The 72,089-nt window shown below is 41.0% G+C and overlaps 5 protein-coding genes across 5 annotated transcripts in view; 1 reads left to right on the forward strand and 4 right to left on the reverse strand.

The window, feature by feature from the left end:
• The window catches only part of LOC114548500 (microfibril-associated glycoprotein 4-like), a 7,263-nt gene extending 6,834 nt beyond the window's left edge, over positions 1–429 (reverse strand). The window contains exon 1 of the mRNA XM_028568478.1: positions 394–429. Within this exon, the coding sequence (XP_028424279.1) occupies positions 394–429 (36 nt within the window). The remainder of the gene's footprint in view (positions 1–393) is intronic.
• A 3,243-nt stretch (positions 430–3,672) lies between these two features.
• LOC114548299 (microfibril-associated glycoprotein 4-like) lies at positions 3,673–7,396 on the reverse strand. The gene is made up of 6 exons (XM_028568153.1): positions 7,312–7,396; positions 6,981–7,136; positions 6,191–6,226; positions 5,973–6,069; positions 5,734–5,901; positions 3,673–4,390 (listed from the first exon to the last, which is right to left on the reverse strand). The coding sequence occupies exons 1-6, from the start codon at positions 7,315–7,317 to the stop codon at positions 4,137–4,139; spliced, it is 717 nt and encodes a 238-aa protein (XP_028423954.1). The 5' UTR covers positions 7,318–7,396; the 3' UTR covers positions 3,673–4,136.
• Positions 7,397–19,139: 11,743 nt separating this feature from the next.
• On the reverse strand, positions 19,140–33,090 carry LOC114548501 (microfibril-associated glycoprotein 4-like). Its single transcript, XM_028568479.1, has 6 exons — positions 32,984–33,090; positions 22,664–22,769; positions 20,564–20,602; positions 20,318–20,414; positions 20,031–20,246; positions 19,140–19,195 (listed from the first exon to the last, which is right to left on the reverse strand). The coding sequence occupies exons 1-6, from the start codon at positions 33,088–33,090 to the stop codon at positions 19,140–19,142; spliced, it is 621 nt and encodes a 206-aa protein (XP_028424280.1).
• Positions 33,091–35,261: 2,171 nt separating this feature from the next.
• On the forward strand, positions 35,262–39,443 carry LOC114548342 (microfibril-associated glycoprotein 4-like). The gene is made up of 7 exons (XM_028568231.1): positions 35,262–35,345; positions 35,504–35,604; positions 35,779–35,934; positions 36,687–36,725; positions 36,854–36,950; positions 37,022–37,189; positions 38,842–39,443. The coding sequence occupies exons 2-7, from the start codon at positions 35,599–35,601 to the stop codon at positions 39,093–39,095; spliced, it is 720 nt and encodes a 239-aa protein (XP_028424032.1). The 5' UTR covers positions 35,262–35,345; positions 35,504–35,598; the 3' UTR covers positions 39,096–39,443.
• Positions 39,444–62,681: 23,238 nt separating this feature from the next.
• LOC114548502 (microfibril-associated glycoprotein 4-like) lies at positions 62,682–66,281 on the reverse strand. The gene is made up of 5 exons (XM_028568480.1): positions 66,108–66,281; positions 64,847–64,885; positions 64,610–64,706; positions 64,371–64,538; positions 62,682–63,022 (listed from the first exon to the last, which is right to left on the reverse strand). The coding sequence occupies exons 1-5, from the start codon at positions 66,279–66,281 to the stop codon at positions 62,769–62,771; spliced, it is 732 nt and encodes a 243-aa protein (XP_028424281.1). The 3' UTR covers positions 62,682–62,768.
• Positions 66,282–72,089: the final 5,808 nt, after the last annotated feature.

Consider the following 72,089-nt stretch of genomic DNA (forward strand, 5'->3'; position numbering starts at 1 on the left):
CAACTTGTTACATGTGAATATTTTCTACAACTAATCCATTCATCTAGAAAATAATCCACACATTATTCACTGTGAAGATAATCATACGTCGCAGCCTTACTAGTGTGTGAATGTTTAAAGGATGTAAAAACAGCATTTAAAGTGTGATCATAAACATAAATGATGGTTAAGGTTAGCATTAGATTAATATTAATCATGTAGCTGCTATAGTTCAGGTCAGGTCAGGGGGAGGGAGGGACTGATAACACACACTCACACACACACACATGCAAACACACATACAGACTCTCTCTCACACACACACACACACACACACACACACACACACATGCAAACACACGTACACATACACACTCATGCACAAACACACCCACACACACACACTGTTCTTACCCGTGTGAAGCAGCAGCTGCTCAGCGCTGTGTACATTAGACTACACACACACAGACTTTTATTTTTTTATCAGTCCCTCCATCCCCCTGAACTGAACTATAGCAGCTACATGATTAATATAAAATAATAATTGTTGGCATGATTTTATAAATAATCTTTTAATGTTAAACATTCATGTGTCACAGTGAATCCTCAGGATGAACTGTATCTGTGGATGGCTACCTTAGTGACTACCTTAGCTATAGGCCAGTAAGCCTATCATCAGTGGGGATTTATATTTGCTAATTATATGCTTGAATAATTTGGAGGGCCCCTTGCAATGACTCTGAGGACCCCCTAGGGGTCCCAGACCCCCTGTTAAAGATCTCTGCAGTAAAGAGTTTTATGCAGTAGGCGATATGAGGGCAGGTACTGTAGAGGTCAAATATGTGCTGTTTTACGAAAATTGATGGCTAATTGCAAATTTTGTCTGACTGTGTGTCAGAGTTCAGGAGCTCAGCAGGCTAACGTAACAGCGCCCGGTGCCAGTCACGACCAGCAGCCTGCGGTGCTCCATACCTGCTCAAAGTCACCGTTTCTGGGTTACTGGACTCACAAATGCCGAGGCCCTGACGGAGCTCCAGGGCCTGCAGCTCTCTGCTCTCCCTCCCCTCTTCCTGCTAAAAGGCCGGTGTGTGTGACGGAGAGCGTTGTCAGCGAGCTTGTTACGCCCGCAATCTCTTACCACAGGTTCCACTTAATCTTATAATGGATATGTGCGTTGAGTTATTTAAACAAACAATCTGGGAAATAAACGCCTGTTTAGTCCGCGAGTCTCATTGATGGAGCCCGCAGTGAGCTGGATGGAGCTCTATCAATGAGAGCTAGCTAGCCTCCTGCTAACGAGACCCCTCAAATTCACATAAATGCATTAAATTGCAATCGGACAAAAGTGTTAGCTTTGAAAGACCTTAGGGTAGCTGTGATATAAGTGCTGTGACAAAATTCAAAGTGTAAATATACTATAGTTATGCCGAACGTGTAGCTAGCTAGCCGCAATCTTTTTCCATAGGATTGAATGGGACACATAGTTAGATAGCTGCTCCTCCTAATGAGACCCATTAGCGTTAAATTGAAATCAGACAAAAGTGTTAGCTTTGTAATGGCGCTGACACACTAACCCAGTAATTGGCCGTTGGACAGTCTGGCAAGGTCAGTGACTCGAGTCTGTTCGTTGTGTTCCGTGCCGTCGTCCATAGGAGGGGCTGTCGGCCTTCATTTTTCAGTCAGAGGCAGGGCAGTCAGGACTCACCCAGAAATGGCGAGCAGAATGAGTGTGACTAGAGTCTCTCAAAATCTGATGAAGATTTTTTAGCTGAAACGAAGACAGATTCAGCAACTGCACGGCCTATTTCTCGCTTAAAATGTTTTCAGAAACATGTTTCAATTAACTATTTTAGTCCAATATGAGATGGTATTCTGAACGAGACGCTATGACAGTCTGGCTTTGAATTTATGGAGAAAACAAACCCACATGACGCGTTCGTCCAATCAGCTGCAACAAGTACAGATTAGCGCCGCCTGCTGTTATGAAGACGTATTACGTCTCATGCCTTCAGTGTGTTCCGAGGCACTTTTTGGTCCAACTCGGGGGAACTGATCAGTCCAAGTGGCTTTTCTGCCGACGGTCGGCCATCTGGTTGGTGTGTAACTGCCTTAAGAACTTAGGGTAGCTGTGATATAAGTGCAGTGATGAAATTCAAAGTGTAAATATACTATAGTTATGCCGAAAGTGTATCTAGCTAGCCGCGATCTTTTCCCATAGGATTGAATGGGACACATAGCTAGCTAGCTGCTCCTCCTAATGAGACCCCTGAAATTCAAAAAAATGCATTGAATTGAAATCGGATCAAAGTGTTAGCTTTGTAAGACCTTTAGGGTAGCTGTGATATAAGTGCTGTGACGAAGTTCAAATTGTAAATATACTATAGTTATGCCGGTAGTCGGCAGCCGGCCGTGGAGCTCCGCGAGCCCCGGTAGTCCAGTAACCCAGAAACGGTGACTTTGCCCTGGGTATGGAGCGCAGCAGGCTGCTGCTGTCTCATCAGACTGTGTGGAGCTCCTGAAGTCCGACACGTCTGTCTCGTCTCCAATGTATGTGTATGTGGTTTGCTCAACCAATCAGCGCACAGCTTATCTAAATATTCATGAGCAGACCATATAAGGCAGAAAAGCTCTTGTTTCACTCAGGCCTATTTAACAGGGTAGCATTAGGGAGCATTAAACAGCACTCAGGCCATTGTTAGCCCAACCAATGTTACATACCCTGTTATAAGACCTTAAGGAACAGTGTGAAATACCCTGTACAACCATTCTATCACCCCTTTAAAGAACCTTTAGCTACCACCATAGGATGCCCAATCTAATGGTAATAAGAGGGGCAGATGGGTAAGGGTATGATACAAGACCATGTAATGAGGAGAAAACAAAACAGGACACAAGAAGAAAAAAAAGAAAAAAAGGAACAAGAAATGCACAGTAATAATTAAAAAACAGAGGGAGCATTTAGAAAATGCAAGCACAATTGCAAGAAAGGTACCTCCCCCCCAGCAGCTAGTTGGCTAACTCCAAAAGATGGTAAGTTATCATAAAAGTACAACTTGTAATTACAAAATACAAATATTAACACAAAAAGATAGTTGTTGTGGTATTTTAAGTGTGTATGAGATTGTTATAAAGCATCAGTTTGACTTTATTTAGTTTCAAAGGCCAGAAAAGTTTCCGTTAAATATCATAAATATACATAATAATAATTAAATTAAATGTAATATAATAAATTCTGTTTATTTGATCCAAAATAAAAGCCTAAAGAAAAATCACTTCCGTTCCTTAATTTCAACTTAAAAGCTTCAGCACCAAACTCTTCAATTCACCATCTCAAAAAATTTATTTTTAGTATTTTTTACAGTTATATAGGCAGTTTAAAGGAGAACCCCGTGCCAATTTTTACATGAATCTTGATCGCTATAAATAGGCGAGTACTCTCGATAGAGAAAAAAATGAACAAAATAGGTGCTAGCAAACTGTAGTTGCTGCAGCTAATGGCCAGAGCTCCATGTTAGCTAAAAGGGCAGTTGTGAGGGCATCTTATAAAGAGTGCCTTTGTTCCTCTTAACAGACACAAAATGCAATTAAAATGTCTGTGCAACATGAACAGGGCCCCTACGTGACAAGTATGGCTGCTAATTTTAAATATGAATAAAAAGCATCCTCCATAGAAGACAAAGTGAAGACATCAGATCATCTTAATGCTCAGCTTCTTATTTATTGTCACCGTCCAGCAGATAAAGATTCACATTAGAGTTTAAACCTCCACCAAACATCAACTGGTTGTCCTGAACTACAAAGATCTTTTCATTGTATAACTTCTGTCTCTCTTTTAGACTTGTGTTATCAGTTGATGCAGTGATTAACACCTGATCAGACTATATATGTGTTTCCATTTAAAGATTATGGGCCCTACTTTCCTGCTGCAGCCGCCCAACTGGAGACACATCTGACTTTTCTTCCACGTTGCAGCGAGCTGCGACTGATTTAAACCATCACAGACGGTAACAAGATTTACAGACATCAGTTGGTTTTCTTGTGCTGGTGCCCAATTTCAGGAAAATAAGACCTGTTGTGAGATTAAATGCTTAATGAGAGAAAGAGAAAGAAATCAGAAGAGATGAGCTGATATTCTGCTGTACGTTGGTCCTGGAGAACTACTGCACAGGACGGATCTTCATGCTGATGGCCTTCAGGGAGTAGTTACGACCTTTCCAAGTGGCCCATTCCACTCCTACAGCATCGAGAGTGTTGTCAGCCCCCCGACGATAAACACCGTTTGGATTTGTATTGTGACAGTCTCTGTACCAGAACCCCCCCAGGTGTGATTTGGCACAGTTCCCATTCCAGCGGTCCAGGTCTTGGTCGAAGGTGGAGAACGATACTCCGTTGTGATAACTCAGGGAGTCTCCTACAGAAACACATTTTATTTATTAAAAACATTTCTCCACACAAAATAAACCCTTCCCTCTCCCATCCCTAAAACCTATTATTGGCATTGACATGACTCCCCATGACTTGAACAAAGAGTCGTATTTTCGTCCTTCTGAACCTCAACTCTGCAGAAGTGTGTATCAGCGCTGAGCCCTGCTCTCTGTCAACATGCAGAGAGGATGGACAAGGTTGAGCTCACGCGCTTTCAGGTACAGAAATTTGGCACCATTTGATTTAACATGAATCGGTAAGGGACAGGTGTTGCGAATTAGCCATGGCTATAAACACTGTGATACAGGCATCGGATTGTTCTTTATGTAATAATCTATGTTTTTTTTATCTGTCCCTATTCAAATAAAGCACAAATAAACTCGGTCGGTACCATAAAAAGTTCAGGATACGGTACCCAACACTAAACCTGATAAAAACTCAAATCATTGACAATGTTTGTTTGCTCTTAAATTTCTTAATTAAAACAGAATTATATAAAAATTAGTGCCATCAAACGATTAAAATATTTAATCACGATTAATTGCATTAATGTCATAGTCAACTCGCAATTAATCACACATTTTTATCTATTCTAAATGTCCCTTGATTTCTTTTTGTCCCATTATTTTTACTCATTTTAATGCTCTTATCAACATGGAAAAGTGGATCGGCTTGCTTTGTATGCTTTGGCCATCAGCTGTGTGCTCAGGTCATCAAGTGGTATTTCAGACTGGACATGCTGCGATGATAGCTCAGTTCACCACAACAAAACACACACAGATCACTTTGGTCTTGTCAATGGAACCATTTAGCAACTTTTTAAAGTAAACTTTCCATTCAGAATCTTATTGGTGTCCATTTCGGCATCTCGTGCTCGCCATCCCCTCAAAACGTAACATCAGCCTGCTACTCTTTGGCCGGCTCGCGAGTCCAAACCAGTGTGTGCGGCGTGCCTGTTGTTGTGTTTCCGGTCTAGCTAGATCCGGTGTGGTGTTGTAGTTTTTCTAACGTTACTAGTTGTTGCAACAGAATGTGAAAAAAACTACAAAGTTTGCTAGGCCAAAAAGAACATTAATCTCTCGATAACAAAGAATTTACGCCGTTAAAATGGGTTTGCGTTAACGCTGTTATTAATGCGTTTAACTGACAGTACTAATAAAAATATGAAACCATGTGATTTATGAAATGTAAACAGAGGACTGATTTGATTTCTCAGAATCTCATTTAACTCTTTGTTTAGTTGTTTAGGGACAAGGTTGGAGCATGAACCAATGTCACACTCCACAACAATAATGGCTGAAATTCTGGTCCTTAATGTGGAAACCTCACCTGCTCCTCCATCACTGAATCCAGAAACATGCAGTTTGTAGCTGAAGTACGCTGGGTCGACGAGGAACGAGGAGTAACGAGCGGATGCTTTGTGTCCTTCGAAGTCCTCCATGTCGACCAGCAGCTCAGACTTTTTTACCTGAGTCAGGACCATGAGAGCCTCGAGACCTGAAAACAAACATAAACATTTAGAAACAGTTTCATGAAGTCATGACTGTTAGTTTGGTTTCATTTCTCACCGAGCCAGTATTCTCCAGAAGGGTTACCAAAACCGTTATAATATTCATTCCAGTCCCTGTAGAAGTTCACCGTGCCGTCCATCCTCCTCTGGAACACCTGGGGGGGGCGGGATGGGGGATATCTGACAGCTCATGTTTCCAGACAACAATGATTTTACTAGAATGTGATTTATTGTGAAGGAACTACAGGAAGTGTTGACTTCAGTTAAAATACTCACCGTCCACCCTCCTCCACCATCCATTTCACAGTACACCTACACACAAACACAGGTATTAGTTAATGTGATCCTTTAACTAAAACTGTATCCAAATGTACTTAAATCAGTTCTACTACTTGGCCCGCCCAACCAGAATTAACACATAGGAGACAACATATCCTATATTTATTTATTTAGCAGTAACTATTGGCCTGTTCAGCACCAACGCTGTCGATCTCCGCGCTCTTTGGTACTGAAACATTTAAACTTGACTGGAAAGCTGTTTTCTTTGTTCTTTAATACAAATGTATCTGACAATGTGGCTTTTCTTTGTGCTTTATTGGACATAGGCTAACTTGGCTCAACAAGTGACACATTACAACATGGATTTCTAGCTATGTTAGAATTTTTTAACAAATCACTTGGTAGCAGGGGGCCCCGTGATGAAGCTCTGTGACCACTGTGCTGAGAGTCTAGCTCCTGTTGATAGTCCTGTTTAGTTCAGTTTTGGGGTATTAAATTAAACATTAACCTGATGCAACATTAACTTGATGCATTATAAAAACATAGGCGAGCATTGCTTCTTGCTTTCACAATTTACAGCAGAAGTTCTTTGAGAATCTCTTTTATATGAAAGATAAACTGATATTTTGACAGACATTTCCCAAACCTGACTGATATCAAATCAGAAATGTAACTGAATCAGGACCTTGTGAATCAAAATTCAATTATTTATTTTTTTGTGAAATCATAAGTGATACCAAGCCCTGATCTGAAGGTCAACCTGCCACCTAGAGAGGATGAAGTGTACCTGGACAACAGAAGGGGGTCCTTTGGGATAGATGGTGTACACTCCACTGGGTCGGCTGTTGTCATTATTATAAATGTCACTGCAGTCCACCGGCATAACGGGCGGCTGACAGCTGACCAACAGTGGAGCCAGCAGGAGGAGGACGACTGATACCAGCTGGAACAGAAGAGATGTTTTCATTTAGTTCATTCAGTTGGTATCGCTCTGATGCACAGCTAGAATACTCTGTAAAGCAAGCTGAAGACTTTTGCTTCCCCTGTCCACAGTTTGTGGCCATAAATAAATAATATTTGTTTGCCAAACTATCAGATATATAAAGTTGTAAACTTACCTTCATGGTCAGATTTCAGCAGAAGTGATCTGATGAAGATCCTGATGTCAGGTTGTCTCGACGCTCTGATGTCTCTGATGTCTCTGGTGTCTCTCTCACACTTATTTATACTGTTAAGATTAATAAGTTACTGAGCAGCTGCTGTTTCACACTGATAAAACCTGTCCTTGAGTGTGTGTGTGTGTGTCTGCCATTGGTTACACAATGTTGGAACCCAAATCTGACACGCCAGCAGTTTTTGGGGACTCACCTCCATTAAAGGACCAAAGAGACAACTTTGTACTTTAGAGTAAAGCAGAGGTCTTCAACGTTTTTTAACCCAAGGACCCCTTAACTGAAACAGAGACAGAGCAGGAACCCTACTACATATATCGTATACAAGGAAGATGCATATTAAACTGGGCATACAATAACGTGTAGGGCGGCATAAAGCCTTTATAAATACCTTTTTTTGCATAGAATAGTAAGCTATTAAAATAATAATTGTTGGCATGATTTTATAAATAATCATTTAATGTTAAACATACATGTGGCACAGTAAATCCTCAGGATGAACTGTATCTGTGGATGGCTACCTTAGTGACAACCTTAGTTATAGGCCAGTAAACCTATCATCAGGAGGGATTTAAATTTGCTAATTATATGTTCGAATAATTTGGAGGCCCAAAAATGTAAAACATGTTCCGTTACATTACTCAATCTGAGTAACATATTCTATATAAGCTCTTCCAATCAACCATTACACATTGTACAACAAAATACTAAATACAGCACTCAGTGTGAATCAGTGCACCATTGCTTGTCAGTGTAGCCTATTACTGGACGTAGCTTTCATGACCATTTGTTGTCAAATTTGCCTTCTTGCAAAGAATTGGATCCAGAATCAGAAATGCTTTGATGCAAATTTTATTGATTCCATTGATTCTTATTTTCAAACTGTGGCTGAAAACTGAAATATTGAAAATATTACACAAAATAACGTCAACCAAAATGAAAAATGAGTAAAAGAAAACTGTAATACAGAATGAGGAGAAATAATAGTAATAATAGTAGGAGAAATGAATCTGTTTGATGATGATGTGTGTGTGTGTGTGTGTGTGTGTGTGTGTCTGTGTGTGTGTGTATATGTGTGTGTGTGTGTGTGTGTGTGTGTGTGTGTGTGTGTGTGTGTGTGTGTGTGTGTGTGTGTGTGTGTGTGAGGCTGTGTGTGTGTGTGTGTGTGTGTGTGTTTTGTGTGTGTGAATACAGAATGAGGATAAACAAACTTATAGTGTGTAGAGCTGCAATGATTAATCAATTAATCAGTTTGATTCATTTAAAAACAGTGAAACTTCTTTGTCAGCTTTTTAAATGTGAATATTTTGTACAACTAATCCATTCATCTAGAAAATAATCCACACATTATTCACCATGAAGATAATCATACGTCGCAGCCTTACTAGTGTGTGAATGTTTAAAGGATGTAAAAACAGCATTTAAAGTGTGATCACAAACATAAATGATGGTTAAGGTCAGCTAATTTTTTATCTAATATTTAGAAGAGACATGCCACGAATCCTCAATACAACTATATAAGGAAAACCCGTAACGGCAAAGATGGCGTGTATGCATCAGTTATCAATCATCTGCTTTTTAACGTTAAGCTAGCATTAATCGTCTGGTTCCACTGTTAAAACAACAAGAAAAAGTTTTGAGACACAAGAAGAACAACCTAGACACAAGAAAGATAATAATTCAAAATATTGTACTGTACACTGATAAAACAAATGACATTGAACATTTGTTTAAGTGCTTGGCCAAAGTCCTTAAATTGTCTCTGGCTTGGCACAACCATAGATATATATAAAGCCTTAAGGCTTTATATATATCTATGGGCACAACACCAAAAATTCTGGATAGAGACGTAAATGAAGTTGGTGTCGTGAACCCTTGCGCATGCGTAGTAACAGTATAACCTGTGGGGAAAAAGGCATTTTAAACCTTATTTTGGGGCAAAGTCATCAAACTTTTTCAGCGATTTTTATCATATTCTACTGCTGTTTCTATACATGTAGTTTTTATGTCCCGATGACCAGTGAAAGTGCAGTTCTGACTCTCTGCCCATTCATTTAGAGAGGAGCCTGGTCTTGTTAGTCCGAAATAGCTGCCCGGAGGCGTTGCCAAGATGGTGGCCGAGTGGTATGACTTGCCTAAAAGGACTTTGTCATGTAGCTGCTATAGTTCAGGTCAGGTCGGGGGTGACTGATAAAAAATAACGTCTGTGTGTGTGTAGTCTCATGCACACAGCGCTGAGCAGCTGCTGCTTCACACGGTTAAGAACAGTTCAGTTCAAGTTTATTGTCATATCCATATTAGTACAGAGTACCACAGCAATGAAATACAATGTGCCTTTGCACTCTCTCAGCACCAGTCAATAAGTAACAATCATAAATAACATGAATAACATTTAAAAACATCAAGCACAGTAAACATAGTAACTAAGCTCAACCTCAGCCATCCTTCCTACTATCATTCAGTAGCCTTACTACCTGGGGGTAAAAACTACTTTGTGTACCTGAACAAGCGGATAGATTATTGTATTTGTAGTCCCGGACAGCATACTACAAAAATGTAACCGCAGTTTAAGCTACCACGAGCTAATTTTAGCTAATGTTAGCTAGCATATCAAACGGTGCTAGTCAGTCTGTGCGTGTGTGTGTGCAGTGTTGGGAAAGTTCACTTTCTACATGAACTAGTTCAAAATTCAGTTTACACATTTTAAAATGAACTAGTTCAGTTCATAGTTCATACTTCAACATGTTGAACTAAGTTCACAGTTCCAAAAATGAACTAGTTCATAGTTCTTTTTTTCCATATGTTGCTACGAGCTATTATTTTTCAAAATGATTGCCACAGCCCATATAGAACCACAGACGGCAATTATTTTATCAGTTCTAACAATGAAACTATGCGTCAGATTTCATGTTCATATCCAACCAGTTCAACGTGCCATTTCAGGTTTGCTGTGGATGGGATTGAAGTGCAGATTTTCTTTTTGAAAGCAGGCGGGCAAAGATTGCACAGAAATATCAGATTTTTCCATCCTCACCGACCTCGTCATAAAACTTGTTTAAATGATCATATGAAGCCTCCACGCTGCTTTGTGTTTGGATGACCCATGGGGCGGTGAGACACTGGTGGCTGGTGTTGCCAGATTGGGTGTTTTTTCTGCTACATATGAAGGCCTGTTTACTGTGTGTTTTAGCCCTGGTTTTGGTCTGGAAGGCTCTATAGAAATCTAGCACCCTATTGGACGAAGTTAAACTGAGAGAGCGTGCCATTCACAGACACCAGAATGAAGGAGTTCACAGTAACGTTCATCAGGCAGTAATACAGTATGTTCAGTTTATGTTCACCCAAAATATGAACGAGTTCATGAACTATTGTTCAATGAATGCGTTCAGGCACAGCATTGTGTGTGTATGTGTTTGTGTTAATCCAGAATGAGGAGAAACACTCTTATAGAGCTGCTATGATTAATCAATTAATCCGGTATGGGTGTGTCTGTGTGTGTGTGTGTTAGATTATACCTGGGGGCGTTCTGGTACAAAAGCTGTTACGATACAAATCCAAACAGTGTTTATCGTTGGGGGGCTGACAGCACTCTCTCTAATGTTGGAGTAAGTTGGTACCAATGGAAAGGTATTAACTACTCCCTACTACCTTCTTGATTTGATTTGTAGCCAGCAAGCTAACATCTAGAGCTAACAGCTAAAACACTATCACAATATATTTCACGTCAGTGTCACCTTTTGGATGTTTTCAACAGCGGGGTGGACGGGGCTTGTTGTAACGTTACTCAACGAGGTTGAGAGGAGGGTGGGGATGGCTCAGGGACTCTCCGGGACGGCGAGGACTCTGATGTTGTGCTGAAAATTTCCCAGCTGCCCTTAATGATCTACCCCTTCACTTTTCTGTAATCTTAACTAGTTGTTTTGGTGCCTACACCCCCTTTTGTCGGGTAAATGTCACTGTAAAGACAGCTAAATACAAAGGGGGGGGGAGAAATTCGGCATGGAGGAGATTTTAGGCACGAACACCGGTAACGTTAATGGAGACGTGTCATTACGGATGGCTGCTCTTCTGACTCGGGTGCCTGGGTCTGATACTTTGCAGTTCTACACACTATAGAGTAACTTAGTGTGTTTCTCCTCATTCTGTATTCACAGTTCAGTTTGTTCTTTAATCAGTCCCTCCAGAAAAACACGACTATGCAATCGCATAATTCAACGCATAATCAGCTAAAGTCTGCATATTTATGCGGGGGCACATTTTTTAAAAATATGCTGCACTTTCGCTGCATAAATTGCCGATTTCCACGCAAAACATGCAGGACTTGCATGATTTCATAATCCCCGCATTTTCGTTGCAAAAAAGTCCCATAATATATATCTTAGCATAAAGTTGAAAAATGTTGTGTTGACTTCACACAAGAGCAGCCATTTTCCCCTGTTGCCATGGGAACGTTATGAAGTGACATAATTACGCGACGTAAACATCATCGAAAAGCAGGATGTTGGGAGGGGGGGAATCACTCTTTTACATCAAACCGCAGTTTTTGGATAAATATCCCGCATATTCGTAGAATCATGGCTCCATTCATACTGCCTTTTTATTGTGGTGGTGCACGCGCGTGAACATATTCAGAGTTGATTGAACCAACTCATATCAGCTGTTCTGGAACTGAAAACTCAGAGTTTCTCATCTTTACGTTACGTTACATTACGTTACATGTCATTTAGCTGACGCTTTTATCCAAAGTGACTTACAATGGCTTCATATGTCAGAGGTCACACACCTCTGGAGCAACTAGGGGTTAAGTGTCTTGCTCAGGGACACATTGGTTGATGTATCGCAGTTTGTTAAACCTCCTACCTGGAATGGACCCCAGGTCTAAATCAGACTTTGTTGTATTTCTGTTTCTCATAGCTAGGAGGTTAATCTTGATTCACTGGAAAGCTAAGCGTCCTCCCTCACATTCCTTATGGATAAGAGATGTGCTATTGTTCTTAAAACTTAAAAATATTAGACACTTGAAGAGAGGTGCTGTGTCAAAATTTGATAGAATCTGTCAGCCTTTTCTTTCTTATGTTGACTCCGTTGACCTGCAGCCTCCAGAGGCTTCATAATCCAGAAACTGTCATGATGTAGCCTATAGCCTGCTGATACTGATCCTTGTTTTTGACCTAAGACCATAAACATTTTAATTTTTAATTTTTAATTTTTTGGTTGTTGTTTTTTTTTGATCTTTTTTGTTTGTTTTTTGTCTCCTTTATAGTTATAGTTTAGCTTAACTTCCTTTATTGATTAGCACAGCCTAAGCTGGGGTGTGGTTTATAATTGTCTTTTTATTGATGAATAATAATAATAATTGTCTTTTTCATTTTATTTTTTTATTAGACTATTGTAAATATAAATAGCATAATGTATACTATTACATTCATATTATAATTACAGATTCATTTCTTGCATGGATTTTGTAACTATAATGAACCATAAAAAAAACACCTTTTTTTAGATTTAAAATAGAAAAATAAAGTGCCGGTTGAACTAGGAACAATCAGACAGGATCAGACAGAAAGCCTCTTTTTTATTATGTTATGTTTGTTTCTGTATTTATTGTGTATTTCATAATAATGTTCAACATGTTTGTATGTTCATGTCTGCACCAACCACCGAGTCTCAGAGGTAGAAACCAGTGGGAACTGTGAGATGGTGGCGCCCCCTTGTGTGCATTTTAAAGATAGTTTTCTGCTGCTTTAAGACCATTTAAGATCCACTCTGTCTGACAACATGAACATTTACCTGAGAGATACCTGAAGAGGAGAATTCTTTCATTTTAAACATTTGAATTATTGATTTCTCACTTTCTGTAAAATTGAACTGCCTTCAGTCCAGTTGAAGTGAGTCTGTCTGTCTGTGTGTCTGTCTGTCTGTCTGTTTGTCTCTCTCTGTCTGTCTGTCGGTCTGTCTGTCTGTCTAAGAAATTCGACTGTTATGTGACACCCACGTAGACCAATAGAAAAGGAGCCGAGCCCCGGTAGTCCAGTAACCCAGAAACGGGGACTTTGCCCTGGGTATGGAGCGCAGCAGGCTGCTGCTGTCTCATCAGACTGTGTGGAGCTCCTGAAGTCCGACACGTCTGTCTCGTCTCCAATGCATGTGTATGTGGTTTGCTCAACCAATCAGCGCACAGCTTATCTAAATATTCATGAGCAGACCATATAAGGCAGAAAAGCTCTTGTTTCACTCAGGCCTATTTAACAGGGTAGCATTAGGGAGCATTAAACAGCACTCAGGCCATTGTTAGCCCAACCAATGTTACATACCCTGTTAGTAGACCTTAAGGAACAGTGTGAAATACCCTGTACAACCATTCTATCACCCCTTTAAAGAACCTTTAGGGACTGTTTTTATGTATTGGACCACCGAAGGAAAATAGGGGAGGGTCATGTCTTTTTATTCTTTGCTGGGTGGAGGGGCGCCCAAAATTTTTGGCTTGTTTGGTGCATATTTTTCCATGTAGCTCTCAGTCTCGGCCTCCCATCAGCACCCTAGCAGATGGGTTTGACCGCATACGTGGAGTTTTCTGGGGGCAAGAGGAGCACTGCCCCCTGGTGGCTGAAACAGGTAACTGCATTGTTTAAAAACTGATTATGTTTGGCATGACTGTTACGTGCTCCCTGCCCTGCTCTCTCTTTCCTCTGTTCATCTCAGGTGTGCCTGATGTCTGATTGAGGGTGGCCCGGCCCCTGGATATAAGAGGCCGGGAGACAGAAATCTCTGGGGGAGACTGAAGCAGCACTGATTCTCGTTTCTGTTGTTTTTTTTGTTATCTTCTTTTGTGTTTTCTTGGATGGAGGTCTGAGGCCAGCATCAGACTCCAGTACTAACCACACCCCTGTTTACATGTGGCCAGCATCAGACTCCTGAGGCCCGTTCCAGAAAGCAGGTTTAGTGAAAACTCTGAGTTGGTTAACCCTGAAATGAGGGAAACTCTGGGTTTTCCATTTCAGAAAGAGATGTAACTTAACCTCAGAGTCAGTTACTATGGTAACTGAGCCTTTGAACCTAACCTTGTCAGGAGCAGATTTTCTTCAGAGGGAGGAGACTGAGAGAAACTCATTTCCTCAGTCATTCATTCATTCAGTCTGTAACAGATGCATTTTAATGCAGTTTGTTATGTGCATGAATAAAAAAACATATTGGTTCATGTTAGGCAGACTATGAAATGAAACCTAGATGTATTTTCATTTCCACATAACTGATTTGAGAGGTATTTTTTATCACAGTCCATTAGATATGTAGATACCTCATCCGTCCTCATATCACTAACATCAACCATCATGGACAGGCTTTAGCATCCCAGCAGATTCTTTGTGTCGCATTACGTTTTTTGCAAACGGCAGTTTTCTTTATTGGTGTGTATGGATCATACTGTAGCCTAATAGTGAAGCCACTGTATGCGGAGCCGTCAGAAAAGTGTGACTCGCTCTGAAATGTTTTTTAAACGTTTTTGTAGTGTTCCCTGGACACAAACCAGTGAGAGCCATTAAAAAGAAATAAATGATTCCACATTATAGTTCTGTTAATGATCAAGTTGCTGCAGCCTCAGAATGGGATTAGTATAGTTTACTTTTTCGCCTGCAGGATTGCACCTAAATGAAATTATAGGTGTAATACAATTCCATTTTTCATCAGTAATATTATAAGTTAACTGTGATTAAATATGAAATGAATACATTTTTAATGTGTACGCATTGACTCTAGCAGCAATTCTCTCTCTTTGGCAGCAGCAACCACTGTCTTGCTTTTTTAACGAAATACATGTTCAATCTCGCCGTTTGTGTGACCCGTTTGTTTGTGGTTGTTACCATGGTGAATCGTAGAATCATGGCTCCATTCATGCTGCCTTTTTATAGTGGTGGTGCACACGCGTAACCCTGAGTGAACATACTCCGAGTTGATTGAACCAACTCAAATCAGCTGTTCTGGAACCGAAAACTCTGAGTTTCCCATCTCAGGGTAAATCAACTCAGACATCAGGGTTAGACTCAGAGTTTGTTAAACCTCCTACCTGGAACGGACCCCAGGTAGTCTAGTTTTCGCGGCTTTGTTTCTGTTAGTTACTACTTTCTAAGTTAAGGGAAGAAGTTCTGGGTCCTCCAGACTCCCATAGTTTTGGTTTAATAATTTGTAGTTAAGTTGTAAATAAACTTTGATTTACTTTAATTATTCCTCGGGTTTGGTGTTGTCTAATATGTTGACGGTCATATTTAGCCTAAGTTGTGTTTGTTTGCTGTGGTCGTAACATATCTGGGGGCTCGTCCGGACCAGATATTATATAAATATTCTAAATAACACAAAGCAACTAAATGGTGGTAGGTAATACATCTGATTTCATATACTGCTTTAGTAAAAAAAAATATTTCCTGGCTAACGATGGAAGCAGCAGGACGCAAAAAAAATGTAATTACTGTTGCACTGGACATCTTGCCATGCCAACTTTGCCATAAAGGCTTCCTAAATGCCATGTATATAAATTTGATGTCAGTTTGATTGTGCGTTTTGTGTATATTTGGACTTTTATACGTTTATTCCATTTAGTTTAAACAGTGAGGTGGAGAGGCCTCGTTCACCTGTTTGGAGCTGGCTGGTGAATGTACGCGCGTAGGCCTTGCTGGATACACCGGGACATTTTTTGTGGATCTACTGATGGCTGTGAAATTACTTTTTTATCGTGTCATTGGATTATGGCAAAATACGGATCGTTTTTCAGAGGTGGAAAGTAACGAAATACATTTACTCACGTTACTGTATTGAGTAGTTTTTAAAATCGGTATTTTAAAATGTACTTGATTACATTTTGAGCGAAGGATTGTATTTCGCTACATTACCAATCCCATCCTTTACTGAGTAAAAAAAATAAAAACGAAAGGAAGAAAAACAATTGCGCCCGGAATGACTACACCAGACCATAGACCGTCATGCACCCTGAATGCACCATCATTCTTTATTTTGCGCGAATGTATGCAGCTTCTTCTTCTTTGGTTGCAAGTCGCAAATAAAAAGAAGTAGAAGAAGAACTGCAACATTTCGCACCGTTATATATATATATATATATATATATATATATTGATATCTGTATATATCTATGTGTCTGACCCATGGATGCATTAGTCTGGTTGGTGTGTAACTGCTTAAGAGAACGGTTGGACCTGGATGTCGGTGAGCGGCGAACTGAGTGGGAGACGTTAGCGGACGTAAATGAGCTGTTATCCCTCAAAAATGACTTGACTGATGCAGAGTGCGCACCGACATCTGAAGCTTTGCTAGTTCAGCTGCAAAAGCAACAATGCATCCTGGTATGCAGCAGTCAGGACCAGCTTTGTGACAAACTACAAAATTGCCAAAACAGTAAGACATCTTTTGAAAGGGAGTTTATTGAAGATTGTTTGGTGGACTTTGCTGCGCTAATATGCCCAGAGAAAAAAAGAGACGTTTGAGAACGTATCGCCTGACATAAAATTAATATTGAGCAGGATTAAGTTTAGCCTATTGGTCCGGCCCTCCATATTAATATATTAATAAATATTTCATTATATCTTTTAATGGGACAACACTGAAGAAATTAAACTTTGCTACAATGTAAAGTATTAAGTTTACAGCTTGTATAAGAGTTTAATGTGCTGTCCCCTCAAAATAACTCAACACAAAGCCATTAATGTCTAAACCGCTGGCAACTAAAATCAGTCCACCCCTATGTTAAATTCCCATAGAGGCAGGCAGATTTTTATTTTTAAAGGCCAGTTATTTCATGGATCCAGGATACTATGCATCCTGATAAAGTTCCCTTGGCCTTTGGAATTAAAATAGCCCCCCCCACATCATCACATATCCTTCACCATACCTAGAGAATGGCATGGTTTTATGTCAGTTAGCCTAATAGATGGTTTGATTTGCATTGAGAGATGATCTTATGGAAAGTACATGCCAATCTCTAGGTATGGTGAAGACTATGTGATGATGTTTTAATTCCAAAGGTCAAGGGGAACTTTATCAGGATGCATAGTATCCTGGATCCATGAAATAACTGGTCTTTAAAAATAAAAATCTGCCTGCCTCTATGGGAATTTAACATAGGGGTGTACTTACTGTTGTTGCCAGCTGTTTAGACATTAATGGCTGTGTGTTGAGTTATTATGAAGTGACAGCACATTTACACTGTTATACAAGCTGTAAACTTAATACTTTACATTGTAGCAACGTGTCATTTCTTCAGTGTTGTCCCATTAAAAGATATAATGAAATATGTACTAAAATGTGAGGGGTGTACTCACTTTTGTGAGATACTAGGTGTAGAAGCTAGCTGCTAGTCTGGGCTGTGAACATTAGGGTCTGTTAATATTAATATAATTAACAGTCTATGGGTCTAACCCATTTATGGAGTCAAAACATGTGATGTGGCCTTGATTTGCATTATAACTGTTGTTTATGTTTGTGAAGAAAAGAAGGATGGCTCTCAGAACTAACAATATGGTACTTTCACATTCAATTGATAGTTTGAAAACATTTTATGGGATGGTCTGAACAAAAATTGCACATTATACCTTTCTAAGGGTCTTAAATAACATGTGACATGTTTTATGTTGTTATTACATGTGTATACATTTGTATAGATGTTTATACATTTGTATATATTTCTCTTTATTTAAAAACAAAATAGTTTGGGATTTATGACCCCTTGTCCTTCCTATTTTTTTAAATGTAACTAAGTAACTTTTACTTAAAGTAAAATTTAAATGAACTACTTATTACTTTTACTTGAGTAATTTTTCAGATAGGTATTTTTACTTGTACGTGAGTAATATTTAATCAAAGTATTGGTACTTTTACTTGAGTACAATATTTTAGTACTTTTTCCACCTCTGCGTGTCTTAACATTTTATGGTGTGATTGCGCTGCGTTTGGAGCGCCATCTCAACAGACTGTATGTCGAACACTGATTGTTCACTGTTACATTTTAGTTGAATTATTCCGTGATTACCGATTGATTATTACCCAGTGTGCTTGTTGAATGGTCTCAATGTTTTATTGTTTTATTTCATGTGAATACTAGTTTACTAGAGGAGTAACTTAGTATTTGAAGTAATGCAGTAATGCAGGAAGTGTTTAGTTTCCATGCTTATTGTGTTTCCCCAACAATGTTAGTGAGTAAAAAAAAAATGGTCGGTACCATAAAAAGTTCAGGATACGGTACCCAACCCTAAAACTGCTAAACACTCAAATCATTGACAATGTTTGTTTGCTCTTAAATTTCTTCATTAAAACAGAATTAGATAAAAATTAGTGCTGTCAAATGATTAAAATATTTAATCGCATTAATGTCATAGTTAACTTGCAATTAATCACACATTTTTTCTAGAGATGCACCGATTGACCGGCCGGTGACCGGAAATGGCCGATTTTCATGTGCTTGGCCATGACCGGCGACCGGCAGGTCAGTCTGACATATGCCGATTTTATGCCAGTCAAATGCACTCGGGCGCCGCATGATTAACATCGCGCAAGATCGGCTGTTTATGAAATGTCATAAAGCCGTAATTACACACGGCCTGCTCTAGTGATCTCAGCCGCTCTCTCTCTCCCCTCTGAGGCTGAATAAGTGGAACATGAAAACCGCGGGTCCCGTGAAATGACAGCTGCAATTTATTGGAAAATAATGTTGGGCACACTGACTTTGATGAATTTACTGTTTATCAGACCCCAGATGAGACAAGAAGCTAACGTTAGTGAACGCTGCGGTGACTGTCCCTCTGCCTCTGATTTCCAGCTGCAAGAGACGCTGTATAATAAAAAAAAAAGAAAAAAAAGAGAACTGTATTCCTCCGACATGCTGTATTAACGTTACTGTTTAAAACGCTTTCCAGGTTAGTGGGGATGCCGCTCAAAACCAACATTAAAAATCCCCCAGCGTTTAGTTTGTTGCTAAACTGTGTGTAAAATGAGTGGTGACATTTAGGTTTTCAGGTAACGTTACTGTTGGTGTTCAAACAGGCCTGTGTGTGTGTTTTGAGAAATATCTTTATACTGCAAGACTATATTTATTATATTAAGGTGGATATGTAAAGGAAATGGTTCTAACATTGTACTTTAGATGTGTGTGAATTTCCCACACCAGGAGTAATTTGTATAGTTGTATTTTATAGTGATCGATTATCTATTCAAAAAAATGTCTATGTAAAATGTTCTATTAAAGAAAAGATAGAAAATAAATTTTTGTGTGTGCTGTAAAGTGGTTAGAAAAAATGAAATCGGAATCGGCTACAATCGGTATCGGCTGACCAAAGTCAAAGAAAATCGGAATCAGCCGAGAAAGTTGTAATCGGTGCATCTCTAATTTTTGTCTATTCTAAATGTCCCTTGATTTCTTTTTGTCCCATTATTTTTTCTCATTTTAATGCTCTTATCAACATGGAGAAGTGGATTGGCTTGTTTGTGATTTTGTTGCCTGGCTTTTAAAAGTAAACTTTCGTTAATGCAGTTAACTGACACTAATAGAAATATGAAACCATGTGAATCATGAAATGTAAACAGAGGACTGATTTGATTTCTCAGCAACTCGTTTAACTCTTTATTTAGTTGTATAGGGAAAAGTATGTAGCATGAACCAATGTCACACTCCACAACATTAATGGCTGAAATTCTCGTCCTTAATGTGGAAACCTCACCTGCTCCTCCATCAGTGAATCCAGAAACATGCAGTTTGTAGTCGAACGGATTCTCGATGATGAACGAGGAGTAACGGGCGAACGCTTTGTGTCCTTCAAAGTCCTCCATGTCAACCAGCAGTTCACACCTTTTTGTGTTAGTCAGGTTTAAGAGATTGAAGAGACCTGAAAACAAACATAAACATGTAGAAACAGTTTCATGAAGACATGACTGTTAGTTTGGTTTCATTTCTCACCGAGCCAGTACTCTCCAGCAGCGATACCAAAGCCGGTCTTGTATTGATCCCAGCCCCTGTAGAAGTTCACTGAGCCGTCCATCCTCCTCTGGAACACCTGGGGGTGGGGGGGACGGGATGGGGGGTTAACTAGATAAACACACAAGATATCTGACAGCTCATGTTTCCAGACAATAAGGATTTTACTAGAATGTGATTTATTGTGAAGGAACTACAGGAAGTGTTGACTTTAGTTAAAATACTCACCGTCCACCGTCCTCCATCTGAATCCATGTCACAGTACACCTACACACAAACACAGGTATTAGTTAATGGGATCATTTGAATACAACTTTATCCAAATGTAGTTAAATCAGTTCTACTACTTGGCCCGCCCAACCAGAATTAACACATCGGAGACAACATATCCTATATTTATTTATTTAGAAGTAACTATTGACCTGTTCAGCTCCAACACCGTCGGTCTTTTTTTTCTTTGGTGCTGAAACATTTTAAAGGGGTGGTTCAGAATTTTGGACATAGGACCTCATTTCCAAGTTAGCCAGTCTGTTATTTATCAGTGGAGACAGTTTAACACTTTTCATCCAGTCCTTCCAGTTGCAGAGTTTGCTGGTGCTAGGCTAGCGCGTATCTGCTAGCCTGCCATTTAAAACCGTCTTACACACTCCACAGTACACCCGAGGCAAATCAATTATAACACCAGACTATCGATGTAAATGTCAGTTGATAAAATAATGTTAGAAATAAAACTACCCTTGCATCCCATAGCAATAGTTATACTTTGTTCCCTGTAGTTGGTAGCATAGGCTACAGCAGTGGCGGAGTGATATTACCTAGGCTACTGAGAAATCCAATTTACATGACAATCACGCAAGTTTATTTACCTGCCCCTGTGAGCCCCAACTAATTCCACTCTGCCAGGCTATAACTCACATAACGTTACCGGTACATAAAAGCACACGGGCTAGCAATTTGCATGTAAACTGTCCGAGCTTCCATGACTGTTTCTGTCAGCAATTACCTAAAGTTAGCGGTTAGCCCAGCCAGGTATCTACCAAGAGTGTAGCGTTAGCTAACGTTGTCACTCTCCACAATGCATTGAACTGTAACGTTATCTCCACTAACGTTATCAGTCTCAATCTATCAGTAGCAGCTAGGCTATAATGTTATGAAAGGGGTTAGCTTTATTAGCTAGAGTAGCCTACTGAAAGTTATTACCTGTTCATCAGTAGCTGATAGTGCATCTAGAAAGACGGATGGAACCGCATTCGTTGTCAGTGACTTGTGGTCCTTTAGATTGCGGGGTTTTTCAAAGTCATCTGGTCTAAAATGATCACTACACATTTGCCACTTGAGTAGGGTCTCCGCTGGTGTCTTGATGTCCAAGCCAGCAGCTACTAGGTGTCCCGTCTGGAGTGCACTTCTCTGTTTACTTTTTGGTGCAGTACTACTAACCGGAGCTAAGTAAAATTCCACCGATGCTGAGAAACTAGTCCCTCAAAATGTCATGCAATCATTGAGATGCAACGGTAGTTTTATTTCTAACATTATTTTATCAATAGACATTTATATCAATAGTCTGGTGTTATAATTTATTTGCCTCGGGTGTACTGTGGAGTGTGTAAGACTGCTTTTAGTGGCAGGCTAGCAGATACCACTGACTTGCGCTAGCCTAGCACCAGTTAACTCTGCAACTAGAAGGACTGGATAAAAAGTGTTGAAAACTGTCTCCACTGATAAATAACACATTGGCTAACTTGGAAATGAGGTCCTATGTCCAAAATTCTGAACCACCCCTTTAACTTGACTGGAAAACTGATTTCTTTGTTCTTTAACACTAATTGTCTGACAAGGTGGCTTTTCTTTGTGTTTTATTGGATATAGGCTAACTTGGCTCAACAAGTGACCCATTACAACATGGATTTATATTTTTTCATTTTTTTAACAAATCACTTGGTAGCAGGAGGGCCCTGTGATGAAGCTCTGTCCCCACTGTGCTGAGAGTCTAGCTCCCGTTGATAGTCCTGTTCAGTTCAGTTCAGTTCAAGTACTAACTTTTTCGGGGTCATAAATTAAACATTAACGTGATGCATTATAAAAACATAGGCGAGGGTTGCTTCTTGCTTTCAAAATTTACAGCAGAAGTTCTCTGAGAATCTTTTATATCAAAGATAAACTGATATTGTGACAGAAATTTCCCAAACCTGACTGATATAAAATCAGAAATGTAACTGAATCAGGACCTTGTGAATCAAAATTCTATTATGTTTTTTTGTTATGAAATCATAAGCGATACTAAGACCTGATCTAAAGATCAACCTGCGTCCCAGAGAGAATGAAGTGTACCTGGACAGGATTACGGGATCCGGAGGGATAGATGGTGTACACTCCACTGGGTCGACTGTTGTCATTATCATGAATCTCACTGCAGTCTCCCGGCAGCGGCTGGCAGCTAACCAACAGGGGGGCCAGCAGGAGGAGGACGACTGATACCAGCTGGAACAGAAGAGATGTTTTCATTTAGTTTATTCAGATTGTATCGCTCTCATGCACATCTAAAATACTCTGTAAAGCTAGCTGTAGACTTTTGCTTCCTCTGTCCAAAATTTGGGGCCATGCATAAATAAAACTTCTTTGCCAAACTATCAGATATATAAAGTTGTAAACTTGCCTTCATGATCAGATTTCAGCAGAAGTGATCTGATGAAGATCCTGATGTCAGGTTGTCTCAACACTCTGATGTCTCCGGTGTCTCTCTCGCACTTATTTATCCTGTTAAGATTAATAAGTTACTGAGCAGCTGCTGTTTCACACTGATAACACTATACATGGGTGGAAACATGTCCTTGAGTGTGTGTCTGCCATTGGCTTACACAATGTTGGAACCCAAATCTGACACGCCAGCACTTTTTGGGGACTCGCCTCCATTAAAGGACCAAAGAGACAACTTTGTACTTTAGAGTAAAGCAGAGGTCTTCAACGTTTTTTAAACCAAGGACCCCTTAACTGAAACAGAGACAGAGCAGGGACCCCTACTACATATATTTTATACAAGGAAGATGCATATTAAACTGGGCCTACAATAACGTGTAGGGCGGCCTAAAGCCTTTATCAATACCTTTTTTGCATAGAATAATAAGCTATTAAAATAATAATTGTTCCATCCATCCATCCATCCATCCATCTTCGTCCGCTTATCCGGTGTCGGGTCGCGGGGGGAGCAGCTCCAGCAGGGGACCCCAAACTTCCCTTTCCCGAGCAACATTAACCAGCTCCGACTGGGGGATCCCGAGGCGTTCCCAGGCCAGGTTGGAGATATAATCCCTCCACCTAGTCCTGGGTCTTCCCCGAGGCCTCCTCCCAGCTGGATGTGCCTGGAACACCTCCCTAGGGAGGCGCCCAGGGGGTATCCTTACCAGATGCCCGAACCACCTCAACTGGCTCCTTTCGACGCAAAGGAGCAGCGGCTCTACTCCGAGCTCCTCACGGATGACTGAGCTTCTCACCCTATCTCTAAGGGAGACGCCAGCCACCCTCCTGAGGAAACCCATTTCAGCCGCTTGTACCCTGGATCTCGTTCTTTCGGTCATGACCCAGCCTTCATGACCATAGGTGAGGGTAGGAACGAAAACTGACCGGTAGATCGAGAGCTTTGCCTTCCGGCTCAGCTCTCTTTTCGTCACAACGGTGCTATAGATTGAATGCAATACCGCACCCGCTGCGCCCGATTCTCCGACCAATCTCCCGCCCATTGTCCCTCACTCATGAACAAAACCCCAAGGTACTTGAACTCCTTCACTTGGGGTAAGGACTCATTCCCTACCTGGAGAAGGCATTCCATCGGTTTCCTGCTGAGAACCATGGCCTCCGATTTAGAGGTGCTGATCCTCATCCCAACCGCTTCACACTCGGTTGCGAACCGATCCAGTGAGTGCTGAAGGTCGCAGGCCGATGATGCCATCAGGACCACATCATCTGCAAAGAGCAGCGATGAGATCCCCAGCCCACCAAACTGCAACCCCTCCCCACCCCGACTACGCCTTGATATCCTGTCCATAAATATTACAAACAGAATTGGTGACAAAGCGCAGCCCTGGCGGAGGCCAACCCTCACCTGAAACGAGTCCGACTTACTACCGAGAACCCGACACAGCTCTCACTTTGGTCATACAGAGATTGGATGGCCCTGAGTAGAGACCCCCTCACCCCATACTCCCGCAGCACCTCCCACAGTATCTCCCGGGGACCCGGTCATACGCCTTCTCCAAATCCACAAAACACATGTAGACCGGTTGGGCATACTCCCAGGCTCCCTCCAGGATCCTTGCGAGAGTGAAGAGCTGGTCCGTTGTTCCACGACCAGGACGGAATCCGCATTGTTCCTCCTCAACCCGAGGTTCGACTATCGGCCGAACCCTCCTTTCCAGCACCTTGGAGTAGACTTTACCAGGGAGGCTGAGAAGTGTGATACCCCCTATAATTGGCACACACCCTCTGCTCCCCTTTTTTAAAAGGGGGAACCACCACCCCAGTCTGCCACTCCTTTGGCACCGTCCCAGACTTCCACGCAATGTTGAAGAGGCGTGTCAACCAGGACAGCCCCTCCCACACCCAGAGCCTTGAGCATTTCTGGACGGATTTCATCAATCCCCGGGCTTTGCCACTGTGGAGTTGTTTGACTACATCAGTGACTTCCGCCTGGGAAATCGACGACAATCCCCATTATCCTCCAGCTCTGCCTCTAACATAGAGGGCGTATTAGTCGGATTCAAGAGTTCCTCAAAGTGCTCCTTCCACCGCCCTATTACCTCCTCAGTTGAGGTCAACAGTGTCCCATCCTTACTGTACACAGCTTGGATGGTTCCCCGCTCCCCCTCCTGAGGTGGCGAACAGTTTTCCAGAAGCACTTTGGTGCCGACCGAAAGTCCTTCTCCATGTCTTCTCCAAACTTCTCCCACACCCGCTGCTTTGCCTCTTTCACGGCAGAGGCTGCAGCCCTTCGGGCCCTTCGGTACCCTGCAACTGCCTCCGGAGTCCTCCGGGATAACATATCCCGGAAAGACTCCTTCTTCAGTCGGACGGCTTCCCTGACCACCGGTGTCCACCACGGTGTTCGTGGGTTACCGCCCCTTGAGGCACCTAAGACCCTAAGACCACAGCTCCTCGCCGCAGCTTCAGCAATGGAAACTTTGAACTTTGTCCACTCGGGTTCAATGCCCCCAGCCTCCACAGGGATGCACGAAAAGCTCCGCCTGAGGTGTGAGTTGAAAGTCTGTCGGACAGGGGCCTCCTCCAGACGTTCCCAATTTACCCGCACTACACGTTTGGGCTTACCAGGTCTGTCCAGAGTCTTCCCCACCCCTGACCCAACTCACCACCAGATGGTGATCGGTTGACAGCTCTGCCCCTCTCTTCACCCGATTGTCCAAAACATACGGCCTCAGATCAGATGAAACGATTATGAAATCGATCATTGACCTTCGGCCTAGGGTGCTCTGGTACCAGGTACACTTATGAGCATCCCTATGTTCGAACATGGTGTTCGTTATAGACAATCCATGACTAGCACAGAAGTCCAACAACAAACAACCACTCTGGTTTAGATCAGGGAGGCCGTTCCTCCCAATCACGCCTCTCAGGTGTCTCCATCATTGCCCACGTGTGCGTTGAAGTCCCCAGCAGAACAATGGAGTCCCCACTGGAGCCCCATGCAGGACTCCAGTCAAGGTCTCCAAGAAGGCCGAATACTCCGAACTCCTGTTTGGTGCATATGCACAAACAACAGTCAGAGTTTTCCCCCACAACCCGCAGGCGTGGGGAGGCGACCCTCTCGTCCACCGGGTAAACCCAACACAGCAGCGCAGCCCGGGGCTTGTGAGTATCCCCACCCCGCCCGGCGCCTCACCCCTGGGCAACTCCGGAGAAGAAAAGAGTCCAACCCCTATCCAGGAGTATGGTTCCAGAACCGAGACTGTGCGTGAGGTAAGCCCCACCAGATCTAACCGGTAGCGCCCACCTCCCGCACCAGTTCCGGCTCCTTCCCCACAGAGAGGTGACGTTCACGTCCCCAGAGCCAGCGTCTGCCGCCCGGGTCTGGTCCGTCGAGGCCCCTGACCTTCACTGCCACCCATGTGGCATCGCACCCGACCCCAACGGTTCCTCCCACAGGTGGTGGGCCCATGGGCTGGAGAGATGGGAGCCACATAGCTTGTTCGGGCTGTGCCCGGCCGGGCTCCGTGGCAAACCCGGCCACCAGGCGCTCGCCGACGAGCCCGCCGTCTGGGCCTGGCTCCAGACGGGGGCCCCGGGCTTCCTCCGGGCAGGGTCACTCCATCTCTACCTTGCTTCTTCATTGGGGTTTTTGAATCATTCTTTGTCTGGCCCCTCACCTGAGACCACTTTGCCTTGGGAGACCCTACCAGGAGCACAAAGCTCCAGACAACACAGCCCTCAGGTTCACAGAGACACACAAACCTCTCCACCACGATAAGGTGATGGTTCACGGAGAAGATAATAATTGTTGGCGTGATTTTATAAATAATCTTTTAATGTTAAAACATACATGTGTCACAGTGAATCCTCAGGATGAACTGTATCTGTGGATGGCTACCTTAGTGACTACCTTACCTATAGGCCAGTAAGCCGATCATCAGTGGGGATTTATATTTTATAATTATATGTTTGAATAATTTGGAGGCCTCCTTGCAATAACTCTGAGGCCTCCCTAGGGGTCCCAGACCCCTGTTAAAGATCTCTGGAGTAAAGACTTGGTTTTATGTACTGTCCCCCTTGTTAGCAAAAAAACACAAATGCATGACTCTTCTTAACCCGCCATTCCTCCCCTCTATTCCTTATATTCCTTTCTACTTTATCAACGTGTATATGAAGTTTTTTTAAGCCTGGGAAAACCCACAAGAAATTGTCAACAGCCTCCTTTTCCATTACCAGTACCAGTAACGGTTGTGGCAGAAAACAGGTTTATCAAACAGAAATCAGCTTAGAGGCCAGTAACAATGTTACAGTCGTTACTTCTTTTATATATCTATCAGTTAATCAGTCTCTCTTTCAAACTCGGGGATGACTCCTTTGGACCGATGTCCGAGTGCTGTTTGGGCAGAGGCAGATGGAATTTGAGATCACAGAAGCTAAATCTATTAAAGAACCAACTGAAATGTGAATACAGCATGAGGAGAAACACACTTATAGTGTGTAGAGCTGCAAGGATTAATCAATTAATCATTTTGATTATGATGATGATGATGATGATGTGTGTGTGTGTGTTTGTGTGTGTATGTGTGTGTGTAAACAGCAAGATGTAAGAAGCAAAATTTCTACAACTACTTTATATTTATAAGTTAGACTTAGAGTTACTGAGCAGCTGCTGTTTCCCACCGATAAAACCATAAATGGGTGGAAACATGTCCTTGAGTGTGTGGGTGTCTGCCATTGGCTTACATGATGTTGGCATCCAAATCTGACGCCCCAGCACTTTTTTGGTCTTTGTGAAAACCTTGTTGTGGGTTTTAAGAAGAAATGTGTTCTTGAGAACGGTGGGTGAATGAGACCAACTGAAATGTGAATACAGAATGAGGAGAAACAAACTTATAGTGTGTAGAGCTGCAATGATTAAACAATTAATCTGTTAGATTCATTTAAAAACAGTGATTTTTCTTTGATGTCAGCTTGTTATATATTTTCTACAAGTAATCCATTCATCTAGAAAATAATCCACACATTATTCACCGTGAAGATAATCGTAAATTGCAGCCTTACTAGTGTGTGAATGTTTAAAGGATGTAAAAACAGCATTTAAAGGCAAGGCAAGGCAGCTTTATCTGTATACCACATTTCAGCAACAGGGCAATTCAAAGTGCTTTACATAAAATATTAAAGAGCAGTTAGAAAACAATTAAAAACTATTTAAAAACAAGAATAAAATTTACAGTGCAGTATAAGAAATTAAAGAACTGAGAGATAAAATACGTGAATAAAAGTTACAGTGCAGTATAAGAAATTACTATTTATTTTTCAATGTGATCGTCACCACACGGCTAAGTTATTTATTTTTTACGGCAAACCTTGTAATAAACAAATGAAAAACTTTAAAAGACAAGAATAAAATTGATAAACATGTAAATGCAGATAAAATAGGTTATTTAAAGAAAGGCAACATCAAAAAGATAGGTCTGCACTTTACAACTGCATCATTGTGTCAAAGACTAGGCTGGTTGGAGATGAACTGCTCCTCGCCTGTAAAGTAGACGAGAGCAGGCGGCAGCAGCGGGGGGGCGGTGACAAAAGTCCGCTTTCAAGTCAGACAGTTTTCAGCCGTTTCCAGTGACAGAAACACTGTGGTCCAATTCCGATTTAATAAAATCTTATCAGACCCATATATCAGCTTGTACACAGTCTCCAGTTGATTTTATAGTAGCTGTCAAAATTCTCTACATGCAATCTGTTGCTGATTTTAATAACAGACTGGAGATGATCTGTAATCTGAACAGATTTAGTCTCTCTGACTTCTAAACATCACTACCAGCCTCACTACAGGTGTTCTGTTCAGAATCAGGCTTTAAATCAGACAAATCACCGTTAAAATCCCTCCGATTCAAAATCAATAAAAAGTTGATTGATTAATCATGTTGAGTCGATTCTGAACCAATCAGCTGTTAGATCAGCGGAGAGGCCCGCATTTCCCAGCATTCCCCTGGGTCCGCCTGGGTCTTGCAGTCGGTGAAGAGCAACTGCGGCGCCTGGCTCTAAAAACTGCAGCCGCCGTGATCTTGTAAGATTATCGTTGACCACGTGTGATGTCAGAGCAAGTCGGGATCAAGTCGGACACAAATCTACCCAGCATGCATTGATTCTGCGCAGATCTGGCTCATCTCGAATGAGCCTAGTGTTTCCCCGTAAATGTGTTTCCTGCTACTTGCGATCTAATTGGAGATGAACAGCCAATCAGAATTGACCTTTTGATTATGCGATTGGTTGGTTTTGTGGCACACTTGTAACGCTGTGAAAATCTGAGCGAGCGTGTCTAGAGTTGAGCGTGCAGTTGAGAGAGAGGGAGACGTGACCGGAGCGCAGCAATGTCTACCTGCGAGCAGAGAAAGATTTATTACATTTATTGTGCACAAAATAGGTTTTTGTTTACTCAAACTAAATTATTTTTTGCGAGGGTTAATTTCTGTTCAAAACATACAATTAATCACTCAGGAATGTGACACATATATAACGCCATAGACAATGACCCAAAGCACACTGCCAACAAAACAAAGGACATCATCAGGGGAAAAAAGTGGAAGGTTTTAGACTGGCCAAGTCAATCAGCTGACCTTAACCCAACAGAGCACGCATTTCACCTCCTGAAGAGGAGACTGAAGGGAGAAACCCCCCGAAACAAACCAGAACTGAAAGAAGCTGTGGTAAAAGCCTGGAATAGCATCACAGATGAAGAATGCAACAGTTTGGGGATGTTGAGGCAGTTATTGCAAGCAAGGGTTATGCCACCAAATAATAAAAGTTATTTACTTTAAGATTACTTTTGCTCACTTAAAAATGCAGTGGTCTAATACAAACAGTGATATGTCCTGAGTTGTTTAACACATCTAGATGTAAATACCAGGAAATAAAAGCTGACATTCTGAACTATTGTCTCATACTTATCCTTTGATCTTAAACCCAAATGTCTTCAATGAACAACAAAAACAAAGGAATTTGCCTTGCAGGTTAGCATTAGATTTGTATTAATCATGTAGCTGCTATAGTTCAAGTCAGGGGGAGTGACTGACTGATAACACACACACACACACACACACACACACACACTGTTCTTACCCGTGTGAAGCAGCAGCTGCTCAGTGCTGTGTTCATCAGACTACACACACACAGACGTGTTATTTTCAGTCCCCCCCCTGACCTGAACTATAGCAGCGCCATGATTAATATTAATCTAATGCTAACCTTAACCATCATTTATGTTTGTGATCACACTTTAAATGCTGTTTGTACATCCTTTAAACCAGGGGTCTCAAACTCAATTTACCTGGGGGCCGCTGGAGGCAGAGTCTGGGTGAGGCTGGGCCGCATCAGGTTTTCCACAAGAAAAGCTTTGTTAAAAAAATTCCAATCTTCTCAAATCTCTTTATTTTTATTATTTATATTCTTTTATCACGCCGCGTATATGCATCACTTTGATTTACTTTGTCAGAGAGAGACCTCATATTAACTCTCTAAGTGCCATTGACGTGTATGTATAACTATATATACATATAGCCTATTCTAGGGGGGTCCGGGGGTATACCCCCCCGGGAAAAAAAATTGAAAAATAAACCGTTAAATGGCACTTTCTGGAGAGTTTTGTGCAAAGAAATGGAGAAATTGAGTCTTACATGATATGTGCAAAACTGCAAGGTTAAAGGTGCAATATGTAATATTGTGTGTAATACTGGCAGCTAGCGGTTAAAATAGTTACTGCACTACCAATTCAAAATACTGGAGAGTCGTCTCCCCCGCCCCCTCCTGCTCAGACTCGAAGTTCACGGGGGTTGCCAGGCTGAGACGCAGCATTCACAACAATGTTGCTAGACGCTTTTCTCACATAGCCAGACATTACTCCACAGCACAGCGGAGTAGCTAACGTTAGATGCTAGTCTCACATAGCCAGACATTACTCCACAGCACAGTGCAGTAGCTAACGGTAGATGCTAGTCTCACATAGCCAGACATTACCACAGCACAGTGCAGTAGCACAGATGCTAGTCTCACATAGCCAGACATTACTCCACAGCACAGCAGATGCTAGTCTAGTCTCACATAGCCAGACATTACTCCACAGCACAGTGCAGTAGCTAACGGTAGATGCTAGTCTCACATAGCCAGACATTACTCCACAGCACAGCAGAGTAGCTAACGGTAGATGCTAGTCTCACATAGCCAGACATTACTCCACAGCACAGCGCAGTAGCTAACGGTAGATGCTAGTCTCACATAGCCAGACATTACTCCACAGCACAGCAGAGTAGCTAACGGTAGATGCTAGTCTCACATAGCCAGACATTACTCCACAGCACAGCACAGTAGCTAACGGTAGATGCTAGTCTCACATAGCCAGACATTACTCCACAGCACAGCAGAGTAGCTAACGGTAGATGCTAGTCTCACATAGCCAGACATTACTCCACAGCACAGCGGAGTAGCTAACGTTAGATGCTAGTCTCACATAGCCAGACATTACTCCACAGCACAGCGGAGTAGCTAACGGTAGATGCTAGTCTCACATAGCCAGACATTACTCCACAGCACAGCGGAGTAGCTAACGGTAGATGCTGGCTATATTGACAGTCATAAAAGCCCGTGCTCACGTGGAGCTCTGTAACCAACTAACAGACACACTTTTTTGGCTTAAAATTACAGTATGAACCGCTAAAAACACAACAACCTCACTGTCCTCTCCACACACCAGTCAGGCACACTTCCTCAGCTTAGAATTACAATACGAAACGCTAAAAATACCACTACCTTGCCGACGGAACACACTTCATTGGCTTAGAATTACGGCAACAATCGCTAAACACACTGCAAACTCATAGTCCCTTCTTTCCGATTTACAGCCCCCCTCTCGTGGCTTAAAATAACTCACCGTTGTCGGCTCCAGCCGCTGAAGAGGCTACACGCTGTAAACAGCCATGGGCTGCCCGGTAACGTTAACAGTTAGCAGGGTTAGCATGGCGGCGTTAGCCAGGACCAGTCGGGATCACTTTACTGGCTATGTCTCAATTGTTTTTGCGAGTAACCAACTCGGTTACTCTAGCTATATAATTCAATGTGAGTACACAAATGTTGAAATGACAAAAAATGTCCATCCCTAGTAGCTGTGATAAATTAGCGTGGAGCTAATGCTTACCGGTTCAGGAGAAAATAAGCCAACTCTGCGTCCTTTTGGGCTCTAAGCTGTCTCCATCTTTCAAATACATCTCCAATATTTACCAGGGGGGTGTTACGTCTCTGGTCACGCAACTGTTAGAAACATGCTGTTTTCTTTTTTTTATGTCATGTAGAATCTATCTCCGTTGATCCTGTTGGTTTGTTTGCTGCTTTCATGGCTGTACTACCGTTACAGCTGTAGCGTGCTGGGTTTACGTGTTTACAGGTATATCTGGCAACCCGGCCTGCCTGTCAAACTGGGCCGTTGATAACAACACACAGATCAAAACATAAACATAAATTCCGTCACGGAATGTAAATTTCAAAAAGAAAAAATACTGAAATTAGCATTGTTGTCAGAAAAGATAGTATTTCAGTTTAACATGTTTCCTTAATATCTGATGAGGCATTGGTGTCATTTTTGGATTCATTACAGTACAAATATTACATATTGGACCTTTAAGAGCCTATACTCTGCATTGTTGTAGTATCATCAGGTATTAGGTCATTTAGCATTTACATTACTGTTAATCAGTCATCACTTGATTACACATTGTATTACCTTGTTATGATATAAGAAGTGACCCATACAATGGGCCAAACATAATGTGCCACATGAAGAGACAGACATGCAGCATGACAGCAGCAACAGCTGAGAAGATTTGGGTCTGTGGTGACCGGGTCCACCTCACACCAACTTCTTCTCCCATTCTCTCTCTTTACTTACACACACACACACACCGAGTGGGGCTCTCCGATGCTCGGAGGTGAGCCGTGGCCGGCTCGGAGCTGTACCGCTGGCGGAGATGCGACAGCGAGGACCGGTTCCACGGCTTGGTCAGCGACATGAACTCGTAGCGGCCGGTAGAGCTTCCGAGCACCGGGCTTCCACCGCTGCGAACTTTAGTTTTTAGCTTTAGGAGAAGACATTTTATCTGTTAGTCCTACCGACGGAGACACTAAAGGGACACTAACGGGGTTTTTAGCTTTAGGAGAAGACATTTTATCTGTTAGTCCTACCGATGGAGACACTATGGCGTTATGTAGTTGACCCGCGGTGATGAAATGTCTGCAGTTCTGGGAGGGTTGTTGCCGTGTTCTGATTGTTCTCATCTCAGCTCCGCCGAGACTAAATAGACATGCCATGTAAAAAAAATATATTCATGTATCATCATCATTCAAATATCATGTTTTCAAAAGCATCACTTTCATAAATTTTTTTTGTGACATATTTAGACTCTAAGCAGGCACATCTGGACAAACGAGCAGGCTTATGTGCCGGGGCTGAGCCCCGGAGAGCCCCGGCCCAATTTAACCCCCGGTTATATCCATTTATATACATATACGTATAATGTCCCGCTGAGCAGCAACTTAAAAGAAGTGAAGTGTTGTGAAGGCAGCGCACTGGGACGAATGTCCGCCTGTGCCCAATAGAAACGAGGCAGCCAGCAGGCACGGAAGAAAACACTCCGTGGCAACGCTGCTGTAACTTTCACTCATTGAGGAATGTTTCTCTGCTTGCATCAAGCCCGGCCGATGTCCCGCCCCCGAGAGCCATATACCCCACCGTGATTGGTAGGTTCGTTCAGCTCCGCACACAACACTGTAAAGTACCATACACATCACACTCGCGGGCCGCACTAACATTAAACTTTCATATTAAGGCAGGGGTCTCAAACTCGCGGCCCTGCTTTAAAGCCTAGTAAGGCTACAACTTACGATTATCTACACAGTGAATAATTATTTTCTAGATGAATGGATTAGTTATAGAAAATATTCACATTTAACAAGCTGACATCAAAGAAGTTTCACTGTTTTAAAATGCGATAGATTGAACTGCATTAGACTGAACAGGTGTACTTCACAAAGTGGACCCTGAGTGTTAATTTAACCTAAAACCAGCAGGTGATTTGTTTGGAGATGAACCCAGTTGTTACATTTACACACAGATAGAGAAATGGCTACTTCAGCGCTATGGATTTCAAAACACAGTAGCTGCTGATGGTTCAGAGCCGTGTTCGGGGCCACAGATTCTAACTAATGAGTCAGGCTCATAGACTGTAATAATGATGGACTTAGCATCCGGGTCTGGAAAGTGAAGCTGATGCTGAAGCTTTAAAGCTTCTGTGAACTCTAATTCCCTCTGCCTCCGCTCAAACAGCCCGAGTTTGAAAGAGAGACTGATTAACTAATAGATATATAAAAGAAGTAACGACTGTAACATTGTTACTGGCCTCTAAGCTGCTTTCTGTTTACTAAACCTGTTTTCTGCCACAACCGTTACTGGTACTGGTAATGGAAAAGGAGGCTGTTGACTATTTCTTGTGGGTTTTCCCAAGCTTAAAAAAACTTCATATACACGTTGATAAAGTAGAATAAGGATATAAGGAATAGAGGGGACGGATGGCAGGTTAAGAGGGGTCATGCATTTGTGTTGTTTTGCTAACAGGGGGACTGCATACTACTGCATAAAACCAAGTCTTTACTCCAGAGATCTTTATAGCGACTACTCAAAGTGCTTTTACATGGTACAGGAACCATTAACACACATTCCTACACTGTGGCCAAGGCTGCCGTACAAGGCTAGCTGCTCATCAGATAATCATTCACACACATTTACACTCCGATGTGCAGGGACACTTTGACATGCAGGGCCAAGGATTGAACCACTAACCTGGCAGGCAACCGCTCTACCACTGAGCCACAGCCGCCCCTTTAACAGGGAGTATGGGACCCCTAGGGGGGCCTCCAAAGTAATCAAACATATAATTAGCAAATATCCACAGATACAGTTCAGATGCAGTTCATCCTGAGGATTCACTGTGCCAGATGTATGTTTGTATGTATTAAAAGATTATTTATAAAATCATGCCAACAATTATTATTTTAATAGCTTAGTATTCTATGCATTTATAAAGGCTTTAGGCCGCCCTACATGTTATTGTAGGCCCAGTTTAATATGCATCTTCCTTGTATACAATATATGTAGTAGGAGGTCCCTGCTCTGTCTCTGTTTCAGTTAAGGGATCCTTGGTTTGAAAAACGTTGAAGACCCCTGCTTTGGTACAAAGTATAAAGTTGTTTCTTTGGTCCTTTAATGGAGGTGAGTCCCCAAAAAGTGCTGGCGTGTCAGATTTGGGTGCCAACATTGTGTAAGCCAATGGCAGACACAAACACAGACACTCAAGGACATGTTTCCACCCCTGTATAGTGTTATCAGTGTGAAACAGCAGCTGCTCAGTAACTTATTAATCTTAACAGTATAAATAAGTGCGAGAGAGACACCAGAGACATCAGAGCGTCGAGACACACTGACATCAGGATCTTCATCAGATCACTTCTGCTGAAATCTGACCATGAAGGTAAGTTTACAACTTTATATATCTGATAGTTTGGCAAACTAATTTTAATCATTTGTGGCCCAAACTTTTGTCAGGGGAAGCAAAAGTTTACAGTTTGCTTTACAGAGTATTCTAGCTGTGCATCAGAGCGATACCAACTGAATAAACTATATGACAACGTCTCTTCTGTTCCAGCTGGTTTCAGTCGTCCTCCTCCTGCTGGCCCCCCTGTTGATCAGCTGCCAGCCACTCGTTCTGCCGTTGGACTGCAGTGACATTTATAATAATGACAACAGCCGACCCAGTGGAGTGTACATCATCCATCCCATTGGAGCCACGTCTGCTGTCCAGGTACACTTCATCCTCTCTGGGACGCAGGTTGAACTTCAGATCAGGGCTTGGTATCACTTATGATTTCACAATTCGATAAAAGAAATTGATTCACAAGGTCCTGATTCAATTACGTATCTGATTTGATATCAGTCGGGTTAGGGAAATTTCGGTTTGATATAAAAGAGATTCTCAGAGAACTTCTGCTGTAAATTGTGAAAGCAAGAAGCGACCCTCACCTATTTTTTTCTTATAATGCACCAGGGTAATGTTTACATTAAGAAATGACCCCGAAAAAGTTTGTTTAAGTACTTGAACTGAACTGAACAGGACTCTCAGCAGGGGCAGAGCTAGACTCTCAGCACAGTGGGGGCAGAGTTTCATCATGGGGCCCCCCTACAACCAAGTGATTTGTTATAAAAATTCTAAAATAGCTATACATCCATATTGTAATGTGTACCTTGTTGAGCCAAGTTAGCCTTTGTCCAATAAAACACAAAGAAAAGCCACACTGTCAGACAAATTTTATTAAGGAACAAAGAAAACAGCTTTCAAGTCAAGTTAAAATGTTTTAGCACCAAAGACAGAGTGGAGAGCGACAGCGTTGGTGCTGAACAGGCCAATAATTACTGCTAAATAAATAAATATAGGATATGTTGTCTCATGTGTGTTAATTCTGGTTGGGCGGGCCAAGTAGTAGAACTTATTTAAGTACATTTGGATACCGTTTTAGTTAAAGGATCACATTGTGTAATACCTGTGTTTGTGTGTAGGTGTACTGTGACATGGATTCAGAAGGAGGACGATGGACGGTGAGTATTTTAACTGAAATCAACACTTCCTGTAGTTCCTTCACAATAAATCATATTCCAGTAAAATCCTTGTTGTCTGGAAACATGAGCTGTTTAGGTAGTTAATGTCCCCATCCCGTCCCCCCCAGGTGTTCCAGAGGAGGATGGACGGCACGGTGAACTTCTACAGGGGCTGGGATCAATACAAGACTGGCTTTGGTATCGCTGCTGGAGAGTACTGGCTCGGTGAGAAATGAAACCAAACTAACAGTCATGACTTCATGAAACTGTTTCTACATGTTTATGTTTGTTTTCAGGTCTCGAGTCTCTCTACCACCTGACTCTGAGGAAAAGGTACGAGCTGCTGGTCGACATGGAGGACTTTGAAGGAAACAAAGTGTTCGCTCGTTACTCCTCATTCTCCATCGACCCAGAGTCCTCCGGATACAAACTGAATGTTTCTGGATTCACTGATGGAGGAGCAGGTGAGGTTTCTTGTCCCTAAACAACTAATCAAAGAGTTAAACGAGTTGCTGAGAAATCAAATCAGTCCTCTGTTTACATTTCATGAATCACATGACAGGTTTAATATTTTTATCTATTTCTGTTTTAATGAAGAAATTTAAGAGCAAACAAACATTGTCAATGATTTGAGTGTTTATCAGGTTTAGTGTTGGGTACCGTATCCTGAACTTGTTATGGTACCGACCGAATTACGGCGGTAATACGGATGACCAATTCATGTTATATCAAGCGATGCCAAATTTTTATGTACCTGAAAGCGTGTAAGCTCAACCTTCTTCATCCTCTCTGCATGTTGACAGAGAGCGACAGAGACGATACAAACGTCTGCAGAGTTGAGGTTCAGACGGACGAAAATACGACTCTTTGTTCAAGTCACGGGGAGTCATGTCAATGCAGATAAAGTGGTCTTGAGTGCAGTTACAGTTTTCAAAACTCCACACAGCAATGACAAGGGGAAATGGGTCGCGGTGCGGTTAAACTTCCTCTGAGACAGACAGGCAGATTTTAAAGTAATTTAAAGTCATGAAAAATAAATATTAAAAAGGCTTAAATAGAATAAGATACAATGAATAAAAGTTACAGTGTAGGTAAAGGTACAATATGTAACATTTCTGCATTAAAATGTCTAAAAATGACCATATTTATGTTACATATTTTGATGAGTTGTGTTTTTACACTATCCCAAATGTTTCCACCAAATTTCAAACCCAGAGAAATCTGTTTTTTTATTTTTTGAAACATTACGTTTCCTTTAGTCGACTGTCAGTGGCGTCATATAACCTTTCACCCTCTAGTCACTCGTAACTTCTGTCAGAACACGGTCACCCAGATGATACGTTCAGGAGTGACTCTAAGTCATACAATGTCACAGAAAAAAATATTTGTAACCGTAATACTGCATTTTTTGCCACAAAGCATCATTTTGTGATTAATTACATGCCACGTTTTCACAGAGTAATACAGCAGAGACCTACATATCAAGAAAAACCTAATTATTTGGGGGAAACTGCAGCTATTTCATTAGAATGACATGAATAAACGTAATGTTAATAAACTTGAAAGCATTCTAATCAGCGAGTGTTAACTCCCATAATTCCACAAAACTTCCCAACGTCATCAATAGTCCGTGTTTACCATCCATTGTTTTGGTTGAGAGACCCCTAGCGGCAGAAAGTTACATATTGTACACTGTTGTGTATTTAAGAAATGAATAAATATTTGATTAAATAGGTTGTAGGGATGGGAGAGGGAGCGGTTTATTTTGTATGGATTGTAAAATGTTTTTCATAAATAACAAAATGTTCAGAGTAAATAGGATGAATAGGTTTGGAATAATTTTTACATCTGAAATGTTTATTCTATTACAGATTGAGGGTAAAAGTGAAGTACCGAAAAAAGTGTTATAGCTGACTCAATCTGTAGATTTATTGTTTAAATATATTTACCATAATAACCATTAAACATCACCAGTCCAGTGTTTTCTCTACCTTACTGTAGGTAGAGAAGTAGACTGTGGTATTTACTGGAGAAAATACACTCCAAACTTACGTACTGTATATATCATTATGTTGTATCATAATTTTGTGATTAAACACCTGTTATGTTTCTGTAGGACCCTCCCTCATTTATCACGACGGAAAAATGTTCTCCACCTTCGACAAAGACCAGGACACCTGGGTGGGGAACTGTGCCAAAACATACCTGGGGGCGTTCTGGTACCACAGCTGTCACCATACAAATCCAAACGGTGTTTATCGTTGGGGGTATGACAACACTATCTTTCAAGTTGGAGTGAGTTGGTACCATTGGAAAGGTCGTAACTACTCCCTGAAGACCATCAGCATGAAGATCCGTCCTGTGGTGTAGTTATCCAGGACCAACGTACAGCAGAATATCAGCTCATCTCTACTGATTTCTTTCTCTTTCTCTCATTAAGCATTTAATCTCACAACATATCTTATTTTCCTGAAGCTGGGCACCAGCACAAGAAAACCAACTGATGTCTGTAAATCTTGTTACCGTCTGTGATGGTTTAAATCAGTCGCAGCTCGCTGCAACGTGGAAGAAAAGTCAGATGTGTCTCCAGTTGGGCGGCTGCAGCAGGAAAGTAGGGCCCATAATCTTTAAATGGAAACACATATATAGTCTGATCAGCTGTTAATCACTGCATGAACTGATAACACGAGTCTAAAAGAGAGAAAGAAATAAAGAAAATGAAAAGTATAAAAAGATCTTTGCAGTTCAGAACAGCCAGTTGATGTTTGGTGGAGGTTTGAAACTCTAATGTGAATCTTTATCTGCTGGACGGTGACAATAAATAAGAAGCTGAGCATTAAGATGATCTTCACTTTGTCTTCTATGGAGGATATGTTGTGGGTGTGTGTGTGTGTGTTTATTAATTAATTCATAATTAAAATTAGCAGCCAAAAGAGAAAGCTGGATCTTTAACATTGTTGAAATTGTCGTCCTGCATTGATGATCCATGCTTAGGTGCTGGTTGCGTTTGATTAGGTTCAAGGTTCAAGCAGCCGCTTTGGGAAGTCTCCCATTCAGGTGGAGGATGGCACTGAGGTTCATCAGAGCAGCTGGGTACCAGGAGACGGCAAGGACAGTGTGAAAAGAGTTCAGAGTGGTGCATCAATAAAATGAGTTGTCAGGACTTACAGCACGTGTCAATCTCAAGGCCTGCAGGCCACATCTGGCCCGTGAATTAATTATCTTTGGCCCTGTGGTGGAAGTTTTCCATGAAGCAGCAGAGTTTAGTAATATCAATGATAAGAATGAAAACGAATAAAAGACTGTTTGAGAATTAAAACAAAGTCTGGTCTTTGAGTATTTATTTACATTTGCAAATGGAGAAATACAGTTTCACAAGCACCGCAGTACATCTGAAAATGTCTTTCTAACCTAAAGTCTAAACATCCACACGTCATATAGTAAATACCTCTGTTAAGCCACCCCTCTAAATGTATCTTCTAGCATGGCCATAGTTGATCACCTTCCCCTCTGCTCCTGTTCTTTTCATTAGCCTAAACAATTTATTTCAGGAGACAGAAACCTGCGTAGTTCTCACTTTCGTAAACAGTCATCGGTCTTCTCCACTTCTATCTAAGTGTTGTTTAATTAGTATCGATGGTGCGTTGCTGTGTGGAAAGGAATCCGCCGACACTGTTTCTTGATTATAAAGGTTTATTTACATCAAAGGAATTCAGCATCAATTTACAAGCCCTGCAGAGCTCGGAGTGCAACAGCTACCCAGATTCTCAAAAGTCACTCTAAAGTTCTTTGTGTGTGGACCACATATCTATATTACATAGATTGGGGTGGGATTGATAACTGACCAATGGCTCCAAGCCAACTGGCCCTATCTAAGGGTCCATTGATAATGCATCCCAGATGTCTTCAGAGAAGTGTCCAACGAATGTAGGCTAAAGTTCATCTGGGTTTCTTTGTTACCTAAAGCTTAAATACAAATCATATAGAATATGCAGATACAATAAGATGGCCATATACCTCATATTTCCCCCCTTCGAGACTAATTAAGTCTCGAAACAAAAAGAGTAAGATTATTACAAAATAACACAAGTTTCCAAAGAGTTTGAACAATGTCAGGAAATGTAAACAAACATTTTATAGAGTGTAAGAGCGAGTGTAAGAGAGTTATTGATGTGTTGAAATCATGGCTCAAAAATCATCCGCATGCCAAATTACAACGTTCACAGTTGCCGACCTCATAGGTGTGTCATAGGTCTGTCATAGTGTTATTGGTCATGTCGGTGGCATTGATTTATAATTTCCCACGAAGCTGATTAAACTTCTCATCTCCAGTCCTATCTGTGAGAAGTGGCGCTGTCCTGAGTTGAAAGATAGCTTCTACGGCGTGTGTGTTCGTGTCGGCCGCTGTCCATTTCCTAAGGTTCTGAAATGCAAACATTGTTGACTATTTTTTTTTTTTTTTTTTTAAAGGGTGTGCGCGTGTGAGCACCCACGGAGGAAAACATAAATCGGCGCCTGTTATTTACGGTAGTTTGATTGACTCATATCTCTGACTGGGAACGATACAAAGAGGATTACCAACGGCCGCTGGGGCAGATGAACTAACGCTAGTCTTGTTAATGTAAGGAGGCTACAATTAAACGTTCGTGAATTAAAAGTCAAAACTTATCAGTGCACTCACCTGTGTAGACCGGCATCAACATGTAGAAAGCGATAGTTCAATCTGCTCTGTCTGCTCACTACACTCTTGTCCATTGCGCTGTTTTACGCAAACACAGCTCTACTCTGCAAATAGCTAATTTTTACAAAACAAGCTAAAAGAAAAGCTGTCGGTTTGTAGTCTGTTTTTGTATCTTAGTTTGCAGGGATCTTGAAATTTGGACAAATTCTTATAAACTTAAGCTGTCTGAAGAAACCATCCTCTCCGCTGGAGCGGTAAATATGGACGCATTATAAGACCAAAACAAATACATGTGGCTACTTAATATGCACGTGAATGACGCAATCGTTATGTTCGTGTTCTTCATTCTTGATAATGATGCTGGTTGTGTTATTATTATTTTGCCACAGCGTCATTTCATTGAAAATGAGGCATACAGGACCTGCTTATCAGTCCATTCATCATTAAAGCTGGGCTTTTCCACAACTTTTCGCTTCAGGCTCTTTGACAGTGATATTTTTGTGAGCCCATTTTCCACCAATCAGGACTGCATACTAAAACCATGTTTCCATAATGATAATAATAATATACAATAATAATAATTACAAGGTCCTGATTATTACAGATTCCCTGGATATTACATTTTGATGTGATTTCATAAAAAAAAATTATGTTAACATGGCACACTAATAAACAAGACATTTTGAAAAGGGCACTTCATATCAAAAAGGTTGCCGACCCCTGACATACATTGTGTGCATAAGCAGAGTCAGTATATATTGTCACCCGCTTTCCTTCTGCCAACAAACATGCTTCTGTTAGCCCCACAAGTTCAGCGAGTTGTGCAGACGCAGGCTGAGGTATCACTGCAGCCTTTTCAACAACAAATCCCGTTCCTTGAGCTTTCACTACTGCATAGCCAGCACACAATTTACGATAACAAGACCCATCCGTCCAATATTCCAGGTCTGGCTCACATAATGGAAGGGCTTGCAGATCTGATCTAAGCCTTGAATACTTCTCTGGTTCATGTACACAATCATATGGTTCACCATCCTCTGGAGTTGGCAAATTCTCAGGTGGATTCACCGTAGCGCATCTCGCTAAAGTGACATCTTCCTGCTCTAAGAGCCTATGATAGTCCCTAAGCCTAGGCATAGTCAGTGTGTCCATCCATCCATCCATCCATCCATCCATCTTCGTCTGCTTATCCGGTGTTGGGTCGCGGGGGGAGCAGTTCCAGCAGGGGACCCCAAACTTCCCTTTCCCGAGCAAGATTAACCAGCTCCGACTGGGGGATCCCGAGGCGTTCCCAGGCCAGGTTGGAGATATAATCCCTCCACCTAGTCCTGGGTCTTCCCTGAGGCCTCCTCCCAGCTGGACGTGCCTGGAACACCTCTCTAGGGAGGCGCCCAGGTAGTTTGAGAGCTTTGCCTTCTGGCTAAGCTCTCTTTTCGTCACAACGGTGCGATAGATTGAATGCAATACCGCACCCGCTGCGCCGATTCTCCGACCAATCTCCCGCTCCATTGTCCCCTCACTCGCGAACAAAACCCCAAGGTACTTGAACTCAAGTACCCCAAGGTACTTGAAGTCAGTGTGTATTTTCCATAATTCAGGAGATTCCTGAGACTATGATGGGTAAGAATTGTTACTGGATAACCCATCATAACAGATGATGCTTTATCGTACATTAAATGAGTTCCCACAAGAGCTCTGTAGCACGGTGGTAGCCCCAATTCTACTTCTGAATAGGCAGTAGAATAGTAAGAAATGGGTTGAGGATTCATCCCTACACCTGTCGGCTGACAAAGAACTGCACATGCATATTTACCTCCAATCGAAGTAGACATATATAGCAAACAGTTCTTAGAATAGTCTGGTAATGTGAGCGCTGGTGCCTCTTGTAACCTCTGTTTGACTGTTTTAAATGCTAGAAGACCTTCCTGTGTCCATGAAAGATTACCATGAAGTTGACCGTTACCAGCCTCTTTAATCATAGATCTTAGAGGTCCTGTCAAGCTAGCATTATTTTCAATCCAAGCTGAAGAATATCCAGCAATACCCAGAAATGTTAGCATCTCTCTGACTGTCCTAGGCTTTGGAGCTTTGCGTATAGCTTCCAATTGACTATCAGCAATGCTTTTATGACCATGTGTTATTTTCTGACCCAAATAAACAACCTTCTCCTGACAATATTGCAACTTTTTCTGTGAAATCTTATGTCCATTCTCTGCCAATATCTGTAGCAATTTAATTGAGTCCTGGTGGCATATCTCTTCATTTGGTGCGCACAGAATAATATTGTCAACGTATTGAATTACGACACTTTGCAATATCTGATCTAGCCCTACTAAATCATCCTTCAGTACTTTATTGAAAATGTGAGGACTATGTTTGAACCCTTGTGGCAATCGCCAATATACTCATGAGATTGACCTTAATATGTGAACCCAAATAAACCCTGACTTTCTACACTAAGTGGAACACTAAAAAATGCACCACACAAATCTAACACCGTAAAATGTGTTGCATCAGGAGGAATTTGGGCTAACAAGGTATGTGGATCTGGCACTTCTGCTGGAAAATCTGTTACGACTTCATTCACTGCTCTCAAATCATGAACAATACGATAAGTCTCGTCTGGCTTCTTTATAGGCAACAATGGCGTGTTACTCTGAGGATTTTGTGTTATCTTCAAAACACCTGCATCTAAGAGTCCTTTAATTTGTGGTTCGATCCCTTGGACTGCCTCATCTTTCAATGGGTACTGATTCTTCCAATGAGGTCTGGCTCCTGGTCAAAGTTCAACTTTCACCGGTTGTGCAGATTTCACAAGTCCAATGTCGGTGCTATGTTGGGACCACAAACTTTCCGGAACTTGTCGCATCATTTCCTCTTTCATGGTATCTGAATCCATTTTGGCACTGCAAATAGATTCATGTGTCATCCGTACAGCTTGTGGCTGTCCCTGTCCTTGAGCCGAAATCATGATTTTGAGAAATCGCTGATCTTCACTCCTCCAAATCGTCAAGTTCTCTCCTATAGGTACAAAAACAGCTTTCTCTGCTTCTGTCATCATCTCTCCTATATGCTTCTGTTCATATTCCTCACCAACTAACAAAGTCACATGTGGTACACTCTTCTCAATCTCAAATTCTTTGTCCAGATAATCATCTGTGTTTATCTTCATAGCTGCTCCTTGTGGTCCTAAGATTATGCAACTTGAGCTCAGTTGAACTTTCTTTGGTTGGCTACTCTGAATTTGGTTGGGCAGCATTCTTGAAGTACTTGAGTGTACAATGAAGTGGATATTCTGGAAGTCTCGCATCTGGCATGTTTGCCACAATACATTTTTCCCACAATTTAGCTGACTCCACAAGATCTGCACTGAGATTTCCAATCCAAAATACTGAAGAAGCTTCGGTCTCTGTTGACATCAATAATTGGCGAATAGTTTCCTTTGGTACTTCCACCAGACAGCCGTCTGGTGTACATTTTATTGTACAGTTCAATCTGCACAAGGCGTCTCTTCCCAGCAATGCAATAAGTGTATGTTCTGATACCAGTATGGGTATTGTAGTTTTCTGATTTTTATAGCAAAGCTCGATTGGTTCCGTGAGAGGAATCAGCTGTTTCACTCCCTCAAACCCGATCGTCCGAATCAGTTGATTGGACATGGGGAGATGTATAGCATCTTCAGGCTGAATACAGGTAAAAGCAGCTCCGCTATCCGCCATCACTTCTAATGGACGGTTGTTTACTTTCACCTTGATTGTTGGATCTTTTTCCGGTCCTGATGCTACCAGCTGACACCTCCCTTTCGGATCTTCTGGGCACCTCTAGAATCCTGGCTCCGGGCCCCTGTAGGGGTTCACTGGTCCTCCAATTGGCATTGACTGGCCCCTGTATCCTCCTCTGTAATTTCCTCTGGAAGGCCCTTCTGGCATATTGCAATCCCGAGCAAAGTGACCATCCTGTCCACAATTATAGCACGCTTGTGAAGTATAAAATATGGATCATATCTTCCAGCTCGTCTTCTTCCTCTTCCTCTACCTCTACCTCTTCCTCTCCAGTTCTGTATTTGTCCAGAAACTGGCTGTGGGTATGACACAACTGGAACCACTAAGGGTGGTTGGGAAGATTGAGGTCGAACCTGAAATGGCTGAGACTGTGGTGATGTTTGTTGATCTGGTGGACACTGATTCTGCATAACCAGAGCTTGCTTCTTGTCCTTCCTCTTATTATCCACCAATTGTATTTGATTGAGTTTTCTGAGAATTTCTCGATCCTGTACTTTCTGCTCATGTTCCTTTTTCCTATATAACTCTACCTGATGAGCTATATGATCTGTATATGTACCTGTTGTCATACTTCCAAGTCCCACTCCCTCTGCCAGTTTGCTTCTCACTGGGGAGGGTAGCCCCTTCTGTAGTTTGGTTCGCAAAACTGACTGCTCCAGTTGACTTGCACCTGGATCGTTTCCGGTAACATTCCTCCACACCTGGTGAGCTCTCGACACATAAGCTCTCGGATTTTCTTCCTGTCCCAGTGGCTCAATCAAAATGTTGTCTGGATGCACATTTGTTGGATATTCATCTCTCAGTGCTCTCCATAGTCGACCTCTACTTGCGGCCAACAGCTCAGGATCATATACAGAAGTCCCTACATATCGATCGAGTCCTGCCCTTTGGAAAACTGCTCCCATAGCTGGAACCCCAATGAGATTAGCCAAAAGTCTCTTGATATCTCCTATGGCATACTGTGTCCCTGTTGACATTTCTTCCAACTTTGCAATCCAAGGATGTGCTCCAGCTTCAAGAGTAGGCAACTTGTCAAGAATATCTGACATGTCGGTACTCTTTAAAGGTTTATACTCCAGATTCTGTCCTCGAATAATTACTGGGAGCTATCCTCCCATGATCCCTTCTGATTCACTCTGGTCATCATCATGATTGTCATCATCATCATCTTTTGTCGTCTTAAACCTCAATTTGCCCTTAGTTTCCAGGCGTCTCGTTTTCTTCTTACTTTTGGAGCTTGGCTTCATTTTTACAGTTGTTTCAGCTTGTCCTCTCTCTATTATTCGTTCATCTTCATCTCTGATGCAGTAATCACCCTCCTGAGTGATCACTGGAAGCTGAGGATAGAGGTCCTTGAACTCCGCCTCCTCCTTGTAAGGTGTTTTTTTTTTTAACTGACTCCGTATGTGAGAAAGGTGTATTGACTTCCGCCATTAGTTTTTCTGTTTCTTTTGCCTCTTTCGCCATTTTTTCTACCCCTGTGTCTTTTTAGTCTTTTGTAGCCTTTATCAATTTCTGTCCCTAATTTTCAAACAACTTAAGAACAGCAAGCTCTCTTCGCCTCTTTTCTTTACGTTGCTCCCCTTTTTTTCCTTTCTTCTGATCTGCCTTGTGCGTAGACACAAGCACTTGCATTATTTTTATTACATCTGGGTTAAGAGTCCCTTCCACTGGCCACGGTTGTTCAATGTGAGGCCAACATTTATGCCATTTTCCATATAACTTTGCGATGCCATTAACTAAAGGATTACTGTTTTGCACTACATCAACAGGAGTAACTACTGTCGAAGTTTTAATGTCCTTTTTCCGCATTGTAACAACTCTTTTATATTCCTTTATTGTAAATTATTAGTATTATTAGTAGCCTAATTATTAAGTAAAACGAAATAAAGACGAATTACACTAAGAATACTTTTGAGCTATATAGCTTTCCCCCTTTTTTTTATATTTCTCAAATTGTCAATAGGTAACAGTCTCGCTCCTTTTGATAAAGTGAAGGAAACCTGTCAACTTCAGGGTAATCAATTGTTTAACAAGCTTAATTCACAGAATAATCACAATACTGAATGTCCAACGCAACTCTAATCAAAACAACCCACGTTCAAAGAAAAACTCCAATATCTAACTCTCAAATATTTACCGGTCAGTCCGTTGCCAAGTCCCCTGTCAAATGGTCACAACATGAAAATGTCAGGCACACAAACAAGCAAATAGATGCCCCTCATAGAAAAATGTGTCTGTAATATCCCATACTAAGTATTTATCAATGGTAATAGCTATAAATGAACATACACACATATAGTATATCTGAAAGCAGGTGTTTGGTAGAAGAGGTTTGTGGATAAAACAGTACTGGCCTTGATCAGAGTGGATCCGGAGTCACACATGCTGTGGCGCGTCGCACTTGCCAGTGCGCTCCCTCTCTCCGTCTCCTCCTTCTCGTCTCTTTCTCTCACCACAGGAGAACAAAAAGAAATAGACAAGAATTAGGCTTTTATGCACCCGGTATGTCATTTCAATCATACTAAAAGTGATCTAATGTAAGCTATACATATTATCCGCCAACACTCTATATCATTTCATATCTAAATTAAACATTTACCTCCTTTCAACACCAAAATATAACTTCACATTAGAAGTCATTTATATGCATACATAATTATCATATCATTTAAACATGCCTGTATTCACATCTAAGTATAAGAAACTATCACTCAGCTTATAGGAACATTTTAATCATTACAATATTTTCATCTATCAATACAACTCTCATTTATGAATTTAATAAATCCCAATCACACGATTTCATAATCAAACAACCGCCACTTTAACAACAGATCTTCATCCTAAGCTACGCCGAAGTATAGAAGTCTCCCCCTTTTTTATCTTTGCAGCACAGGCTGCAGCACCCCAGTGCAGGCAGGGAGTGGCTTAAACGTCCGTGGGCTCAAACATTCCCGAAATACCAGACATGCACAGTTCAGTCACCGTTGTGATTTCAGAATGTGATGGGCTCTCAAGTTTTCTCAATCACACCATGAACCACCTGTTCAACGTCTCAACTTAACTCAGCCCTAAGCCCACAATCAGCCAAAGGAGTAGCTGAAAAATAACCCAAGCTTATTTCAGTATACAATCTCTTACAAATTCTATTTTTACCAGTTTCAAAGCGTCAGATATTACAAATAGCGACGCACCACCACAGAACAGTTTAAATGATCCCTACAGAGAAATAACACTGTAGACCCAACATTCTCAATATTAATACGATATATGAAAAACGGAAACTAATAATAGTAAGACTATCGCCCTGAGTGATCACAAAAAAGTCAGGGGGATCCTAATGATCCTTGTAAATTTCCTCAGCAGACAGACCAGCTGCCTCCCCATTTTTCCCAACACATTTTACAACACAGCCAAACAATGACACGCAACGAAACATACAAAACACAAAACATACAACACAACTCTCACTTTGAAATTTCTTAACTTTTCCACAACTCTCTTCGCTCTTTTCATTTATTTTACTCTAATCTGCAGACTTAGGTTATACTTATTTCCTTATGTAAGACAAGTCCTTTCTTCAACCCCATAACGTCCTTCGAAAGGCTCATACATTTTAACACATTTAAAAACGTTCTCTCAAAAGAGACTCATATTTTAACAAACTTTAAAAACGTTCTCAAAAGAGACTCATAAATGTTAACCGTAATGGGCAGAATATCTTAACTAAAACTCCTGTTCCCAACCGAAACAGATATATGTATCTATATATCTAATAAACAAAACATCATCATGACATAGGCCACGCACACACAGTTTATCACACACAATGAGAACAAAGCAGAGACACCGCTGTTCACACACACACACACACACACACACACACACACTCTGTCTCCCATACATACCCAATCAACAAAAAGTGCATTTTATCCTATCCATACAATCCCTACGCTAGATTCCGCTGTTTTTCCCCTTTTTTTTGCTACCTTTGAGGTATAGACTCCAATGTGAGATTACTTCGGACATAAATTCGTCAACCCATGAAACGATTGGCAATCCACACTGGAGTTGACCTACACCCCCAGCTCCCAGAGCTGACTTGAACTTTAGAAACCTAGTAATCATCCAGGTTTTGTGGCCCATCTAACATCGCCTCACGAGGGTCTCGTTGAGGGCTTACCAAGTTAACGGCGTAATCATTCCTATTACCTTATTCCCTTTTTTCCTTCCTAAAGCATAATTCCGCCATTTCTTTTTCTTGAATTTTGCTACCTTTTGAGGTATAGACTACAATGCGAAATTACTTCAAACATAAATTCATCAACCCATGAAATCTGTAATTTCCATTGCAGTTTATTCTACACCCCCAGTTCCTAGAACTGACCTGAAACTTCACCTAGTAATTTTCAGGTTTTGTGGCCTGAGCTAGTCTCGCCTTATTCAAAGGCTTTTTATCAGTTGATTAATGGCGTTATCATCCTTATTTCCTTTATTTTCTCTGTTTTATTCACACTCCCCCCTTTTTGCGTTGGCTCACAACGCAAACCAAATTTAAAACAGACCCTCAGCCACACAGCATAGAACACACATGGGTTCGAAACGGTGTAGCCCCTCCTCAACGCACAAACACAGAGACACAGACGAACTGACCAGCGCTCCAGAGTTGTGAGAAAAGCTCACCTTTATCAGCCGGCCATTATTCCCCTCTCTGGTGCTTTAAGAGTCCACAGGAAGGAGCAAGATTTTGTGGAAGTTTAAAACAATCATTAAACAAATGGTTAACATCATTAAACAAATGGTTAAAATAAAATTTGCCACCACAGCCCACATGACAAAATGTATTTACTTCTAGAGCTGGCCCGGGTATATTTCACGCACCACTGTAATAGGTCAAATAAGATGCAGGAGGAAAACGCCACAGGTAAGCTGAGAGCTTATCACCCTCATCATACACCAGGAATTGTTGTGTGGCAAAGCCTTGAAAATGGAACATGTGATGAGCATCATAACATGAGCGGTTAACTTTATTAGAGCCAAAGGTTTAAATCACCGCCACGTTAACTCTTTTCTGGCGGAGATAAGTTCAGAATATGGTGACTTGCCTTATCACACAGAGGTGTGATGGTTAATCCAGGGAAAGGTGCTGGAAAGATTTTTTGACTTGCGTGAGAAGATCTGTGATTTCATGGAAAGCAAAGGGAAAGACACAACAGAGCTCCAAAATTAAAAGTTTCTGTGTGACATCACGAGCCACCTGAATGCGCTCTACCTGCAGCTTCAGGGGCGGGGCCGTGTCAACACTGACATGTACGCTACAGTACTCCTATAGAACTACTACCTGATGTCATCACTGGTCTCATATGCGTGATGCCATTGCCGACCTCATGTCTGTCTCATTCATTCTTTGCCTGTGTTCTTCTCCACTAAGACATATTGTCGAACAAACATTATGTAATAGATTTTCCATATTATTTTTTCCATAATATTAAGAAATGAATCTGTTGGTATCAAGTGGCTCCCCCTACACTTCCACCTAATGTTAGACCTACCTGTTGCCTTCCCCTGTCTTTCCTGATCCACCATCCTCACACCTGAATGAAATGAACTCACTGTTAAATATAGCAGCCAAAATTCAATTCTTAAATCAGCCTAGTGTAAGACAACTATGCAGTAAGGTTGTGCTGCTGTTGAAATTACATTTACATTTTGTATTTTAAATATTTATATATGTTATTCATATTGATTTATTTTTCTTCTTGTCATTTATTGTGCATGCTACCTTATATTTACCAGTTGTTATTTGACCTTAATAAAATTGAGATATGTTATATGTTATCTGCATGGGATTGGTACCATAAGGTTTAACCAAAATCTAAATGTAGCTATCAGCAACATTGGTTTGCATTAAGTTAGGAAACACTAGCCAGTATGTTAACATGAATATTTGCAAGCCTCCAACTTTGGTAGCAAATCTATGATTCCATGGTAAAGCAGAGTTATAGCATTAGTTATGTTTTCCAGATTATTGTCATTTATTATTGTACATGCTACCTTATATTTATCCGTTTTCAGGCCAGCAACCTTGGTTTTGTATATTGTAAGCTAGCTGTAAACCCCCATTTGGCTGCTACATTCCCAGTGTTAGCAAATGCTAGCTAGTCTGTTAACATCAATATTTGCAAGCCTCCAAGCACAGATGTCACACTTTAAATCCTACCTGTTGCCTTTCACCATCCACGTATTTAACTGCTGTCGCATCCCTTGACATGTCATCTCCTTTTCCCTCTTTCTTTTTCTATTTTTAGCCCCAACAGCTGTTTTGCTTAGCTTTTTTTCCATAGACGGCAACTTACTACTCGTACACTCGTACCTGGTCACTCAGCGCTCACGGCGCCCCCCCCACCCCCTTCTATGTCAACATTCTATGATGGAATCTTATGAGGTAGGGCGCCTAATCCATATGTCAATGACCTAATCTACCCTGTTAGTCCTCTAAAATGTCATATAATAACATTGAGGAAATGCAGAAATGATTTAGAAACGCACAACAGCAGCTACATATTTAAAATACCAAAAAAAGATGTGCTATGTGCTGCATATAGTGCATACCCACTTTTTGCGCCACTGTACTTGGTAATGACTTCACACGGCGATTTGCCGATTTTGAAGCCCAAAAAAGCAGGTTTGGACTGCTCTGTAATCCATTTGCAGCTGAGGTTGAAGGGGCACCATCAAACCTCCAAATGGAGCTGATTGAGCTCCAATGTAGTGACACACTGAAGGCAAAATATGAGTCTGTGGGCGCTGCAGAGTTTCCACGTTTCATCCCCGATACAATGCCCCAGCTGCGCTCCAAGGCTGCTCCAACGCTCTCTATGTTTGGCAGCAGATACTTGTGTGAACAACTGTTCTCTCTGATGAAGATAAACAAAACTTCACACAGGAGTGGTCTTATTGATGAACACCTTCACTCAATCCTGAGGATTTCTTCAGCTCAGAGCCTGACCCCAGACATCGATGAACTTGTATCCAAAATGAGACACCAAGCATCTGGATCAGACCAGTGAGCATCTCAGAGCAGCAAACGGTGCTTTGACGCATTTTCAGTTTTTAATGCAGTTTAATTTTTATTTCTTTTATTTCCTAATTAATGTTGTTTCATAGGCAATAATCCATAGGCCTTGTTAGTTTCAGGTTCAATATGTGCAATAAGGTTGTTTCAATAAGTTTTCAATAAACGTTGAACCCATCTGGCCCCTGACTTGTAGCAATTGTTTAATCTCGGCCCACTGTGTATTTGAGTTCGACCCCCCTGACTTACAGGGAAAGCTGTACTTGTGGCAACTATATTATTCTGTCATAATTTCCTGAAATGTAATGACAACATAACATTAAAATAAAAAAATAAAAGAATACAGACAAGTTTTTTATAGGTAGAAAATAGAGATTACTTTGTTGCTGCATTATGACATCACAATCACTATATTTGACGACAATATCCCTAAAAGCATGTTTTTGGTGTATTTATATCAATATGGGGGTAATACTCAGGTGTCCACTTGTATATAAGTTATATGAAAATGTACCCGAGCACATACAGTAATGCTATGCGATGTACCAAACTGAGAGTAACTTTTTTCATGTAAAATGGGAATATTTCAATGCATATTCCAAATATATTTAAGACTTAGCCTATAATGAACTATGTGTGAAGCTAATTCTCTGCTTTGGTAGGACAGCGGCTCACACTGAAACACACATACATAAACACACACACACACACATAAACACACACACATAGCAGGGACAGAGCAGAGGAGCTGGGCTCTAGCTACATCAGAAAAATTATTTAATTAGGTGGGTCGGTGCACGCAGATTCGGAAGGCTTCGGAGACAATCCTGGCATCTATAATAATCAAGGTTTTTATTAGGAAAAAGTAATAAATATGCCTACATTTGGAGGCTGTCAAACTGTTAATGTAGCCTACGTTAACCTACCCGTCACCGCCGCTGTTATGGTTTAACTGGTTTTTGAGTTAACTGGTGATAGGTGTTGCAGGCGGGACTGCACCGCTGGAATGTAAACAATTCTGATCAATTTGCCTCTTTTTCACATTCATTTGTCGGGGTCTTGTGAAACATTACGGTAGGAACGGGTTGCTGGGACAGTAGCTTTGGACCCAACAGATATACATGAACAAATGAGCCGTTTTTGTTACGAAAATATCACTCGTTGTCTGGCGAGTGTAACGTTGTGTATCTCTACCACGGACACACAGATTTTTTTAGATTATCTAGTGAAATTCACACTTTAGTTATAAAACTGTGTCCAACCTATAGGTAGGCCTATTATAGATACACAAACCTGATATTTCACCTTTCCACACCTGCGCCTAGCTAATATCCAAATTGCTATAAAATGGGAGTTTGACAGTCCTGTCCAAATGTGATGAATGAGTAATAGTGTGTAGTGTAGACTACCATAGTGATGAGGATGATGCGCATCCGTAGAATTCAATATAAAACACAATCAACGGGATTGAAGTTGTGTCACAAATTAATCTGGCATCAGTCGTTGCTATCTCCACAAACATTACGTGCAAACACCTCAAAGTGTGTTTCACTTATTCCTCTTGTCAGTCACGTTCTTGCAACGGCATCACAACTTAATTCAATAACAGTACAACATGGATTCAATGTATTGAGATCTGTTAATATTTCAATACAGCCTGTAAGTAAAACATAAGCTACATTTGAGGTGTTTACACCCAGCTGAACGCAATGTGGAGACAGCTGTCAGCTGTGGCAAAATGTGATCCGCTCAGATTAACTTGTGATTCATCCATCCATCCATCATCCATCTTCGTCCGCTTATCCGGTGTCGGGTCGCGGGGGGAGCAGCTCCAGCAGGGGACCCCAAACTTCCCTTTCCCGAGCAACATTAACCAGCTCCGACTGGGGGATCCCGAGGCGTTCCCAGGCCAGGCCGAGGCCTCCTCCCAGCTGGACCTCCCTCCACCTAGTCCTTGGTCTTCCCCGAGGCCTCCTCCCAGCTGGACCTCCCTCCACCTAGTCCTGGGTCTTCCCCGAGGCCTCCTCCCAGCTGGACGTGCCTAGAACACCTCCCTAGGGAGGTGCCCAGGGGGCATCCTTACCAGATGCCCGAACCACGTCAACTGGCTCCTTTCGACGCAAAGAAGCAGTGGCTCTACTCCGAGCTCCTCACGGATGACTGAGCTTCTCACCCTATCTCTAAGGGAGACGCCAGCCACCCTCCTGAGGAAACCCATTTCGGCCGCTTGTACCCTGGATCTCGTTCTTTCGGTCATGACCCAGCCTTCATGACCATAGGTGAGGGTAGGAACGAAAACTGACCGGTAGATCGAGAGCTTTGCCTTCTGGCTCAGCTCTCTTTTTGTCACAACGGTGCGATAGATTGAATGTAATACCGCACCCGTTGCGCCCGATTCTCCGACCAATCTCCCGCTCCATTGTCCCTCACTCGCGAACAAAACCCCAAGGTACTTGAACTCCTTCACTTGGGGTAAGGACTCATTCCCTACCGGAGAAGGCATTCCATCGGTTTCCTGCTGAGAACCATGGCCTCCGATTTAGAGGTGCTGATCCTCATCCCAACCGCTTCACACTCGGTTGCGAACCGATCCAGTGAGTGCTGAAGGTCGCAGGCCGATGATGCCATCAGGACCACATCATCTGCAAAGAGCAGCGATGAGATCCCCAGCCCACCAAACTGCAACCCCTCCCCACCCCGACTACGCCTCGATATCCTGTCCATAAATATTACAAACAGGATTGGTGACAAAGCGCAGCCCTGGTGGAGGCCAACCCTCACCTGAAACGAGTCCGACTTACTACCGAGAACCCGGACACAGCTCTCACTTTGGTCATACAGAGATTGGATGGCCCTGAGTAGAGACCCCCTCACCCCATATTCCCACAGCACCTCCCACAGTATCTCCCGGGGGACCCGGTCATACGCCTTCTCCAAATCCACAAAACACATGTAGACCGGTTGGGCATACTCCCAGACTCCCTCCAGGATCCTTGCGAGAGTGAAGAGCTGGTCCGTTGTTCCATGACCAGGACGGAATCCGCATTGTTCCTCCTCAACCCGAGGTTCGACTAGTGATTCTGATTCATAGGCATTTGAAATAGAAATGTAATTATATTTCTGTAGGCTACGTAGATGTGTTATGTTAAAAGCTACAGGCTCATCACAACCACATTATTTAATATTCATTATGCCTACTCATTCATCCAGATAACACAGCATCTCTTTCATATTGCAACAAGTGCATATTGCTTATTGCACCGTGGGTTGGAGAGAAACGTATTTTCAATTGCTCTGTATGTCTGGCACATATTGCAGAATTGACAAATAAAGTTGACTTGACTTGAAGTGGCAGGAGTTCGATGCAGTGTGGGATCAATAAAGTGTATGTTATGTTATTGAATGTCTGAATATCTGCAATATAAGTATTAGGAAACTCCAAAAAAAATAGTTATCTTAATTTTAGATATCAATAATACAGATATAGTGTAATTTGAAATATTCAAAACTTCACTATGCCTAGTAAAAATATTCACAAAGTGGGAGCCAGCTTCCAAATTCTTCTTTTATTTTATTGACATATATGAGTCAAAGGGTTTTACAGAGGGAATTTTATTTTCAATATATCCTTTTATCACTGCATAAATCAGAATATGGTGTCAACAGCCATAAAAAAATCCATTTTCACCACGTTTTGAGGTATAAAATGTTACATAAATTAGGCTATGAATGATATCTGAACAAACCCCTCTGTGAATGCCTTCAATTCAATTCAATTTTATTTATAGTATCAAATCATAACAGAATTATCTCGAGACACTTTACAGATCGAGTAGGTCTAGACCACACTCTATAAATTCCAAAACCTCAACAATTACAGTAATTCCCCCAAGAGCAAGCATTAGCAGTGGCTATTGCGACAGTGGCGAGGAAAAACTCCCTTTTAGGAAGAAACCTCGGCAGACCCAGACTCTTGGTAGGCGGTGTCTGACGGGCCGGTTGGGGGCGTGATGAACAGTGGTGATAACAGTCACATTAGAAGTCACATTGACTTCGAAGGTTATCGTGGAAGTTCATGTCATAGCAGGGCACATCGTGTCATACTGAGTAGTGCAGTCTCCTATACCGGATCCTGACTACTGTGCATAGGAGCATCACAGCAGGGCGTTGCGGGATGTAACGTGGCGCTGCAGAGCACGGGTGGATGCTGCGGATGCAGCAGGACGCAGCAGGATGCGGCCGGGAAATGCAGAGAATCGCAGAGCATAGAAGAAGAAACATAAGGACTCCGGGGAGTAAACTCCCCAGAGCCAGGTTAGTAACAAGCATTTCTGGGACATGATGCATACAAAAGTAACAAGTAGAGATGAGAGAGCAGCTCAGTGTGTCATAGGAAGGAAGGAACTTCAATACCATATGCCAGCACAAGGTCGAGGGTGTGGTTCCTTCAGAATAACATAGGAGTGAAACTGGAAAGCTTGGTGTATGTAAGTGCTGCTGAAGTTGAGTTTTCTGACTCAGAGAATGAAAAAAAATCATTTGGAGAAAATGGCCTTTAAAGATATAGATTACAAAATCCCACACATTTTGCAAGACATTACATGTAGCTACAGTGTTGTTTTAATGGTGAAATGTTTACTAATGTAAATGTCACAAGTCGATCTGGGTGTCTCCGTGGCTTGCAGTGAGTCCACTCTCGCCAGACAACGGATGATATTTCGTAACGACACCGGCTAATGTTTGCATGCATGTCTGTCGGGACCAGAATTAATGCTCAGCAACTAGTTTCTATCGTCAAGTTTCACAAGACACCGACAAATCAATGTGAAACAGAGGCGAAGCGATCAGCATGTTTATTTCCTGGTTAGTCGGGAATGGGTCCTGAAAGGCCACGCCTACACCACATCTGTCTCTATCACCAGTTAACTCAAAAACCAGTTAAACCGTAACACCGGGTCTCTGTCGCCTTCAGTGGCTTCCGAAGCGCCTTCGGTCTCAAGGGTAGTCAGAGACTGTTGTGGTGGGGGGGGGGGCACTTGAACAGGTATCTGTCACTCCAGCCGGGCTGTGGTTTTCTCTATTGTCATGCTGGTGCTGATGCTATCTGAAATAGCAAGGCTGGATGCTGTGATGCTGAACTCCTCTTCGCTAGCATCACAGCAGGCGCCGCCAGACTTTATTGCCGTCGAGACGACTTTTAAAAAAAGTGGAGATGGTTGGAAAATATGGAGTTAGAATCAAGCCAAAACCTCACACACACACACACACACACACACACACACACACACACACACACACACACACACACAAAACGTGTTTTACTTACATCCAACGATTCACAAACAAACTCAGTGTGGTTTGCAAATACAAAACATCATTCACAAACTAATGCATTTTGTTCTGGAAATAAGAAACCTACCTATCAAACAAATACAGTATGTTTTACACATACAAAAACGTATTTCTTCAATGACAAAAAATATTCTGCAAGTACAAACTAAAATCTTTCAAGTACGGAAAAAAAAATCCTTCAAATACAAAAAAAAAATCCTTCAAGTACAAAACAAATTCTACAAGTACGGAAAAAAAAATCCTTCAAGTACAAAGAAAAATCCTACAAGTACAAATCAAATTCTACAAGTACAAAAAGTCACGTGACTTTTGGCACTAACTTTCCGCCTTGCTGATCCACACACAAATGCAGGTAAATTTTCTAACAAATGTCCTGTAATTCACACTCCACAACAGCAGGTGGCGCTGTTAAGTCAAATTAAGCCTACCAGGACCATAGATATATACACGCGGATTGTTTTAAACGTTATAATGGTGCATAACTTACTGGAACAAAACTGAGCAACGTGTTGTTGCTGATGACAAAACCACTGATTATATATATGTATATGGCATTGCATTGTGGGAAATCGGCTTTGCATGCGCCCAACTCTGATCATATTGTGTTCTGTCTTACAGCCTACTGTAATATTTCACCAGTAATAAGACCAAAATAATATTATTAAAGTAAAGAAATGCATACTATGATAATATCTACATATATGTTGCTAGATGTAGTATTATAGTTTAAAAAATATCAAAACAACAAAGCAGCTTCCCTGGCCGAAATAGACCGAAACAATAACATTAAAAGAAATACAATTAAACCAAGATAAGATCTGGTGAATAAATGTTGATTAAAACAGCGGTTATTGGGCTAAAAATACCAATAACAGCAAAGCTGTATACAGCTTCTCTGTACAGAAAGAAACGTGCTGTAATCAGGGAATCTGTGCGTAGACTACGGATGATGATGTCATCCGTGGTCTATGCACAACATTTATTCACCAGATCTTATCATGGTTTAATTGTATTTCTTTTAATGTTATTATTTCGGTCTATTTCGGCCAGGGAAGCTGCTTTGTTGTTTTGATATTTTTTAAACTATAATACTACATCTAGCAACATATATGTAGATATTATCATAGTATGCATTTCTTTACTTTAATAATATTATTTTGGTCTTATTACTGGTGAAATATTACAGTAGGCTGTAAGACAGAACACGATATGATCAGAGTTGGGCGCATGCAAAGCCGATTTCCCACAATGCAATGCCGGCATTCATTTCAGAGAATCAGACAACGATCAGCGGGTCTTTGACGCCAGCATCGCTTCAATATACATATATATAATCAGTGGTTTGTCATCAGCAACAACACGTTGCTCAGTTTTGTTCCAGTAAGTTATGCACCATAATAACGTTTAAAACAATCCGCGTGTATATATCTATGGTCCTGGTAGGCTTCAATTGACTTAACAGCGCCACCTGCTGTTGTGGAGTGCAAATTACAGGACATTTGTTAGAAAATTTACCTGCGTTTGTGTGTGGATCTGAGGGCATTTGTGTGGATCAGCAAGGCGGAAAGTTAGTGCCAAAAGTCACGTGACAGTTTTTTGTACTTGTAGAATTTGTTTTGTACTTGTAGGATTTTTTTTTGTACTTGAAGGATTTTTTTTTTCCGTACTTGTAGAATTTGTTTTGTACTTGAAAGATTTTTTTTTGTACTTGAAAGATTTTTGTTTGTACTTGCAGGATATTTTTTGTCATTGAAGAAATACGTTTTTGTATGTGTAAAACATACTGTATTTGTTTGATAGGTAGGTTTCTTATTTGCAGAACAAAATGCATTAGTTTGTGAATGATGTTTTGTATTTGAAACCACACTGAGTTTGTTTGAATCGTTGGGCATGAGTAAAACACGTTTTTGTGTGTGTGTGTGTGTGTGTGTGTGTGTGTGTGTGTGTGTGTGTGTGTGAGGTTTTGGCATGATTCTAACTCCATATATTTGGCCCTGTTTGGCCTTGTCCTGTATGGAGTTAGAATCATGCCAAAACCTCACACACACACACACACACACACACACACACACACACACACACACACACACACACACACACAAAACGTGTTTTACTCATGCCCAACGATTCACAAACAAACTCAGTGTGGTTTGCAAATACAAAACATCATTCACAAACTAATGCATTGAAATGGCTCGCTAGCGCCCCCTAGAAAGTTACAAAAATTGAGCCCCTGCAGTGCGTTTAACGTAGACTCACGAAACTTCATTAGAGCCATACCCTAAACCCAACAGGAAGTCTGCCATTTTGATTTCAAAGTTCTAAATTTGTGCGATTTTGGCCATTTCCACATGTCGTACTTTAACAAACTCCTCCTAGAGATTTCATCCAATCAACTTCAAACTCGGTCTGTGCCATCTTAAGACATTAAAGATGAAAAGTTGTTAAAAGAAAAACTTTTCGTCATAGGGCGTGGCTGTGGCTCTAACTCACAGTGCCTTGGGATTCTCACTCCCGTACTTTATTGTTCATCAGAGGGAGATTATCTAACGTTAGCCAACCTATTTATGAAAATAATCACATTTGAATAGTAATTTCAGCATTTCAGAAGCAGCAACTGCTCAGCACTGAACTGAGGTTGCCATGATGTCATGGAAGTTTTCCTATGAAGCAGCAGCGTTTAGAAATATCAATGATCAAATGAAAACGAATAACGACTGTTTGAGAATTAAACCAAAGGTTGGTCTTTGAGTATTTATTCACATTTGCAAATGGAGAAAACACAGTTTCAAAGGTACACGCAGCACAACTGAAAATGTCTTTCCTAACTAGAAACCTAAAAATCAAAACATCTTATAGTGAAGAAACTCCATTAAGCCAACCCCTCTTCAAATATCTTTAGCATGCTGCCACTTTTCTAAAAAATACCATAGACAGTCAGATGATTTTACAACCTTCCATTCTGCTCCTGTGTCTCCTACATTAGACTAAACACCTGCTTATCTCAGGAGACAGAAAGAGATACGCTTCACACAGTGTTATAGCCTTCTTCACTTTATCTGAGAGAAATAAACAAATGAGGAGCTGCAATTTCTTTAGCGAAAATAACTTATGCTATTGCTCACAGTCTACAAGGCCAGCTCTCTCACTGGTGCCTTTAAGTCTACAGGAAGGAACAGGATTATGTGGAGGTTTAAAACAATCTTTAAATAAATGGTCAATATCATTAAACAAATGGTTAAAATAAAATTTGCCACCACAATGACGACCTTGTGTTTTCATCTGACAGCTGTTGAGAGATCACTGGATCATTAGAATGCATCTGTTCACGGACAATTTACTCATTCAAGTTTATTCACATTACATTTAGTAACGTTTATTCATATCATTCTAATAAAATAGCTGCAGTTTCCCCAACATATTTACGTGTTTCTTGATTCGATTTGTATTGGTAGCTGACCAGTTAGCTAGTGAGCCAGCAAGCTAACATCTAGAGCTAACAGCTAAAACCACACTATCACAATATATTTCACATGTCAATGTCACCTTTTGGATGTTTTCAACACCGGGGTAGACGGGGCTTGTTGTAACATTACTCAATGATGCTGAGAAGAGGGTGAGGATGGCTCGGGGAATCTCCGGGACGGCGAGGACGCCGATGTTGTGCAGAAGATCTCCCAGCCACCAGGAATTATCTCCGCCTTCACTTTTCTGTAATCTTAACTAGTTGTTTTGGTTTCTACACCCCCTTTTGTCTGGTAAATGTCACTGTAAAGATAGCTAAACATTTAGCATGGAGGAGATTTTCAGCAGCGTTAACAGTAAGGTTAATGGAGACGTGTCATTACGGATGGACGATGTTCTGACTCGGGTGCTTGAGTCTGATACTCACAACACACTATAGCTCTACACACTATAGAGCTGTACACATTTACAGAGGCATTTTATTCAGCGTGACATTCCCAGCCGTCCGGAATACCACATTGATATCTTATTGGACTTACACTGAGGCTACGTTAGGCTAATGATGGTAATAACTAACTACATGAAAACAATGCATATCTTTGTGTGTGTGTGTGTGTGTGTGTGTGTGTGTGTGTGTGTGTGTGTGTGTGTGTCAAGCCAATTTTTTTATTTCAAAGCTTCAATACACTATCTCAGAAGTTATATTTAGTGAAATATTTTAATTTTCAGTAATACTTTAACAGCTTAAGCGCTATGGTTTAATATAATTATTTTCAGTAATTGTTTTACTAATTTTATATGATTATTTTTATTAATTTCAGCAATGTTATTAGTGATATTTAACAGTCGGTGCTGTTGTGTGATGTCCTGCTCCATCTGTTGCTTTTTGTTCAGCTGATACGAGACAAGCAAGAGTTGTAACTGATTTCAGACCCATCATGAGTCCATCTTCCATTAGAAAGTCCAGACAGAAAGACCTCGGGTTTGATATTATTCATTATGTTGATGGTCAAATATAGCCTAAGTTGTGTTTGTTTTTCTGTAGCCATAACACTACAAATATTAAATTTAAAATAAAAAACTAACACTAAATTTAGTTTAAAGGTTTTTTATTTCAAATTTCTCCCTATTTTATTGTAATTTTACTTTTTCAAATTATCATTTTAACTTTGCTTTTTGATCTTTAATTATAATATACAGTATATAATTTGATATTTTTGGCATATTCTCTTTTGGCTGCCTATTTTTTAATGAATAAAAGTATCCTCCATAAAAGACAAAGTGAAGACATCAGATCATCTTAATGCTCAGCTTCTTATTTATTGTCACCGTACAGCAGATAAAGATTCACATTAGAGTTTCAAACCTCCACCAAACATCAACTGGCTGTCCTGAACTGCAAAGATCTTTTTATACTTTTCATTTTCTTTACTTCTTTCATCTTTTAGACTCGTGTTATCAGTTCATGCAGTGATTAACACCTGATCAGACTATATATGTGTTTCCATTTAAAGATTATGGGCCCTACTTTCCTGCTGCAGCCGCCCAACTGGATTCACATCTGACTTTTCTTCCACGTTGCAGCGAACTACAAGACCTGTTGTGAGATTAAATGCTTAATGAGAGAAAGATAAAGAAATCAGAAGAGATGAGCTGATATTCTGCTGTACGTTGGTCCTGGAGAACTACTGCACAGGACGGATCTTCATGCTGATGGCCTTCAGGGAGTAGTTACGACCTTTCCAAGTGGCCCATTCCACTCCTACAGCATCGAGAGTGTTGTCAGCCCCCCGACGATAAACACCGTTTGGATTTGTATTGTGACAGTCTCTGTACCAGAACCCCCCCAGGTGTAATTTGGCACACTTCCCATTCCAGCCGTCCCAGTCTTGGTCAAAGGTGGAGAACATCATTCCGCTGTGATAACTCAGGGAGTCTCCTACACAAACACAACAAGCGTATAATCAGAACATTATGATTAAACTAAATGATACATATATTTTTGGAGTGTATTTACTCCAGTAAATACTACAGTCTACTTCTCTACCTACAGTAAGTATAACTAGATAATACATCTATTGAACTAACAACACTGGACTGGTGATATTTAATGGATATTATAGTAAATATATTTAATTAAAACAATAAATCTACAGATTGTGTCAGCTATAACACTTTTTTCAGTACTTCCCCCTTACACTCAATCCGTAATAGAATAAACATTTCAGTTGTAAAAATAATTCCAAACCTATGTATCCTATTTACTCTGAACATTTTATTCACTAAAAACATTTTACACTCCACACAAAATAAACCCCTCCCTCTACTGTCCCTACAACCTATTAAATCAAATATTTATTAATTTCTTAACTACAGTGTAACTTTTATTGTATTGTAACAATGTTTGTTTGCTCTTAAATTTCTTAATTAAAACAGAATTAAATAAAAATTAGTGGCATCAAACGATTAAAATATTTTATCACGATTAATCGCATTAATGTCATAGTCAACTCGCAATTAATCGCGCATTTTTATGTATTCCAAATGTCCCTTGATTTCTTTTTGTCCCATTATTTTTTATCAATATGGAAAAGTGGATCGGCTTGCTTTGTACTTTTGTCGCCTGGCTTTGACGAGGGGGCGGGGGGAGAATTGGCATCAGCTGTGTGCTCACCCATCAAGTGGTTTTCAGACTAGACCTGCTGCGATGATAGCTCAGTTCACAACCACCAAACACACACAGATCACCTTGGTCTTGTCAATGGAACCATTTAGCAACTTTTTAAAGTAAACTTTCCATTCAGAATCTTATTGGCGTCCGTTTCGGCGTCTCGTGCTCGCCATCCCCTCAAAACGTAACGTTAGCCTGCTACTCTTTGGCCGGCTCGCGAGCCCAAACCAATGTGTGTGGCGTGCCTGTTGTTTCCGGTCTAGCTAGATCCGGTGTGGTGTTGTAGTTTTTCTAACGTTACTAGTTGTTGCAACAGAATGTGGAAAAAACTATAAAGTTTGTTTGGCCAAAAAGAACATTAATCTCGCGATAACAAAGAATTGACGCCGTTAAAATGGGTTTCCATTAACGCTGTTATTAACGCGTTTAACTGACAGCACTAATAAAAATATGAAACCATGTGATTCATGAAATGTAAATAGAGGACTGATTTGATTTCTCAGAATCTTGTTTAACTCTTTGTTTAGTTATTTAGGGACAAGTTTGTAACATAAACCAAGGTCACACTCCACAACAATAATGGATGAAATTCTGGTCCTTAATGGAGAAACCTCACCTGCTCCTCCATCAATGAATCCAGAAACATGTAGTTTGTAGTTCAAGTTTGGATTGTCAATGGAGAATGAGGAGTAACGAGCGAACGCTTTGTTTCCTTCGAAGTCCTCCATGTCGACCAGCAGCTCAGACTTTCTTACGTTAGTCAAGAACATGAGAGACAGGAGACCTGAAAACAAACATAAACATTTAGAAACAGTTTCATTAAGTCATGACTGTTAGTTTAGTTTAATTTCTCACCGAGCCAGTACTCTCCAGCAGGGTTACCAAAGAAGCCATAATATTGATTCCAGCCCCTGTAGAAGTTCACCGTGCCGTCCATCCTCCTCTGGAACACCTGGGGACGGGACGGGATGGGGGGTTAACTAGCTAAACACACAAGATATCTGACAGTTCATGTTTCCAGACAACAAGGATTTTACTGGAATGTAATTTATTGTGAAAAAACTACAGGAAGTGTTAAGTTACAATACTCACCGTCCACCCTCCTCCTTCTGAATCCATGTCACAGTACACCTACACACAAACACAGGTATTAGTTAATGGGATCCTTTAACTAAAACTGTATCCAAATGTACTTAAATCAGTTCTAATACTTCACACACCCAACCAGAATTAACACATAGGAGACAACATAGCCTATATTTATTTATTTAGCAGTAACTATTGGCCTGTTCAGCTCCAACGCTGTCGCTCTCCACTCTTTGGTGCTGAAACATTTTAACTTGACTGGAAAGCTGTTTTCTTTGTTCTTTAACACAAATTATCTGACAATGTGGCTTTTCTTTGTGTTTTATTGGACATAGGCTAACATAGCTCAACAACTGACACATTACAACAGGGGTGTCAAACTCAATTTCACTAAGGGCCACACTGGAAGTGACGATCGCAATAAGAGCCAGACATGTTGAGTTTATTGACATGCTTCTATTTAACAAAAAAAGTCAATTCACTTGGTATTATTGCATGTCTCATATAGCTTTCTCCCATACAGTTTGGTCGACATAAAACCCTAAAAATGTCGGCAAAAAGGTTTCTTAGCCATCGTAGATTTAGGCAAGACATGAAACACAAACATTACATTTTTAACAGCAGCTGCCACCCAGCCGACTCACCACAACATGAATATTAAAAAACTCTCTGCTTCTGTGGGATTTCTGGGTCTCAAAGTCGTCAAATCTGTCAAATTAATTACAGTTTGAAAAAAATCGTCCTGATATTTTTCTTGTGGTGCACAACCAAAATTTGCAGTGAACCTAAATTGAAATGAATGGCCGGATCAAACTTTGCAAGGGACCGGATTTGGCCCCGGGCCTTAAGTTTGACACATGTGCATTACAACATGGATTTAGAGCTATTTTAGAATTTTAGAACACATCACTTGGTAGTAGGGTGATGAAGCTCTGTCCCCACTGTGCTGAGAGTCTAGCTCCTGTTGATAGTCCTGTTCAGTTCAGTTCAAGTACTAACTTTTTCGGGGTCATAAATTAAACATTAACCTGATGCATTATAAAAACATAGGCGAGGGTTGCTTCTTGCTTTCACAATTTACAGCAGAAGTTCTCTGAGAATCTTTTATATCAAAGATAAACTGGCATTGTGACAGAAGTTTCCCAAACCTGACTGATATCAAATCAGAAATTCAACTGAATCAGGACCTTGTGAATCGAAATTCTATTTTTAAATTTTTTTTTATTATGAAATCATAAACCTGCGTCCCAGAGGGGATGAAGTGTACCTGGACAGCAGTATGGGGTCCATTGGGATAGATGGTGTACACTCCACTGGGTCGACTGTTGTCATAATCATAAATCACACTGCAGTCCGTCGGCTCATACTGGCAGCTGACCAACAGGGGGGCCAGCAGGAGGAGGACGACTGATACCAGCTGGAACAGAAGAGATGTTTTCATTTAGTTTATTCAGTTGGTATCGCTTTTATGCACAGCTAGAATACTCTGTAAAGCTAGCTGTAGACTTTTGCTTCCCTTGTCCGCAATTTGTGGCCATAAATAAATAAAATTTGTTTGCCAAACTATCAGATATATAAAGTTGTAAACTTACCTTCATGATCAGATTTCAGCAGAAGTGATCTGATGAAGATCCTGATGTCAGTGTGTCTCGACACTCTGATGTCTCTGATGTCTCTCTCGCACTTATTTATACTGTTAATATTAATAAGTTACTGAGCAGCTGCTGTTTCACACCGATAAAACATGTCCTTGAGTGTGTGTGTGTGTGTGTCTGCCATTGGCTTACACAATGTTGGAACCCAAATCTGACACGCCAGCACTTTTTGGGGACTCGCCTCCATTAAAGGACCAAAGAGACAACTTTGTACTTTAGAGTAAAGCAGAGGTCTTAAACGTTTTTTAACCCAAGGACCCCTTAACTGAAACAGAGACAGAGCAGGGACCCCCTACTACATATATTGTATACAAGGAAGATGCATATTAAACTGGGCATACAATATACAACTTTCTTTTGCATAGAATAGTAAGTTATTAAAAATAATAATTGTTGTAATCATTTTATAATAATAATAATACTCTTTTAATGTTAAAACATACATGTGGCACAGTAAATCCTCAGGATGAACTGTATCTGTGGATGGCTACCTTAGTGACTACCTTACCTGTAGGCCAGTAAACCTATCATCAGGAGGGATTTAAATTTGCTATTTATATGTTCGAATAATTTGGAGGCCCAAAAATGTAAAACATATTCCGTTACATTACTCAATCTGAGCAACATATTCTGTATAAGGTCTTCCAATCAACCATTACACAGTGTACAATAAAATACTAAATACAGCACTCAGTGAGAATCAGTGCACCATTGCATGTCAGTGTAGCCTATTACTGGACGGAGCTTTCATAACATTTGTTGTCAAATTTGGAAGAATTGGATCCAGAATCAGAAATGCTTTGATGCAAATTTTATTGATTCCATTGATTCTTATTTTCAAACTGTGGCTGAAAACATTGTAAATATTACACAAAATAAATGTAAACCAAAATAAAATATATTAGAGTACAAGAAAAACTGTAATACAGAATGAGGAGAAATAACAGTAATAATAGTAGGAGAAATTAATCTGTTTGATTATGATGATGATGATGATGTGTGTGTGTGTGTGTGATTGTGTCTGTGTGTGTGTGTGTGTGTGTGTGTGTGTGTGTGTGTTTGTGTTTGTGTCTGTCTTTGTCTGTGTGTGTGTGAGTCTGTGTGTGTATGTGTGTATGTGTGTGAATACAGAATGAGGAGAAACACATTTATAGTGTGTAGAGCTGCAAGGATTAAACAATTTGATTCTGTTTGACTTGAGAACAGTGGGTGAATGAGGCCCAATTAGGAGATCTATTAAAGAACCAACTGAAATGTGAATATAGAATAAGGAGAAACAAACTTATAGTGTGTAGAGCTGCAAGGATTAATCAATCTGTTTGATTCATTTAAAAACAGTGAAGTCTCTTTGATGTCAGCTTGTTAAATGTGAATATTTTCTACAACTAATCCGTTCATCTAGAAAATAATCCACACATTATTCACTGTGAAGATAATCGTAAGTCGCAGCCTTACTAGTGTGTGAATGTTTAAAGGATGTAAAAACAGCATTTAAAGTGTGATCACAAACATAAATGATGGTTAAGGTTAGCATTAGATTAATATTAATCATGTAGCTGCTATATTTCAGGTCAGGTCAGGGGGAGGGAGGGACTGATAACAAACACACACACACACACACACACACACACACACACACACACACACACACACACACACACACACACACATGCAAACACACATACACACATACAGACTCTCTCTCACACACACACACACACACACACACACACATGCAAACACACATACACATACACACTCATGCACAAACACACCCACACACACACTGTTCTTACCGTGTGAAGCAGCAACTGCTCAGCGCTGTGTACATTAGACTACACACACACTTTTATTTTTGTATCGGCAGCTACACGATTAATATAAAATAATAATTGTTGGTATGATTTTATAAATAATCTCTTATGTTAAAACATAAATGTGTCACAGTGAATCCCCAGGATGAACTGTATCTGTGGATGGCTAACACTGCATGAAAAGTGGGATTTTCGTCAGTATGCGGCACTGTAGATTGTTGTGGAACTTCAGGTTTACGACTGCACACGGCAATTTACAGGCAACACCGAAAACTACCGGAAATTGTCGGAAATTGACGTGGGCCTTGCTTGGCAGTTGTCCCCCCATCACCCCCCCTCCCTCTAATTCTAGGGGAGGCTTTAACATGTAAATGAAAATGCTGTGAGCTATACAAATGCAAATCAGGGTAGCAGGGGGAGTTTTACCCAAGGTGACATTTTTCTAAAAGGTATTAACTTAATTTTAAGAAAATCTCTCAGTATAGCCTAATTGTAGACTCTTCAATTTTAGCTTGAATTGATTTATTTAATGAAAGTATGCTAGATTAATTACTGTGTATGTCATTAGTAATGACTAATGTTATGTAAAAAAGATACACAAAATAATTTATTTCAACAATTAGTTTTAATCAGGCTTTGCCACAAAGGTAAAATGTGCATTCTATGCAGACAACATCACAGTCTCCTAGAGCTCAACCACTGTACATAGTGACATGACTACAGTCTTTGGTCTTGCTCATCCAACATTGTCTGGTGGAATGGAGACAGAGGCTCCACTGTACAGTTTTTTTAAGAGAAGTCTTTCTGCTGACACCAGAACACTGGGCTTCACATAAAGCATATCAGCTTTGTCATTGCATGACAAAGTCCCAACCATTTGTCTTCTTAATCTAGACTTCAATTGTCCTATGGTTATTAATCTTCCCCAGTATTCCATTTAAACTCACTGTAATTCACCTCCACACCAGTGTGTGCGCTGTTCGCGCCCTGCTGGTTAATCAGCTCCTCTGTCTCTCTCTATCACTCTGCCCCGCCCCCTACCCCCGCCCTCACTGCTACCATTTGAAAAAAAAGCGGCGGGAGATGAGTCCGAGAGTTAGGAGTTAGAGCAAAAGCTTCCAAAATATGGGAGTATTTAATATTTCAGGCCAACTGGTAAAAGAGTTGTCTGTACACTCTGTCAAACTTCACTTGGAAACACACAGGAGTTGTTCAAGACATTTGGAGCGGTTTTTTTCTCTCCTCCATATCACCTCCGGGGCTCCATAGATGCGCTCACAGAAAAAGACAACGTAAGTATATGATTATTAATGAAACGGCGAGCTAGTCTGTACTGTTTATTAACTCTTGATCGTACAGTGACTGTCTTTGGATGTTAAACAGGCTATTTATGTTTTAAACCTCACCAAGTTTAAACGCAAGCAGCTCAGCTGTGTGTCTGGGCAACCTGGCTGCTTTCAGCGCCATTCATTACAGAGCTAACTGGGTGAGTTGTTTTATAAAAGTATATTTTTATTATCTTGTAATTTACAGGAAGCAGTACACCGTCTTCACAACTCCGAGACAAACTGTAGCAGGCGCTACTAACCGGAGCAAGGGTAAGATTTAAAGAATATGCTTTCATTGAATGAACTTCATTAATTCTTCTGTATAAGGACATAGATATGTTAATACCACAGACGTCTGCAAAATGGACCGAATTTCAGACCGAATGCTGCCAGTTACCTACAGCTCCGAGCCGGACGCGGGTTAGGTGTGGATGGTGCTGCTTCTCGTGAGCATGGGATATTTGTTGTCTGTGCTGTGTGTGTCTCCGTTGCTTTGTACAGTTTTTTTTTTCTGATTGCGTTTGTCTTTTGTGTCAATAAAGCTCTATCTTTGAATAAACAGCACGTTCCTGGCAACCATGAAATGAATATACAACATAGCATATATGAAATAAATATATATAATACATAAATAAATAAATATATATATATATATATATATATATATATATATATATATATATATTAGGGCTGTCAAAATTAACGCGTTCATTTTTGCGCGTTTATTTTTAATATTTAACTCGTTAAAAAAAATTTACGAAATTAACGCAGCTGTGTTTGTTTACTTCATGTGGCGGCTGAGAAACGTAATACGTCTCCATAACAGCAGGCGGCGCTACTCTGTATTGTTGCCCAAGTAATGAAAACCAGCAGCTGATTGGACGAACGCGTCACATGGGTTTGTTTTCTCCGGAAATCCAAAGCCAGACTGTCATGGCGGCCGTTCAGAATACGATCTCATATTGTAATAAAATAGTTCACTGAAATATGTTTCTGAAAACATTTTAAGCGAGAAATAGGCCGTGCAGTTGCTGAATCTGTCTTCATTTCAGCTCAACAAAGGTCAGTTTAGAAGATTTTCGTCAGATTTTGAGAGACTAGTCACCTCATTCCGCTCGCCATTTCCGGGTGAGTGGGCAACATATGGAGCGCGGACCCGAAGAAAAAAAAGGTTGCTCCCACAAAGGACGTGGTCGAGCCAGAGAGAGGCCGAGGCGGGTACCGTGGGCAAAATGGTGAGCCCTACAACCCAGACCAGTGTTTGTACTGCAAGGACTTTGGACATTGGGTATGTAAATGCCCGAAGAAAAAGCAAAAAACACCTCCGACAAAGAACAACACTTGTCCCTCTGTTTGACTGAGTCCAACAGCTGAGGAAGGTAGTGCTACCACACACACACACACTCACTTCATGCAATGAAGAAATGCTTTGCACTGATACACTGTTTTTGTTTTTGCTATTATGGACAATTGATAGGTTAGAAAGTTCTGAAAAATAATCTATTCAGTTAAACCATTAACCCTTACTTATCTTCTGAAACCTAGAAGAAGATGCCTACTACTGAGTGTAAAGTTAAAGAGGTTCCACTCGCATAACTTGATTATTAGAGCTATAGATTTGACAATGAAGATTATTTGGTCATTCTATTTGGTCAATTGGGGTTACAGATCAAACAGTAAGAGAACATTTCTCTGTTCCTCTCTCCTGTACATGGGAAAAACAATTCTTGGTGTATGAAGGTTCCACTTATTTGGTTTAGGTAGTGATTTGATGTGCACTTTTAACATTGGTTTAACCTCCACACCTGACGGATTGAGAATTTCTCCTAATGTTCAACTGACGTAACCACGTTAATTCCAGTGTGGCTAAAATGAGCTCACTGAGGCGGCGTCTGTAATCAGCCCTGCCTCTGACTGCATGAAACCTGACAACCAATACATCACTCAAGGCTGCGTCTGCTTTTTATCCCTCAGGAAAAGTGTTTTGGTGCAGTGCTGTTTTCATGTAAAATGAACAGAATAGCAGCTTGTTCAGTTTAGTGTTAACAATTAGATTTTTACTTGAGCCGGTCACCTAGAATGTCTGTACACGTTCCTGATGTCACTGTAAGACTTTTGCTGCCAAAGCTATTGAAGCGTTCGTGAATATGAAACTGGCTCTGCAGTCTCCCCTGATGCTGGGACTGCCAGATCCCTAAAAACAGTTCATACAGACATACACGTACATACACATGCTTGCAATGAAGACATGCTTTCTGCACGCTACAAACACTCCCCACACGATAGACAGATCAAATGAGACGAAAAAACAGCACGACAAACAGAAATAACTTTTGGAAAATATGTCCAAGTATTCAATGTGTTTGTCTGGTGTGTATACAAATTGTCTACCATGGTGTTAATTATACAAGGGAAGAAAATTGGATTTTTAGTTGATTTGGGAGCAACAATT

The sequence above is a fragment of the Perca flavescens genome, chromosome 21, assembly GCF_004354835.1.
Source record: "Perca flavescens isolate YP-PL-M2 chromosome 21, PFLA_1.0, whole genome shotgun sequence".
Lineage (NCBI taxonomy): Eukaryota > Metazoa > Chordata > Actinopteri > Perciformes > Percidae > Perca > Perca flavescens.

Bases quoted from the DNA above. Each gene is read 5' to 3' on its own strand.
- LOC114548299 (XM_028568153.1), bottom strand. The intron at 6,227-6,980 runs GTACACTTCATC...GTTTGTGTGTAG, and splicing joins GACCCCCTTCTGTTGTCCAG to GTGTACTGTGAAATGGATGG. The intron at 4,391-5,733 runs GTGAGGTTTCCA...GTGTTTCTGTAG, and splicing joins ATTCAGTGATGGAGGAGCAG to GAGACTCCCTGAGTTATCAC.
- LOC114548501 (XM_028568479.1), bottom strand. From the start codon at position 33,090: ATGTCGCTGACCAAGCCGTGGAACCGGTCCTCGCTGTCGCATCTCCGC. The intron at 22,770-32,983 runs GTGTGTGTGTGT...CCTGTTGGTTAG, and splicing joins GCATCGGAGAGCCCCACTCG to CTGCCAGCCGCTGCCGGGAG. The intron at 19,196-20,030 runs GTGACATTGGTT...TTTATTATACAG, and splicing joins AGCCATTAATGTTGTGGAGT to CGTCTCTTGCAGCTGGAAAT.
- LOC114548342 (XM_028568231.1), top strand. The intron at 36,726-36,853 runs GTGAGTATTTTA...CGTCCCCCCCAG, and splicing joins CAGAAGGAGGACGATGGACG to GTGTTCCAGAGGAGGATGGA. The intron at 36,951-37,021 runs GTGAGAAATGAA...GTTTGTTTTCAG, and splicing joins TGCTGGAGAGTACTGGCTCG to GTCTCGAGTCTCTCTACCAC.
- LOC114548502 (XM_028568480.1), bottom strand. From the start codon at position 66,281: ATGAAAACATCTCTTCTGTTCCAGCTGGTATCAGTCGTCCTCCTCCTG. The intron at 64,886-66,107 runs GTACACTTCATC...GTTTGTGTGTAG, and splicing joins GACCCCATACTGCTGTCCAG to GTGTACTGTGACATGGATTC. The intron at 63,023-64,370 runs GTGAGGTTTCTC...GTGTTTGTGTAG, and splicing joins ATTCATTGATGGAGGAGCAG to GAGACTCCCTGAGTTATCAC.